Source organism: Schistocerca cancellata, chromosome 3 (assembly GCF_023864275.1).
Source record: "Schistocerca cancellata isolate TAMUIC-IGC-003103 chromosome 3, iqSchCanc2.1, whole genome shotgun sequence".
Classification (NCBI taxonomy): domain Eukaryota; kingdom Metazoa; phylum Arthropoda; class Insecta; order Orthoptera; family Acrididae; genus Schistocerca; species Schistocerca cancellata.
In genome coordinates this window covers 753,794,642-753,866,730 of record NC_064628.1, presented here as the reverse complement: position 1 = coordinate 753,866,730, position 72,089 = coordinate 753,794,642, and positions in this window count along the sequence as shown.

Here is a 72,089-nt window from a genome sequence, read left to right as displayed (position 1 = left end):
CGGTTTTCCAATCTCCTGTTTAAGAAATGCCGAACATCATGATGGAAGTACGGTGGAGCACCATCCTGTTGAAAGATGAAGTCGGCGCTGTCGGTCTCCAGTTGTGGCATGAGCAAATTTTCCAGCATGTCTAGATACACGTGTCCTGTAACGTTTTTTTCGCAGAAGAAAAAGGGGCCGTAAACTTTAAACCGTGAGATTGCACAAAACACGTTAACTTTTGGTGAATTGCGACTTTGCTGCACGAATGCGTGAGGATTCGCACATTGTGTCTGTTCACTTCACCATTAAAAAAAAAATTTTGCTTCATCACTGAAAACAAGTTTCGCACTGAACGCATCCTCGTCCATGAGCTGTTGCAACCGCGCCGAAAATTCAAAGCGTTTGACTTTGTCATCGGGTGTCAGGGCTTGTAGCAATTGTAAACGGTAAGGCTTCTGCTTTAGCCTTTTCCGTAAGATTTTCCAAACCGTCGGCTGTGGTACGTTTGGCTCCCTGCTTGCTTTATTCGTCGACTTCCGCGGGCTACGCGTGAAACTTGCCCGCACGCGTTCAACCGTTTCTTCGCTCACTGCAGGCCGACCCGTTGATTTCCCCTTACAGAGGCATCCAGAAGCTTTAAACTGCGCATACCATCGCCGAATGGAGTTAGCAGTTTGTGGTTCTTTGTTGAACTTCGTCCTGAAGTGTAGTTGCACTGTTATGACTGACTGATGTGAGTGCATTTCAAGCACGACATACGCTTTCTCGTCTCCTGTCGCCATTTTGCCTCACTGCGCTCTCGAGCGCTCTGGCGGCAGAAACCTGAAGTGCGGCTTCAGCCGAACAAAACTTTATGAGTTTTTCTACGTATCTGTAGTGTGTCGTGACCATATGTCAATGAATGGAGCTACAGTGAATTTATGAAATCGCTTCAATCATTTGTAATAGCCCTGTAGGTGTCACCTGGCAGAGTCGTGTCTAGACGTATCAGGCGTCCCGTATCACTCCAACTGCACACGCCCCACACCGTTACAGAGCCTCCACCAGTTTGAACAGTCCCCTGCTGACATTCAGGTTCCATGGATTCATGAGGTTGTCTCCATAACCGTACACATCCCTCCGCTCAATATAATTTGAAACGAGACTGGTCTTATCAGGTAACATGTTTCCAGTCATCAACGGTCCAAAGTCGGTGTTCACGGGCCCAGGCGAGGGGTAAAACTTTGTGTCGTGCAGCCATCAAGGGTACACGAGTGGACCTTCGGCTCCGAAAGCCCATACCGATGATGTTTCGTTGAATGCTTCTAACGCTGACGCTTGTTGATGGCCAAGCACTGAAAACTGCAGCAGTTAGCAAAAGGGTTGCACTTGTGTCACGTTGAACGATCCTCTCCAGTCGTCGTTGGACCCATACTTGCAGGATCTTTTTCCGGCCGCAACGATGTCAGAGATTTGATGTTTTACGAGATTCTTGATGTTCACGCTACACTCGTGAAATGGTAGTACGGGAAAATCCCCACACTATCGCTGCTTTGGAGATGCTGTGTTCCATCGCCCGTGCGCCGACTATAACACCACGTTCAAACTCACTTATATCTTGATAAGCTGCCACTGTAGCAGCAGCAACCAAAATAACAACTGCGCCAGACACTTGTTGTCTTATAGAGGCGTTGTCGACAGCAGCGCAGTTTCCTGCCTGTTTGCATATCTCTGTATTTGATTACGCATGCCTGTCAGTTTCTTCGGCGCTTCAGTGTAGAAATCAGCGTTTTACACTACAGGCCATTAAAACTGCTACACCAAGAAGAAATGCAGATGACAAACGGGTATTCATTGAACAAATATATTATACTAGAACTGACATCTGATTACATTTTCACGCAATTTGGCTGCTTAGAAAAAAATGGTTCAAATGGCTCTGAGCACTATGCGACTTAACTTCTAAGGTCATCAGTCGCCTAGAACTTAGAACTAATTAAACCTAACTAACCTAAGGACATCACACACATCCATGCCCGAGGCAGGATTCGAACCTGCTACCGTAGCGGTCGCTCAGCTCCAGACTCTAGCGCCTAGAAACGCACGGCCACTCCGGCCGGCTGGGTGCTTAGATCCTGAGAAATCAGTACCCAGAACAACCACCTCTGGCCGTAATAACAGCCTCGATACGCTTGGCCATTGAGTCAAACAGAGCTTGGATGGAGTCTACAGGTACAGCTGCCCATGCAGCTTCAACACTATACCACAGTTCATCAAGCGTAGTGACTGGCATATTGTGACGAGCCAGTTGCTCGGCCACCATTGACCAGACGTTTTCGTGAGAGATCGGGAGAATGTGCTGGCCAGGGCAGCAGTCGAACATTTACTGTATCCAGAAAGGTCCGTACAAGACCTGCAACATGCGGTCGTGCATTATCCTGCTGAAATGTAGGGATCGAATGAGGGGTAGAGCCACGGGTGATAGCACATCTGAAATGTAACGTCCACTGTTCAAAGTGCCGTCAATGCGATCAACAGGAGACCGAGACGTGTAACCAATGGCACCCCATACCATCACGCCGGGTGATACGCCAGTATGGCGATGACGAATACAAGCTTTAATTGTGTGTTCACCGCGATGTCGCCAAACAGGGATGCGACCATCACGATGCTGTAAACAGAACCTGGATTCGTCCGAAAAAATGACGTTTTTCCATTCATGCACACAGGTTCGCCGTTGAGTACACCATCGCAGGCGCTCCTCTCTGTGATACATCGTCATGGGTAACCGTAGCCGTGGTCTCCGAGCTGATAGTCCATGATGCTGCAAACGTCGTCGAACTGTTCGTGCAGATGTTTGCTGTCTTGCAAACGTCACTATCTGTTGACTCAGCGATCGAGACGTGGCTGCACGATCCGTTACAGCCATGGGGATAAGATGCCTGTTATCTCGCCTGCTAGTGATACGAGGCCGTTGGGATCCAGCACGGCATTCCGTATTACCCTCCTGAACCCACCGATTCCATATTCTGCTAACAGTCATTGGATCTCGACCAACGCTAGCAGCAATGTTGCGGTACGATAAACCGCAATCGCGATAGACTACAATCCGACCTTTATCAAAGTCGGAAACGTGATGGTACGCATTTCTCCTCCTTACACGAGGCATCACAACAACGTTTCACCAGGCAACGCCGGTCAACCGCTGTTTGTGTATGAGAAATCGGTTGGAAAATTTCCTCGTGTCAGCACGTTGTAGGTGTCGCCACCGGCGCCAACCTTGTGTGAATGCTCTGAAAAGCTAATAATTTGCATATCACAGCATCTTCTTGCTATAGGTTAAATTTCACGTCCGTAGCACGTCATCTTCGTGGTGTAGCAATTTTAATGGCCAGCAGTGTAAATTCGACAGGTTGTTGACATATTGGGCAGTTTCGGTGAGCTCTTTAGGTGACAATCATCATGTGTTTACGGGGAACGAGGGTTTATTGCCTCTCCGAACTACTGTGTTTCAGCTTGTCACTTGTATGTAAAGCTGCGTATGCTAAGCGAGTCAGCACTGCTGTTGAAGTGAGTGGAGTGGAGACGACTGAGCGTGACTGGCAGGTAGTGGTCTGGCGACAGCGCACGTGTGGCGGTGGTGGTGGGTGCAGCGGCCGGCCGGTGCGCTGGGCGGCGTTTGCTCTGCTGCGAGTCACGAGGCCCCGCGGCGACACACGCCCGCCGATAAAGCACCGCCGTAATGGCCGGGAAGCAGCCCCACAACCTGCAGAAGCGGGCCTCCTCCTACAGCCTGCTCCACAGCGCAGAGCACGCTGCGGCAGCCGTCCGTGCACTCCACACCGTGTAAACAGCAACACGAGCCGAGCCACCTAGCTGCGAAGTGTTTACCCTACAACAAAAAAGTGGTTCAAATGGCTCTGAGCACTATGCGACTTAACTTCTGAGGTCATCAGCCGCCTAGAACTTAGAACTAATTAAACCTAACTAACCTAAGGACATCACAGACATCCATGCCCGAGGCAGGATTCGAGCCTGCGACCGTAACGGTCGCTCGGTTCCAGACTGCAGCGCCTGGGACCGCACGGCCACTCTGGCCGGCGGGAAAGTGTTTATCCTACAACAGTTTTGGTTAGTAGAGGTTAAAAATACTGCTGATGGTACACCACGTCCAATACTCATTCATCGCGGCACTCACGGTCACAACACAAATTTGTCACACCTGATGATGGTATGTCAGAGGTCGAAACAGCTCGTCGTTTAAGCATTGAAAAATAAAATGAACCTTACAGCTGAAGCGGTATCTTCAACCTCTACTACAATCATGAGTTGCGGATGTTCCTTCAGCGGAATTGTTTGTGTTTTTGGTTAGGTTTCATCATGTCTGTTATTAGTATTCAATCAAGCAAAAAGTTTATTACTAAAATGTAGACTTTCACGGCCGGAAATGTCATGTCCATTATAATTATCCGGGCTGTTATGCCGCGGTCGGTTGATGAATTTTGTGTCAATTCCCAACGTTATGTCCCCGTCTGCGGAGGACATCTTCAATGGGGTCTGTAATTCGATGGAAGGTCCAACACACCCACTGGCTCGCTACTGCCTTGGACCCTCCATCGAGCTACAGACCCCCTTGAAAATGTCCTCCGCAGACGGGGACGAAACGTTGGGAATTGACACAGGATTCATCAACCGACCACGGCATAACAGCCCGGATAATTATAATCGACAATAAGTTTATTGTTGTGAAATTTTTACGGAAGAATTTGGAGAGCGAGCACTCGTCTCAAATATTTTAAAACCGACAGACGTTGATGATACTTTTGTAGTTTGGCCTCACGGATTAGACAGTCTCTGATTGCATCAGGAAGCAAAAAGACCAATCCATTACACTGGCTACCAACACTCTATGAGACTGGTCCATCACATGGAAGGCGAAACATCGAAAAATACTGCCGAGCCGGCCGGAGTGGCCGAGTGGTTCTAGGTGCTACAGTTTGGAACCGCGCGACCGCTACGGTCGCAGGTTCGAATCCTGCCTTGGGAATGGATGTGTGTGATGTCCTTTGATTACATGGTTCAAATGGCTCTGAGCAATGGGACTTAACATCAGAGGTCATCAGTACCCTATAACTTAGAACTACTTAAACCTAACTAACCTGAGGACATCACACACATCCATGCCCGAGGCAGGATTCGAACCTGCGACCATAGCAGTCGCGCGGTTCCGGACTGAAGCACCTAGAACCGATCGGCCACCGCGGCTGCCCTTAGGTTAGTTAGGTTTAAGTAGTTTTAAGTTCTATGGGACTGATGACCTCAGAAATTAAGTCCCATAGTACTCAGAGCCATTAGAAACATTTGAAAATACTGCCGACATAAGTTGCTAATTCATTTTGACGTTCTGAATTTAAGGACTGTTCATCCAAGAATAACATCAAGATATTCTCCAGTAGCATCTAGAGCGGAGTGAGATTACGCACTATAAGACACTCGACATACATTCAAAAATACGGTATTTGAAATCTCCGTCCCACCGCCAAGATTTAAGTTTTCCGTAACTTTGTCCGCAGCTCGTGGTCGTGCGGTAGCGTTCCCGCTTCCCACGCCCGGGTTCCCTTGTTCGATTCCCGGCGGGTCAGGGATTTTCTCTGTCTCGTGATGACTGGGTGTTGTGTGATGTCCTTAGGTTAGTTAGGTTTAAGTAGTTCTAAGTTCTATGGGACTAATGACCATAGATGTTAAGTCCCATAGTGCTCAGAGCCATTTGAACCATTTTTCCGTAACTTCACTTGGTCGCTTATTGGTGGCTGTCGGTGTGGTTCCTTGGAGGAGGATACAGCCATTTTCCTTCCTTGCCCTTTCCTAATTCCAAATTTTACTCCGTCTCTAATGACCTAGTCGTCGATAAGACGGTAACTCCCGAGCTTCCTTCAATGAAATATTTCCAAGATTTATGGAGTCGGCAAGCACCTTCAGACTGGAAAGCAAATAGAATGAAGAGTGAGCCACCAAAGTACCACTGCTGAGAAAACAGGGCGGTAATGGTTTTACCTTCCCCATTCACTAATGAGTGAATCTAGCGAGGTTATCATGGATTCCGTATGTGAATTACTCTGTGAGAAATTGAGTATCAAAGAACGGTCAAAATTGGCGACCGGATGCTTTTATAGACCGCCTAGGTCACGATCTTCAGACAGAGCTTGCAGAATATCATTAGCAATTTTCCTGATCATGCCGTTGTAGTGGGGGTGACTTCAACTTGCCAGGTATAGATTGGGAGTGTTATGCCATCAAAACTGGTGACAGAGAAAAGGAATCGCGTGGCACTGTTCTGGATGTCTTGTCCGAAAATTACCTTGAGCAGATAGAGAACCAACAAGTGAGGGTAACGTCTTAGACCTCCTGGCAACAAACAGACCTGAACTTATCGAATCAGTTAATCAGTTAACATAGAGGACGGTATCAGTGATCATAAGACTGTGATAGCATCTATCTTACATGGAATGTTAAGAAAGGTAGGAAGATATATTTGCTCAGCAAGGGTGACAGGATACAAATTTCAGAATATCTCAGCAGTCAGCATCAAATATTCGGTGATGTGGACGAAGATGTTGAGAACAAATGGAAAAAATTGGAAGGTATCGTTAAGGGATGGGAAGGATCCACCATGGTTTAATAGCAGTGTTGGAAAAGCGCTACGTAAACAAAGAGCATTTCATCTCAGATTCAAGAGAAGTAAAAACCTAGCTGACAAACAAAACCTGAACGAAGCGAAAATGAGAGTGAGGAGAGCAATGAGAGAAGCGTTGAGTGATCTCGAAAGCAAGACGTTGTTAATCGACCTAGAGATTTTGGTCGTATGTAAAATCAGTAAGTGGGTCAAAATCATCTATTCATTCGCTCAGCGACCGCACCGGCACCGAAACGGGAGATAACAGAGAGAAGGCCGAAATACTGAATTCGGTATTCCGAAGTTGTTTCACCGCGGAAGACCGTAACACTGTCCCTCTTTCAATTGTCATGCGAACGTCGAAATGGCAGATATTGAGATAACCTATCGCGGAACTGAAAAGCAGCTACAGTCGCTTAGTAGTGGAAAGGCTTCAGGACCAGATGTGATACAAGATTCTATAAAGATTATGCGAAAGAACGTGCTCATCTGCTGGTAGTAGTTTATCGTAGATCGCTTGACCAACGAACGGTACCTAACGCATAGAAAAAAGCGCAGATCATTCCCGTTTTTCAGAAAGGCCGTAAGATAGATCGACACAATTATAGACCTATATCGTTGAAGTCAATCTGTTGCAGAATTATGGAACATGTTTTATGCTAACGAATTGTGACGTTCTTGGAAAATGAATAGCTCTTCTATAAAAACCAACATATATTCCACAAACAGAGATCCTGCGAAACTCAGCTCGCTCTGTTCTTCCATGAGATCCACAGCGCAGTGGACAAAGGCGCTCAGGCCGATGCCGTGTTCCTTGATTTCAGTCCCGCCTGGCATTGGCATTTAATGAAAAAAATACTAGCTTACGGACTATCGGAGCAGACCTGCGATTGGATTCAAGACTTTCTTGCAGATAGAACTCAACACGTCGCTCTCAACGGAACTAAATCGACAGATGTAAAGGTAATGTCCGGAGTACCACAGGGATGTGTGATAGGACCGTTGCTGTTCACAATATGTATAAATGATCTATTACAAAGCGTCGGATGATCTTTAAGGCTATTCGCAGATGATGCAGTTGTTTATACCGAAGTAGCAACGCCAGAAGAATTTGCAGAACGACATGCAGAGAATTGATGAATGGTGCTAACTCTTGCAATTGACCCTGGACGTAAATAAATGTAACACATAGCGAATACTTATGAAAAGAAATCTACTACCGTACAGCTACACTATTGATCACAAACAGTGAGACAGCGTTTGCCGTAAAATATATAGGCGTAACTATCCATAGTGATCTTCAGTAGAATGACCAAATAAATCAGATAGTGGGAAAAGCAGACACAAGACTCAGATTCATCGGAAGAATCTTAAGGAAATGTATCTCATCCACGAAAAAAGCGGCTTATAAGGCGTTTTTTGGCCCTATTCTTGAGTATTGTTCATCTATCTGGGATTCCTGTCAGGTAGGACTCTAAGAGGAGAGAGAGAAGATCCAACGAAGAGCGGCGCGTTTCGTCACGGGATCGTTTATCTGGCGAGAGAGCGTTACAGAAATGCTAAACAAACTCCACTGGCAGACGTTACAAGACAGACGTCTTGCATCACGGAGAGATTTACTATTGAAATTTCGAGACAGCATTTTTCAGGAGGAGTTGGACAACATTACTTCCTCCCACATACATCTCGCTTATTGACCACGAGGAGAAAATTCGAGAAATTAGAGCCACTACAGAGGCTTACCGACAGTCATTCTTCCCACCCACTATTCGCGAGCGGAAAAGGGTTGGGGGGGGATCAGATAGTGGTACCGAAAGTACCCTCCGCCACACACCATTAGGTGACTTGCGAAGTATGGTGTAGATGTAGACTAAATTTAGTAACTAGAAACTACTTATGTTATGCTGCGTCACTAGTAAAATGGTTTAACTAGTAATAAGCTGCTTGTGAATCGGAAATTGAAGATAAGCATATCGCCTCTGAGTATGTTAAAAAAAAAAAAAAAAAAAAAAAAAAAGAGAGAGATAGAGAGAGAGAGAGAGAGAGAGAGAGAGAGAGAAAGAGAGAGAGTGGTGGTGGTGGGGGGGGGGGGTGGTTGTACTAGGGGCAGAGGAAGATTTTCACTTCACACTTGATGTTCATTCTCTCAGCAACCTGAACAACAAGCTGTAATGGAGACTCACTGCTGGTTATTAATTGTGGTTTTAATTTTGTTGAACATTGATTTGATGACTTTGAATATGCCTTGCGGGCCGTACGATAAAATACTAAAAATCAGTTATCACTGTCTCTTTAGGCATTCTTTTAAAGAAAAATATTTCTCAGTGATTTTAAGAACAGGGCGATGAGAGAAGATTCATTCCCATTTCACATCACTGTATTTAGAATGAAACTGCAAACTTGGGGTAAATTTTAACTTCCACAAACATTTTATTTTCAAGAGAATGTTCCTATTTTACAGGGGAATATCTTTTATACAGATGTACAAATTTAGGGTAAGCTTTATAACTAAATTTAGAATCACAGTTTTCATTTGCTTTTCACAAATGTTCTTTGTGCCCAACACCAGAGGCAGGACAAACACCCAGACGATGGTCAAACTCGTCCCATACTTTTGCAGGCATGTCTGGAAATACTGAATTTAGTGCTGTTGCTATGCGACGGTGCAGCTCACCCACAGTTGTCGGAAGGGGAGGCACATAGACGAAGTCGCTCACAAACACGCCCCTTGTAAGTCAATGGTGCAATGCGAACTCCGGACGCTCCTTACAACCAGTTCACCGTTGAGGCAGGTCACTGAAATGCTCCTACATGCAGGTGTAATTAATTGCATCTACTGGTACTAGAAAGCTAAACGTCTTTTATTACTGTGTTACCACAATATCGACTCGACAGACATTGGGCAGCTACGAATGAGCGAGTGAGCGAGCTAGCTGCGTCATGGAGGCATCTACCGGCAACCACATAAACCGACAGCTTACGAACTGGCGCCAAGGTAAACGTTTAGTTTCCATGAGTAATTTAAAATCCATCCTTAGGTTCAATTTTCATTCCTGTAGAATATATGGTCCTGCGAAATTGCATGAATCTTTCTGAAAGACACTACACCTACTCATTGGTTTAAATAATATTATCTACGTATCGTGTTGCATCTATTGATTTTGTTTTGTAAGTTGTTATTGTCGTAACAACACAATTTTCTCCTATGTTCACTCATGTCGGTAAACCAATTTATTATTCTCAAGAGTCTGTGTTTGTGTTTTCACCCAGGAAAGTAACCCATTGTATATTATCTAGATTTGTGTGTGTTTATTTAGTTCATGTATTGTTTAATTGCGGACACGTTTTTGGGTAGGCATTGCCGTGAACGTTACTGATATCGAATCACACAACAAGTTTACTGTTGCCAGTCACTGTTTATTTATTTCCACAACGTGTTTCGAACGTTTAAACCCCCATCGTTTGATGGATGTACGGTATGTGGCTTAACATGGCATGTGTGCGCTAATGTGTGTAACCCGTGGCACTGTCTAATAGAAAAAAGAAAATACTGTTTCAATACATGAATCGTAGTTCTGACTGAAACGATGGACGGGCAAGTGAATAACATAAAATACCTCCATTTGTCACAGATTCTTTTCACTGGCGTGATTCGTCACATACACTAGCACACTTCGTAAATACCAAGTCTCAAAGCATTGTGAAGGTCTTTGGTGTAAATACCTCCTGCCAATTTTGAAGAAGTAAATATTTAGGGCACCTGGTAACCAGAGTGACATGTGAGAAACATCAAGTGTAATAATTATCTTATCAACAGTGAAAAAATTTATAAATAAACAATAATTTACTTATTATTAATATGTTCCATTAAAACACATTTATTTTAATTTCACGTTTATATTTTCTTTCCTCTTTTCGGTCAAATCTTTGAACTATGTACTGAAGGTGTATTTTGTTTCTCTATACCAGACAGTGCCACAGGTTACTCCAAAGTCGTAATACAACACATAGATGCAATACTACCCAACACATATCCACCTGATGATGGAAGTTTAAACTTGCTAAACGCATTGTGGAAATAAATAAGCAATGTCTGGTAACAGTAAACTCTTTGTTTATTCGATATTGCGTAGAGTTATGCGTACCTGCAGTACAGTCATTATACAATTCGGTCTATATAGAACATAATCGATATATTATACTAAAATATCCAGATCGTCTTAAACCTTCTTTTTTACTAGTACTGGAACCATAAGTTTGGCACCGATGGAATGATCTTTACGTAATATTCTATTCTTTTTCAAGGACTGCTACTACGAATTTCAACATTCAGTTTGTAAGAACATTTTCTCCATCAAGGGTTTTACCAGGACAGTGAAGGGTGTACACCAGTAACTACACATTGACTGTGGAAGAATTATTCTCCGAAACGTCCTTTTTCGTAATGCCAGTCAGCAAGTTACGTAGGAGACTTTTTGTAGAGTCTGGAAGATATTATAAGCCGAAGATTCATATCATATTTGAATAACTGACTATGTAAGACGTGTTTTCATGAAATAATAGCTTCGAACTACGAGTTCTAGTCCTATCGCGGTAGTTTTAATTTTCCAGGAAATCTTCTTCCTGAAATGATACGTTTCATTATGTTCTATATTATTGACTAAGCAGACAGCATTTATTTGCAATTTGCAGAAAGTTGTAAGTGCTTAGTATGTTATTTATAATACTTTGTTCTCTATACGCCAAACGTACCGCTTCAAGGATTTTTTGTGGACGGTTCCCACACAATGTTTTTCTCTGTCTAGCCTCTAGCATGTGGTTACCTCGGATTATGTCATATACGTCATCTACTCTCCTAGCACTCAGTCTTGAAATTTTGGTGATCATGAATTTAAACGTCGTATCTTGAGACTTTCTTTCTTCTTGTTCTATTGTTTATCTGGCTGATGCACCTATTTTTCCAATTTCAGCCTTTCATCTTAGAAAAATTATCGTGGACCTTAAGATTTTTTTAATTTCTTTTGAGCGTACTTAATTTTCTTTGCGAAAAAAATTCGAAACGGGAAAATAATACTGAAGTTGGATCTCTAAACTTACAGTGAGGAGAAGAAATGAAGATAGTACTGTATGAAGCAGAACGGGGAATTACAGAACATTCCTTCTGAAAAAAGAAACGGGAGCTAGCCACTGTTACTTGGTCTTTTATTAAAATAACAACAGTTTTCGATTCTGAAACGAGAGGCACATATCGAAACGTCTGAACGCATGCACTTTACGTCTTTTGCATAGAACTGACGATGAGATGTCATCTAAAAAATATAAAACAAACGCTTGTAAAAAACCAACCTATCGGTTTTAAATCAGTGACGAAATTGTTTAATAAACAGAGTAATTTGCAATGTTTGCCTGCAGTTTTTACTTTCAGTAAGAGTTCACCTAAACTGTTACATAGCTACGGTTTTAAATATTTATTTTCGGAAAATTAGCGCAAAATGCAATGCGAATAAATCTGAAATTCAGGTAAAATTTGGCGGTGTCTGCTGATGAAAATGGATCGGATAAAGTCACATATAACTGGAATCACTGAAGTGGAATGGAAACAGCAAAACGTTTTTGTGTTCGGGCAATCTGAAAATCGGCACTTGGTACTAGAAGGGGTGATGATGTTTGGTTTGTGGGGCGCTCAACTGCGTGGTTATCAGCGCCCGTACAATTTCCCAACCTTTGCTCAGTCCAATTTCGCCACTTTCCTGGATGATGATGAAATGATGAGGACAACACAAACACCCAGTCATCTCGAGGCGGGTGAAAATCCCTGACCCCGCCGGGAATCGAACCCGGGACCCCGTGCTCGGGAAGCGAGAACGCTACCGCGAGACCACGAGCGGCGGACCAGGTACTAGAAGGGACAATTTATGAGCAGAACGTTATTTTTCCTTACTTTCCCCCCACAATCACATTGGAAGTTAATTATTACGGTGAACTAAGAAGTTGCTGTCTCCTGCTGCTTGTGCGTGTGAGTGTGAGTGGTTGAATCAGCCGCCAACTGTACCAGCGCGGACCGGCCACGCCTGCAGGATGCGTGCACACATCTACATCTACATCTACATCTACATCTGTACTCTGCAAACCGCCGTGCCGTGCATGGCAAAGGGTACGTTCCATTGTATCGGTTATTAGGGTTTCTTCCTGATCCATTCACGTATGAGGCGCGAGAAGAATGACTGAATGTGCCTACAGCAATTATTCTGATCTTATCTTTACGTTACCTGTGTGAGCGATACATAGGGGGTTTTAGGACATTCCTAGAGTAATCATTTAAAGCCGGTTCTTGAAATTTTGTCAATAAACTTTCTCTGTTAGTTTATGCCTATCTTCAATAGTCTTCCAGTTCAGTTCCTTCAGTATCTCTGTGACATTCTGCTACGGATTAAACAAACCTGTGACCAGTCGTCCCTCCCTTCTCTGTATACATTGAATATCCACTGCCCACACGCTTCAGCAGTATTCTAGATCTGGTTGCACGAGTAATTTGCAAGCAACCTCCTTTGTAGCCTGATTGCACTTACCCAATATTCTAACAGTAAACCGAAGTCTACCACCTGCTCCACCCACGACTGAACCTATGTGATTATTCTATTTCCCATCCCTACAAAGGGTTACACAAGGTATCTTTACGAGTTGGCTGATTCTAACAGTGACTCATTGATATTATAGTCATAGGATACTACGTTTTTTTGATTTGTGAAATGCAAAATTTTAAATTTCTGTATCTGTAAAGCAAGTTGCCAATCTTATCAAGGTCTGACTGTATATTTATGCAGCTTCTTTCAGACAGTAATTTACTATAGATAACTGCATCATCTACAAAATGCCTGATTTTACTATTAAAATTGTTTGCAAGGTCATTAACATACAACATGAACGGAAGGGTCCCAACACACTTCCCTGGAGCACAGCCGAAGATACTTCCTCATCTGACGATGACTTTCCATCCAAGATGACATGTAGCGTCCTCCCTACCAAAACGTCCTCAAACCAGTCACAAATATCAATTGATACCCGATGTGATCGTACTTTTAACAATAAGCGTAGGTACGGTACTGACTCTAATGCTTTTCGGAAATCAAGGAATACAGCATCTACCTGACTGCCTTGATTCAAAGTTTTCGAAATGCCATGTGACAAAAGTGCGACTTATGTTTCACGTGATCGATGTTTTCGAAATGCATACTGGCTAGCATTAGGGGGTCTTTCTGTTCAAGAGACCTCATTATGTACAATGCCTCGGTCTCCAATGCACCGTCTACCGCCGTCTCGCTTCTATCACTCGCGGAACAGCGCTGACTTATTCCGTGTTCTTCTAGTTTGTGCCACTCACCTCACTTCTGTATGGTTCTTTTGCCCTTTTTCGTGTGGAGTCACGAAAGGCTTATTCCTCTTGTAGTGCATAGGTATATATATATACAGACAGGTGTGTGTTACTTGGATCGGTTTCTTGTGTTACTGGGTTACTGGAAAAGTGGCAACTGCTCTTTTCAGAAATGAAACGAATTATAAATCTGGCAGTGTACTTATTGTAGTCACAGTGCAGTCGCATTAGAGACGAAACGTACATTAAAACTGCACATATGACATCCGCAAGTGCGATAGTTGCGCGAGGGCGAAAAAATAAACCGGTGGGGGTGGGGAGAAGAAGAAGTGTGATATCAACATCTTTGGGGGATCTGGGAGGGGAGACGTAATGGAATGAGCCGGGTTTCGCATCACTAACGTTTAATTTCTTTCCTTCGCTGTTTCGATCGGTTACGTAGTTCTACCTATGTTTACAAGTGTAGCCGAACCCCGTCAGAAAAAAATTAAATACTTTAGATCCTAAAAAAATAAATAAAAAAAGTTTCACATCTTGTCTGACTGTATTACAGCATGGGCGCACGTAGATAGTGATTTTTGAAGTCTTCAGTCCGAAGACGGCTAGTGTATCATGTCAAGCCTTTTCATCTATGCATAACTACTGCAACCCACATCCAAGCTAATTTCTGTATTCATCCCTCTGTTTGCCCCCATAGTGTTTACCACAACGTTACTACTTGACATTACCAAATGACGATTCCTTCAACCTAAGAATGTCACTTATCAACCGGTCTGTTCTTTTAATGATGTTGTGCCACAAATTTCTTTTTTTTCCCAGTTAGATCTATAGCTAATCCTCAGTGGCTGTTCGACCTATCAATCCCATCTTCATCATTCTTCCGTAGCGCAGAATTTCAAAAGCTTCTATTCTCTTCATTTCTGAACTGCTTATCGGCTACTTCCGAACAAACCTACAAACGAGAAAAAAAAACTCTTGGAAAAGACTTCCTAACATTTAAATTTGTATGAGATGTTAACAAATCCCTGTTTTTCATTAACGCTTTTGTTGCTGTTACCAGTCTGTATTTTATGTCCTCTCTACTTCGGCGCGAACTGCGCGACCGCTATGGTCGCAGTTTGGAATCCTGCCTCTGGCATGGATGTGTGTGATGTCCTTTGGTTAGTTAGGTTTAAGTAGTTCTAAGTTCTAGGGGACTGATGACCTCAGATGTTAAGTCCCATAGTGCTCAGAGCCAGTTTTTCTTTTTGCTTCCCAAATACCAAAACTCACTTACTGCTTTTAGTATCTCGTTTTCTAATCTAATTCCCCAGCACCGCCTGATTTAGTCGACCACCTTCCTTGTTTTACTTTTGCCGATGTACATCTTACGTCATCTTCTCAAGACACAATCCATTCAGGACAACAGCTCGTGCGAAACCTCAGAGTTTTTATTTCTTCTCCCCTTATCTTAATTCCTTTTCCAAAACTCTCCTCGGTTTTCTTCAAAGCTTGCTCAATGTACAGATTAAATAACATACGGGATACGCTACTGCCTTGTCTCTTCTCCTTCTCGACTACCGCTTTCTTTTCACGGTCGTCGACTGTTATAACATAACTGCAATCTGTGTTTTATCCCTATCATCTTCAGAATTTCGAAGAGCGTATTCTAGTCAACACTGTCAAAGGCCTTCCCTAAATCCACAAATGCTGTAGCTAAAGGCTTTCTTTTGTTCAACGTCTTATCTAAGAACTTCGTATGTCAGTATTCCATCTCGAGTTTCTACATTTCTCCGGAACTCAGAATGGTCTTCAGCCATGACACTTCTACCTGTGTTTCCATTCTTCGTAGGCTGCAAGGGGTAGCCGTGCTGTCTATGGGCGCCTTGTCACGGTCCGTGCGGCTACCCCCCGTCGGAGGTTCGAGTCCTCCCTCGGACATGGTTGTGTGTGTTATCCTTAGCGTAAGTTAGTTTAAGTTAGATTAAGTAGTGTGTAGGCTTAGGGACCGATGACCTCAGGAGTTACGGTCTCATAATACCTTACCACAAATTTCCAAATTTCCATTCTTCCATAAATAAAATAGTTCAAATGGCTCTGAGCATTATGGGACTTAACTTCTGAGGTCATCAGTCCCCTAGAACTTAGAACTACTTAAACCTAACTAACCTAAGGACATCACACACATCCATGCCCGAGGCAGGATTCGAAACTGCGACCGTAGCGGTCGCGCGGTTCCAGACTGTAGCGCCTAGAACCGCTCGGCCACCTCGACCGGCTTCCGTAAATAATTCGTGGCAAAATATTGCAGTCATGACGTATTAAACCCGTAATACGAACAGTTGACAGCACATGCTTTCTTTAGAATAACGTGCCATTTCTGTAAGAGGATGAATAAAATATTTTTGGTGAGTTATATGACTTAACCGATTTTTTATTCAATTTCTACTAATTCATAATCTATCTTTAATGCGATTTAAAGTTGCCAGCCGTAATAGGACAACTTTTAACGTACCGCGGCTGTTAATAAATGTTAAAGAGCCTTCATATTGGTTTTTCAGTGTGTAATTTAACTTCCCACATGAGCTTTATACATCGGAATTTTTTTTATAGGAACTTCAAATGAGTTCTCGTAGTTACACAATACCTCACAAAACATGTAACACGAACACTTTTAAATGCTGCTTTAGCATAAATTACAGCTATCTGAGCACTTGACATCTCTGTGTTGGAAATGAAATTAACTAATAACAGTAATTTTTGGCACTTAGCTTGATTCTTGATGTCTCATAATGCTTTGCATGTACTTTCTTAACCTCTTTGTCTAAGGGTCCTGATAATTAAAACATCACTTTCCAATGTTTCAATGTACATTTGTTCTCTTTTAGGCATATTTTATAAAGATACACGATAGAATTACGTTTTACATGCAGATGGACTGTCTCTACAGAAACAACTAAGCTACTAATAATCTTGGCATCAGTGCAATGCAAATACGGTAACAACTCCGAGCCAGAACTACAACTGGTATTTTTTACTTTTTACGTGTATTTGCAGGTTATGGTCAGGTACTAGAAACTACGAGAGCGAAAATTTCTAGCATTAAAATAATTTTTCCAATCCAAAGTGAACTTGAACAAATGTAAACAAAATAAGGGAATACATTTCCGTTGCCACAAAATGGTAGCATTTATTCTTCTGTTTAAATTCTGATTTAGAATGGAAAATTCTGGGAAACAGAACCAATGTTTCTTTGTTGACAAAGCGATTCTTGGAAATTTCTCTTCAAAGAAAAGTGTTCATCAAAAACTTAATTTGTTCAGAAGATATGTGATTAAGTGTAGAACAATAAATTTCAGTTTAGAATCTGTTACTCGTAAATAAAGCCTCCACAGTTTTGGAGACTTATAGGGTGACAATTATCGATCTATATCAAATAAAATAGTCATAACTTCTGAAAGGTTTGCATTAGGACGTTCAAACAGGACAGTTGACAGTGGGACATGATAGGAATTGGTGGTATGTGGTTTGGTCTAGCCACGAAGCCAGCTTTCATTTAGACGGATTCGTCAATAAGCAAAATTGGCGCATTTTGGGGACTGAGAATCCGTATTTCGCTATCGAGAAGTCTCTTCACCCTCAACAGGTGATTGTATGGTGTGCAATAGCCAATAAACGAATATTTGGTGCGATATTCGTTGATAGCAAGATGAGTACCGAACGGTACGTGAAAGTTTTGGAAGATTATGTCATCCCCATTATTCAAAGTGACCCTGTTTGGGTAAGATGTTGTTCATGGAAGACGGAGCGAGACCTCATCGAAGCAGGGGAGTGTTTATGTTCTGGAGAAGCACTTTGGGGACCGCGTTCTGGCTCTGGGAGTACCCAGAGGCCACTGGCATGGGCCTCGATTGGCCGCCATATTCTCCGGATCTGAACTCATGCGACTCCTTTTTGTGTGTCTGTATTAAACACAAGGTGTACAGCAATAAACCGAAAAACGTTACTGCGTTGAAAAAAGCCATTCATGAGGTCATCGACAGCATCGATGACCCGACACTTCAGCGGTGCTTGCAGAATTTCGATATTCGTCTGCGCCACATCATCGCCAGTGATGGCAGCATATCGAACATATCACAACGTAAATCTGAATATATGTAGTGACGTTAACATGTTGAATAAAGTGTGTGCACGCCGTAGTTTATAAATAATTTACGTTTCTTTCATACAGTTCAATAATTGTCACCTTGTACATATACCTCAGCAGTATTAATTGCATCAATATGCCGTACTTGTACCTTTTTTAGTTTCAGAATGAAAGAATAATACTAACGAGACGAGTAACTTGTTGTAAGGAAACTTAATAATTTTTTCTTATTGATAGGTATATAGATAATCATTCGATCTCATACCGAAGATAAATATGAAAAGTATTTAACACTGACGGACAAAAGAAGATTTACGCTCTTCGTTTATTAGTTTTAGTAATAGTTATCTTAGTTGTTCTCATGTCCTGGTGATAAAACGTGCTGTGAAGTTACTAGTGAAATTGTGCTAAATAATGAAAGCCACTTCCGAAACAGAATGACTTCCTGTCTTACGATATCACTGATTCCAGCTCCTGTAACTCTGGAAGTTTATTATTATTTTAATTTTGCATAGAGGCGACGATCTTCACGACGGCGCTGCTCAACAACAGAAGTGACTGTGTTCATCTCTTTCCCTTCGTGGCCACCAATGTCAGTTTCAATATTTAGGTCATCATCCTTCTTTTCATTTAATTACGAAGTCCGACTGTTTTCTTTCTTAGATGAATAAATGCATTTTAGCCACAATTAATTTTACCCAGGCCACGGGCAAAGATAGTACTTACTAGGGAAACTCCCCATCGCAACCCCCTCAGATTTAGTTATAAGTTGGCACAGTGGATAGGCCTTGAAAAACTTAACACAGATCAATCGATAAAACAGGAAGAAGTTGTATGGAACTATGAAAAAAATAAGCAAAATATACAAACTGAGTAGTCCATGACAAGATAGGCAACATCAAGGATAGTGTGAGCTCAGGAGCGCTGTGGTCCCGTGGTTAGCGTGAGCAGTTGCGAAACGAAAGGTCCATGGTTCAAGTCTTCCCTCAAATGAAAAGTTTTAATTTTTTATTTTCAGACAATTATGATCTGTCCGTCCGTCCGTCCGATGCGATCACTTTTGTGGGAGTGATCAACACATCGACAAGAAACCCTAAATCGGGCAAGGTAGAAGAATCTTTTTACCCATTTGCCAAGTGTACAAGTTAGGTGGGTCGACAACATATTCCTGTCATGTGACGCACATGCCGTCACCAGTGTCGTATAGAATATATCAGACGTGTTTACCTGTGGAGGAATCGGTTGACCTATGACCTTGCGATCAAATGTTTTCGGTTCCCATTGGAGAGGCACGTCCTTTCGTCTACTAATCGCACGGTTTTGCGGTGCGGTCGCAAAACACAGACACTAAACTTATTACAGTGAACAGAGACATCAATGAAAGAACGGACAGATCATAACTTTGCGAAAATAAAGAAAGTAAAATTTTCACTCGAGGGAAGACTTGAACCAAGGACCCGTCGTTCCGCAGCTGTTCACGCTAAATGCGGGACCACGGCTTTCATGATCTAGCACTGTCCTTGTATTGCTTATGTTGCACATGGACTACCCAGTTTGTATATTTTGCTTTCTTTTCATAGCTCCACACAACTTCTTCCGGTTTTCTCGATTGATCTGTGTTCAGTTTTTCAAGGCCTATCCACTGTGCCAACTTATAACTAAATTTGAGCGGGGTGCGATGGGGATGTTCCCTTGTTAGAACGTACGTGCCTCTATCCCGATTCTACATTCGTATACAACTGAGTGTGTACCGACGTAACTATACATATGACCCATTTCCCTTATAGTATTAATTCCTATTCTGAACAACTCACTCGTGCGACCTTGTTTTGTGTAGTCAGTCGGGTGTATTCCTTAGTACCATTACTTTTAATATTCAGTGGCTTAGTTTGCACAATTGACCTTTGCCTGTGTCGCAACGGCGATTCGCGCGACATATTTACTGCGCGACAATCATACTAACTCTCATTTCGAAATTACGACACGAGCTGACCAAGTTTCTAACAATCTAAACAGGGCGGTTACATTGTGGAAAACACATCCATATACACTAGTGGCCATTAAAATTACTACATCAAGAAGAAATGCAGATGATAAACGGGTATTCATTGGACAAATATATTATACTACAACTGACATGTGATTATATTTTCACGCAATTTGGGTGCATAGATCCTGAGAAATCAGTACCCAGAACAACCACCTCTGGCCGTAATAACGGTCTTGATACTCCTGGGCATTGAGTCAAGCAGAGCTTGGATAGCGTGTACAGGTACAGCTGCCCATGCAGCTTCAACACGATACCACAGTTCATCAAGAGTAGTGACTGGCGTATTGTGCTCGGCCACCATTGACCAGATGTTTTCAATTGGTGAGAGATCTGGAGAATGTGCTGGCCAGGGTAGCAGTTGACTATTTTCTGTATCCAGAAAGGCCCGTACAGGACCTGCAACATGCGGTCGTGCATTATCCTGCTGAAATGTAGAGTTTCGCAGGGATCGAATAAGGGTAGAGCCACGGTTCGTAACACATCTGAATTGTAACGTCCACTGTTCGAAGTGCCGTCAATGCGAACAAAAGGTGACCGAGACGTGTAACCAATGGCGCCTCATGCCATAACGCCGGGTGCTACGCCAGTATGGCGATGACGAATACACGCTTCCAAACTGCGTTCACCGCGATGTCGCCAAACACGGATGCGACCATCATGATGCTGTAAACAGAACCTGGATTCATCCGAAAAAATGACGTTTTGCTATCCATGCACCCAGGTTCGTCGTTGAGTACACCATCGCAGGCGCTCCTGTCTGTGATGCAGCGTCAAGGGTAACCGCAGCCATAGTCTCTGTGCTGATAGTCCATGCTGCTGCAAACGTCGTCGAACTGTTCGTACAGATGGTTGTTGTCTTGCAAACGTCCCCATCTGTTGACTCAGGGATCGAGACGCGGCTGCACGATCCGTAACAGCCATGGGGATAAGATGCCTGCCATCTCGACTGCTAGTGATACGAGGCCGTTGGGATCCAGCACGGCGTTCCGTATTACCCTCCTGAACCCACCGATTCCATATTCTGCTAACAGTCATTGGATTTCGACCAACGCTAGCAGCAATGTCGCGATACGATAAACCGGAATCGCGATAGGCTAGAATCCGACCTTTATGAAAGTCGGAAACGTGATGGTACGCATTTCTCCTCCTTACACGAGGCATCACAACAACGTTTGACCAGGCAACAGTCGTCAACTGCTGTTTGTGTATGAGAAGTTGGTTGGAAACTTTCCTCATGTGAGCACGGTGTAGGTGTCGCCACCGGCGCCAATCTTGTGTGAATGCTGTGAAATTTGCATATCACAGCATCTTCTTCCTGTCGGTTAAATTTCGCGTCTGTAGCACGTCATCTTCGTGGTGTAGCAATTTTAATGGTCAGTAGTGTGAAACACTATTATTAAATGCTACCTATTTCAACTGTAGTAAGTACCCTATGTAGCCTAGTGTGTCGCAAACTACTGATCCAAAACTGATCCAAAAATGAATTAGTATCTCTTATTGAAGGAAATAGTGCGCATATAGTATTAGGAACGGAAAGTTGGTTAAAACCGGAAGTGAACAGTAACGAAATCCTAGACACAGAATGGAATATATACCGCAAGGATAGGATAAACGCCAATGGTGGAGGAGTATTTATAGCAGTAAAGAATTCAATAATATCCAGTGAAGTTATTAGCGAATGCGAATGTGAAATAATCTGGGTTAAGCTAAGTATCAAAGGTGGGTCAGATATGATAGTCGGATGCTTCTATAGACCACCTGCATCAGCAACCGTAGTAGTTGAGCGCCTCAGAGAGAACCTGCAGAACGTCGTGAAGAAGTTTCGTGATCATACTATTGTAATAGGGGGAGACTTCAATCTACCAGGTATAGAATGGGATAGTCACACAATCAGAACTGGAGCCAGGGACAGAGACTCTTGTGACATTATCCTGACTGCCTTGTCCGAGAATTACTTCGAGCAGATAGTTAGAGAACCAACTCGTGAAGCTAACGTTTTAGACCTCATAGCAACAAATAGACCGGAACTTTTCGACTCCGTGAATGTAGAAGAGGGTATCAGTGATCATAAGTCAGTGGTTGCATCAATGACTACAAGTGTAATAAGAAATGCCAAGAAAGGAAGGAAAATATATTTGCTTAACAAGAGTGATAGGGCACAAATCGCAGAATATCTGAGTGACCACCATCAAACGTTCATTTCTGAGGAAGAGGATGTGGAACAAAAATGGAAAAAATTCAAAAACATCGTCCAGTACGCCTTAGATAAGTTCGTACCGACTAAGGTCCAAAGCGAGGGGAAAGATCCACCGTGGTATAACAATCATGTACGAAAGGTACTATGGAAACAAAGAAAGCTTCATCATAGGTTTAAGAGTAGTCGAATCATAGCTGATAAGGAAAAGCTGAACGAAGCGAAAAAGAGCGTAAAGAGAGCAATGAGAGAAGCATTCAACGAATTCGAACATAAAACATTGGCAAACAATCTAAACAAGAACCCTAAAAAGTTTTGGTCATATGTAAAATCGGTAAGCGGATCTAAATCCCCTATTCAGTCACTCGTTGACCACGATGGCACCGAAACAGAGGACGATCGAAGAAAGGCAGAAATACTGAATTCAGTGTTCCGAAACTGTTTCACTGCGGAAAATCGTAACACGGTCCCTGACTTCAGCCGTCGCACGGACGCCAAAATGGAAAATATTGAAATAAACGATATCGGAATTGAAAAACAACTGCTATCACTTAGTAGCGGAAAAGCATCCGGACCAGACGAGATACCCTTAAGATTCTACAGTGATTATGCTAAAGAACTTGCCCCCTTTCTATCAGCAATTTATCGTAGATCGCTGGAAGAACGTAAAGTACCTAGCGACTGGAAGAAAGCGCAGGTCGTTCCCATTTTCAAGAAGGGTCATAAATCAGATGCGAATAATTATAGGCCTATTTCGCTTACGTCAATCTGTTGTAGAATAATGGAACATGTTTTGTGTTCTCGTATTATGACGTTCTTAGATAATACAAATCTCCTTCATCATAACCAACATGGATTCCGCAAACAGAGATCATGTGAAACTCAGCTCGCCCTATTTGCCCAAGAAATTCACAGTGCCGTAGACACTGGCGAGCAGATTGATGCCGTATTCCTGGACTTCAGGAAGGCATTTGATACGGTTCCGCACTTACGTTTAGTGAAAAAAATACGAGCTTACGGAATATCGGACCAGGTTTGTGATTGGATTCAGGATTTCCTAGAAGAAAGAACACAACATGTCATTCTTAACGGTTCGAAATCTGCAGATGTAGAGGTAATTTCGGGAGTACCGCAAGGAAGCGTGATAGGACCTTTATTGTTTACAATATACATAAATGACTTAGTTGACAACATCGGTAGCTCCGTGAGGCTATTTGCAGATGACACGGTTGTCTACAAGAAAGTAGCAACATCAGAAGACTCGTACGTACTCCAGGAAGACCTGCAGAGGATTAATGCATGGTGCGACAGCTGGCAGCTTTCCCTAAACGTAGATAAATGTAATATAATGCGCATACATAGGGGCAGAAATCCATTCCAGTACGATTATGCCATAGGTGGTAAATCATTGGAAGCGGTAACGACCGTAAAATACTTAGGAGTTACTATCCGGAGCGATCTGAAGTGGAATGATCACATAAAACAAATAGTGGGAAAAGCAGGCGCCAGGTTGAGATTCATAGGAAGAATTCTAAGAAAATGTGACTCATTGACGAAAGAAGTAGCTTACAAAACGCTTGTTCGTCCGATTCTTGAGTATTGCTCATCAGTATGGGACCCTTACCAGGTTGGATTAATAGAAGAGATAGACATGATCCAGCGAAAAGCAGCGCGATTCGTCATGGGGACATTTAGTCAGCGCGAGAGCGTTACGGAGATGCTGAACAAGCTCCAGTGGCGGACACTTCAAGAAAGGCGTTACGCAATACGGAGAGGTTTATTATCGAAATTACGAGAGAGCACATTCCGGGAAGAGATGGGCAACATATTACTACCGCCCACATATATCTCGCGTAATGATCACAACGAAAAGATCCGAGAAATTAGAGCAAATACGGAGACTTACAAGCAGTCGTTCTTCCCACGCACAATTCGTGAATGGAACAGGGAAGGGGGGATCAGATAGTGGTACAATAAGTACCCTCCGCCACACACCGTAAGGTGGCTCGCGGAGTATAGATGTAGATGTAGATGTATGAAATGGTACAATAAGAGCTCGTTATCGCTAGCTTCATAAGCAAAATTTAGCATATCTGCTGATGCCTTGTACGGCGGACAGGGATGCAGAAGAGACACGCGAGGATGGACCTCTACTCTGCACCAGAGGAACGCTACTTTGTGTGCAGCCAATTCGGCTATTGCGTCAGAGGCGTCGGCACACGGAGCCGTCCGCCCCGGGTCGGCGGTCCCTGGCGCGGGCCGCCGGCAGAGGTGGTAGCTGCGCGCGGCGTGTGGGAGGCAAATTGCGAGGCAGGCTGTGCGCCGGGGATTTATAATGGTAGCTGATTGGCGGAGCGCGGCCGCCCCGTGATGTACACGTCTGTCCGTCTGTCTGTCTTCACGACTGTGTGATTTTGATCGAGGAAACCTGGCTCCGGGGGATCATATCTGACTGGAGAGAGCGGGCGCCGTTTATTTCCCCCCCAGCGCGGGTCCGCCAGCGGGGGCATAATGATACTCGGAGAATTTTATAATTACACTAAATTGGCTCGCAGCCGCTTCTTTTATGTGGCTGCGCGCGCAGCCGATAGAGTCCGCCCGCGTTCTTAAGTAATCTATTTGCCTATGGGCGATTAATAATAAATAGTAATAAAGGAACGGCGTCCATACGAAACGAGACGTAATAAATAAAAACGCGAGAGTGGGGGAGGCGACGATACTCGCCGCTGGAGCGGAGGGAAAGAAATGCGTCCGGGAAGGTGGCGGGAGGAGCAGGGGGAGGAAAAACGGTGGAGGCGCACGCTAATTGCCCGATCGAATTTGTTACGTGTCATACCGGAGCTGTTATTATCGGGACGTGGCTCGCGGAGCGCGGATCGAGCCTGTAATTTGGGGCGAGGGCGCGCAATTAGAGCGGGCCTTAGGCCCGCGAGGCGCCGCCGCCCGCCCGGCCGACACTCTCTGCAGACGAGACGGGACGAGAGGCGCACAGCCAGCAGGTGTCTGCCCGTCTGCTCCACAGGCTGCCGGGCCCTTGCCCATCTCCGTCGTGCCTCTCACTGGCGCCGTATTTACTCTCGCAATGTCTTATCCAGTTACTGACATCGCGTCCTTGTATCCATGCGAAAAATAGCGAGGTGAGTCCAACAACTAATGCAACACGTTAAAAGCGGTGGCTCGTTTCTTTTTTTTTATTATTCCTTGCAGTAGGGGCTGTGATTTTTTGATATTTTTTTCTCTAAACCAGCAAGGCAAAACAGAGGGCACAACTTCCACCACATCAAGTGGATTTAGTGCTCAGGTACTCACACTGAGCCGCGAACACTTACCAGTGAAACGTCCCCTTAGATAAATTATACATGACTGTGCTTAAACTGACACACAATATTTTTTTAGCGCAACGCAATCTGACTTTCAGTAATCCCTACAAGAGAATGGCCCTGACTAAATTAACCTATACGTTTCACAAATCACTTACCTCACAAAAATCTTCGTTACTCGAACTACTGCAATACAGCGAGTGCCACTACTGCCAGCTAAATAAAAGATTCAAACTACGGAAGGCACTAACTACTGATAGGCATAGGCAGCAAATGAAAGATTTTAATAGAGAACAAACAGTGTATTTACCTTAATAGTCGTAATATATATAGCAGTTCATGCCATCCAGTCTTACAAATTTCAAAACTCCGCCATTTCTCTCCCCACATCCACCACTGTTGGCGGCTCACCTCCAACTGTGCAACGCTAAGCGCTGTTCACATCCAGCTGCCCAACACTACAATAGCGAACAACAATGCAAACCAGCCACAGACTGCACACAGCACAGCCAGTGATTATCATACAGAGCGCTACGAGGCGTTACCAATAAAAAAAAACTAAACAGCCTACTTACATAGCCCCCAGGCTCCCCACAAAAAATTTTACAAGTTGTTTTGGGCAGTGGCAAATACAGATTTGAAAAAAATTTTCATAATTACAATAACAAAGAAATCAAATGCACACACTTATTGATACAATGTTGGTCAAAAGCTTAAATATTCTCACAGTCCATGAAGACAGTCCTGATCATTCATCACAGTAAAATTGCAATGTTTTTCTCAGAGTCTGAGCAGCAAAAGAAAATGCACACGGAAGTAGTGCATTTCCATGCAGTCTTGAAGAAGTAGTGTTGTCCTTCCAACGGAAAGACATGGAGACAGGGAATGGGCTACAACAGAGCAAACCCACAGCAGAGTCATTCGAAGTTTTGAAGAATATTGGTAGGTAGGTCATCACAGAGTAGACCCACTGTAGTCCTGGTAGAGATTACGGTATTGGCGGGCCACCAGAGGTGCAGACCCACTGTAGTCCTGGTAGAGATTGTGGTATTGGTGGGCCACCAGAGGTGCAGACCCACTGCAGTCCTTGTAGCAATAATGGTACTGGTGAGTCAGCAAAGGTGTAGACCCACTGTAGTCCTTGTGGAAATAATGGTATTGGTGGGCCATCAAAGATGCAGACCCACTGTAGTCCTTGTAAAGATTGCCAGCAGCCATCTGTTGTGACTGCGCAGGTGCACAATCACCATTGAAGAGTCTTGCGGATAATATAGCAAGTCCATAACCACCAGTTGTGCACTCACAAAGTTTTTGGAATTGTCCTTAGAACCAGCAATGCTGTTATCCAGTCCCTTGCTGAATTATTAACACACGTGCAAACACTAACAGTCCCTACTTTTCACATATTGTCCGTATACTATGACCAACAGAAACGTGTGCAGTGAAATGGAACTTACAAGTTAATAATATGATGATATGGTGTCAATTGCCATTTTATAACATAAGAATACAATTACAAAGGTACAAAACACATAATTAAAGAACATAACAATACAGATAAACATTTGTAGTACAGGCTTTACAAAAGAATCGAAATAACATATACATCAGTGTTACAGGAATTACGACATGAGTACATACATAAAAGATCAGAGTAACTTTCGAAACATCAACTTCACACATGAGCATTAAAACAGAACAGCATAAATAATGTCTAAACACCTTTACAAAGAAAATAACATATTATCAGAAAAATTCTACAACATAACTCTTATTAGATAAACACATTAAGACAGGAAAAACACAAATTCACTTACCTCACAAAAATCTTCGTTACTCGAACTACTGCAATACAGCGAGCGCCACTACTGCCAGCTAAATAAAAGATTCAAACTACGGAAGGCACTAACTACTGATAGGCATAGTTAGCAAATGAAAGATTTTAATAGAGAACAGACAATATATTTACCTTAATAGTCATAATATATATAGCAGTTCATGCCATAACATTTCAAAACTCCGCCATTTCTCTCCCCACACCCACCACTGCTGGCGGCTCACCTCCAACTGCGCAACGCTACGCGCTGTTCACATCCAGCTGCCCAGCACTACAATAGCGAACAACAATGCAAGCCAGCCAGACTGCACACAGCACAGCCAGTGATTTTTATACAGAGCGCTACGAGGCCTTACCAATAAAAAAAACCTAAACAACCTACTTACATAGCCTACTTACACCAGTTTATCAATGGAGAATAGTTGAACATGATTACTACTGTTATCGGTGCCGAGCGTGCAATGGTCGTGCCAGGCGCGCGATATTGAATCTTTATACTATCGTTAGTGGCGCGAGACCTGCACGACCTTATAGCAACCGTTATAGTTGCGCATTATTCTGTTACACTAGGGGTGTGTTCACGTAAGGAAAGAGAGAGAATGTAAGATTTACGAACTCATTTATTAAACAGCTGAGAATCGAACAATAATACAACCAAATGGGGGTGGGGGGAAGAACGATTCGAGTTCAGCAGCCTGCCCTAACGTACGTTCATAACACGCCACGATAGCAGGAGGAAAGGAATTTTAGTAACGATCGCCGTATTATCAAACAGAATCCCATTTAGTAAAGGAAGGGGTTGCAGGCGTGCAACGGCCACCACCATGAAACAGCCAAAGACCTAGAAAGATGCTACTGTGCGCTCGGTAGCCTCCCGTACTAAAGCAATAAAACCCGCAAGACACGAAACTATTCACAATTACCTCTGGGCCACAGGGTGCGATCTACAGTGCACGTCGGCGCTCAAGCTTACCGAACTTCATCTCCTGGAAGCGGCACCTCCGGTCTCCGGCACGGTCACACTAGAACTGACTACTGCCCCTTTGTCCACTATCCATCCGCGAAGGGCGGTTGGCGCCCGCCCGCGAAAAACGGGTGGGCACCTGAACTGGCCAATCATAGGGCCGGAATTTCACAGGGAGGCGACCTCGCGACGTTAAAATTGAGAAGAAATATCAGTAACAAGGTTGGTAAGGCAACTTGGGGAACTGAGAACAGGAGAAACTTTGGCCACTACTGAACTTTCAAACGCCACCACGTGCTACCCTGGCGATCAGAAAAAGGATGGGAAACGGGGAGCCATCATGGCTGTTAGGACGACTGCTGCCCTCGCCCATAAAATTCCTGGCGCCAAGCTCCTCTCACAGATCAGTGAGACAAGCTGTAAAAATCGTCAAACAAATCAGGCAACCCATAGAAATTATTAATATTACCTGAATTATTATTTTATTTACCAGATTAGAAATATGAAATGCGAGCAGTGAATCGTGAATGAAGTGCACGTCTTTCAACGTATTTTTCCTTCTCCAAAGAAGTCGAAGTAAATATTCAGATTTCGAAGCAAGAACAGCTGCCAATACGAGTAACGTAGAACTATGTGATCAAAAGTATCCGGACACCCCCAAAAACATGCGTTTTTCATATTAGGTGCACTGTGCTGCCACCTACTGCCAGGTATTACATATCAGCATCCTCAGTAGTCATTAGACATCGTGAGAGAGCAGAATGAGGCGCTCCGCGGAACTCACTGACTTCGAATGTGGACAGGTGGCTGGGTGTCACTTATGTCATACGTCTGTACACGAGATTTCCACACTCCTACACATCCTTAGATCCACTGTGTCCGATCTGGCAGTGAAGTGGAAACGTGAAGGTACATGTACAGCACAAAAGCGTACAGGCCGACCTCGTCTGTTGACTGAAAAAGACCGCCGACAGTTGAAGAGGATTGTAGTGTGTAAGAGGCAGACGTCTATCCAGACAATCACACAGGAATTCCAGACTGCATCAGGATCCACTGCAAGTACCATAACAGTTAGTCGGGAGTTGAGAAAACTTGGATTTCATGGTCGAGCGGATGCTCATAAGCCACACATCATGCCAGTAAATGCCAAAAGACACCTAGCTTGGCGTAAGGAGCGTAAACATCGGACGACTGAACAGTGGAAAAAAAGTTGTGTGGAGTGACGAATAACGGTACACAATGTGGTGATCCGATGGCAGGGTGTGAGTATGGCGAATGCCCGGTGACGGTCATCTGCCAGCGTGTGTAGTGCCAACATTAAAATTCGGAGGCGGTGGTGTTATGGTGTGGTCGTGTTTCTCATGGAGGGGGCTTGCACCTCTTGTTTTGCGTGGCACTATCACAGCACAGGCCTACATTGATGTTTTAAGCATCTTATTGATTCCCACTGTTGAAGAGAAATTCAGGGATGGCGATTGCTTCTTTCAACGCGATCGAGCACCTGTTCATAATGCCTGTGGCGGAGTGATTACATGACAATAACATCCCTGTAGCGGACTGGCCTGAACCCTATAGAACACCTTTGGGATGTTTTGGAACGCCTACTTCGTTCCAGGCCTCACCGACCGACATCGATACCTCTCCTCCGTGAAGAATGGGCTGTCATTCGCCAAGAAACCTTCCAGCACCTGATTGAACGTATGCCTGCGAGAGTGGAAGCTGTCATCAAGTCTAAGGCCGGGCCAACACCATATTGAGTTCCAGCATTACCGATGGAGGGCACCACGAACTTGTAAGTCATTTTCAGCCAGGTGTCCGGATACTTTTGATCACATAGTGTAGATGTCCTCGAAGTAGTGAAGCAACTAAAATCACTTAATAAAACCAAGTCTTCTGGTCCAGACTGTACACCAATTAGGTTCCTTTCAGTGTATGCTGATGCAATAGCTCCATACTTAACAATCATATATAACCGTTCGCTCGACGAAAGATCCATACCCTAAGACTGGGAAGTTGCACAGGTCACACCAATATTCAAGAAAGGTAGTAGAAGCAATCCACTAAATTACAGGCCCGTATCATTAACGTCGATACACAGCAGAATTTTGGAACATATATTGTGTTCGAACATTATGAATTACCTCGAAGGAAACGGTCTGTTGGAACACACTCAACACGGATTTAGAAAACATCGTTCTTGTGAAAAACAAGAAACATTGAGTGCTACTGAAAAGGGATCTCAAATTGATTCCGTATTTCTTGTTTTTCGGAAGGCTTTTGACATTGCACCACACAAGCGGCTTCTAGTGAAACTCCTTCGTGCTTATGGAATAACGTCTCAGGTATGAGACTGGATTCGTGATTTCCTGTCAGAGACGTCACAATTCGTACTAAAAGACGGAAAGTCATAGAGTAAGACAGAAATGATTTCTGGCATTCCGGTTGATAGTGTAATAGGCCCTTTGCTGTTCCTTATACACTCCTGGAAATTGAAATAAGAACACCGTGAATTCATTGTCCCAGGAAGGGGAAACTTTATTGACACATTCCTGGGGTCAGATACATCACATGATCACACTGACAGAACCACAGGCACATAGACACAGGCAACAGAGCATGCACAATGTCGGCACTAGTACAGTGTATATCCACCTTTCGCAGCAATGCAGGCTGCTATTCTCCCATGGAGACGATCGTAGAGATGCTGAATGTAGTCCTGTGGAACGGCTTGCCATGCCATTTCCACCTGGCGCCTCAGTTGGACCAGCGTTCGTGCTGGACGTGCAGACCGCGTGAGACGACGCTTCATCCAGTCCCAAACATGCTCAATGGGGGACAAATCCGGAGATCTTGCTGGCCAGGGTAGTTGACTTACACCTTCTAGAGCACGTTGGGTGGCACGGGATACATGTGGACGTGCATTGTCCTGTTGGAACAGCACGTTCCCTTGCCGGTCTAGGAATGGTAGAACGATGGGTTCGATGACGGTTTGGATGTACCGTGCACTATTCAGTGTCCCCTCGACGATCACCAGTGGTGTACGGCCAGTGTAGGAGATCGCTCCCCACACCATGATGCCGGGTGTTGGCCCTGTGTGCCTCGGTCGTATGCAGTCCTGATTGTGGCGCTCACCTGCACGGCGCCAAACACGCATACGACCATCATTGGCACCAAGGCAGAAGCGACTCTCATCGCTGAAGACGACACGTCTCCATTCGTCCCTCCATTCACGCCTGTCGCGACACCACTGGAGGCGGGCTGCACGATGTTGGGGCGTGAGCGGAAGACGGCCTAACGGTGTGCGGGACCGTAGCCCAGCTTCATGGAGACGGTTGCGAATGGTCCTCGCCGATACCCCAGGAGCAACAGTGTCCCTAATTTGCTGGGAAGTGGCGGTGCGGTCCCCTACGGCACTGCGTAGGATCCTACGGTCTTGGCGTGCATCCGTGCGTCGCTGCGGTCCGGTCCCAGGTCGACGGGCACGTGCACCTTCCGCCGACCACTGGCGACAACATCGATGTACTGTGGAGACCTCACGCCCCACGTGTTGAGCAATTCGGCGGTACGTCCACCCGGCCTCCCGCATGCCCACTATACGCCCTCGCTCAATGTCCGACAACTGCACATACGGTTCACGTCCACGCTGTCGCGGCATGCTACCAGTGTTAAAGACTGCGATGGAGCTCCGTATGCCACGGAAAACTGGCTGACACTGACGGCGCCGGTGCACAAATGCTGCGCAGCTAGCGCCATTCGACGGCCAACACCGCGGTTGCTGGTGTGTCCGCTGTGCCGTGCGTGTGCTCATTGCTTGTACAGCCCTCTCGCAGTGTCCGGAGCAAGTATGGTGGGTCTGACGCACCGGTGTCAATGTGTTCTTTTTTCCATTTCCAGGAGTGTATATACAAACGATTTGGGAGACCATCTCAGCAGCCGTGTTAGGTTGTTTGCTGATGACTCTGTCGTTTATCGACTAGTAAAGTCATCAAAAGATCGAAACAAATTGAAAAACGATTTAGAAAAGATATCTGTGTGGTACGAAAATGGGTAACTGAGTCTGAATAACGAAAAGTGTGAAGTCATCCAAACTAGTGCCGGAAGGAATGCGTTAAAATTCGGTTACACGATAAATCAGTCAAATCTAAAGGCCGTAAATTCAACTAAATACCTAGGAATTACAATTACGAACGACGTAAATTGGGAGGAACACATAGAAAATGTTGTGGGGAAGGCTAACCAAAGACTGCCTTTTATTGGCAGGATACTTAGAAAATGTAAAAGATCTATTAAGGAGACTGCCTACACTATTCTTGTCCGTGCTCTTTTACAATACTGCTGCGCGTTTTGGGATCCTTACCAAATAGGATAGATGGAGTACATCGAGAAATTTCAAAGAAGGGCTGCACGTTCTCTATAATCAAGAAACAGGGGAGAGTGTGTCACTGAAATTATACGTGATTTGGTCTGGACATCATTAAAACAAGGTCATTTTTCGTTGCGGAGGAATCTTCTCACAGAATTACAATCGCCAAATTTCTCTTCCGAATGCGAAAATATTTTGTTGACGCCGACTTACATAGGGAGAAACGATCCCCAGATAAAATAAGGGAAATCAGAGCTCGTACGGAAAGATATAGATGTTTGTTCTTTCCGCACTCTATACGAGACTGGCCAGGCACTTAAATGTGATGTGCAGGACCTCGCCGCCTAGCCTCACGGTGCAACGATCGACTCTGAAGTGTACTGAACTCAACAATGTTCAAGACACCATACACCCAGTGCTCAGGGACGAAGACCAATGGACTATGCTAAACACACTCACTGACGAAGTATCCGACACGACCTATAGAGTTTATGTCCGAGCCAGAGAACTAGCCTACATAAAAAGGAAGGAAGAAAGCCTCAGGGTGGAAAACTTCACTGATTCCGACACGGAATCAAGTGGTGAACCTGATTCCGACATGTAAATGAAATTGAATAAATACCTCAAAATAAACAACTCAACAGACTAAAACAAGCATTAATCTCAAGAATTCTGTATTCATGTAGAAAAAGAACATACTGACAACATATTGTGAAGACAATTATTACAGGATAGGGTTTAGTTAAAGGTTTCGGAAATTACTGAAACCAATCGCCGTTTTTTCTTCAATTTTTATTTATTCATGAGCGGTTTCGAATAGCCTGGCGATACATCATCAGACGGTATGATTTAGTTTGGAGTATTGTGGGGGTCGTGCATTGGTTTTACTCTTGTGGCACGATTCCCCCCCCCCCCCCCCCTAATACTCCAAACTAAATCGTACCGTCTAATGATGAATCGCCAGGCGATTCGAAACCGGTCATGAATAAATAAAAATTGAAGAAAAAACTGCGATTGGTTGCAGTACTTCCTGAAATCTTTAACAAGACAGTCGCAGTCTTCCAGATCCGGAATAGATAAAAATTTAAGGGCTTAGTTACTAGGAAATCTAGAGCAGATGTTAGATGTAGATGAAGAGCTGTGAGTGGCGGTCGGTGACTTGACGAAGAATTCCAACATACCGTCATAAGCACTTGATGAAGGGACATTCTTCCACTACAATCTTTCTTATCTTCTGTTTTTATTCTTCCTAAAAGTATGGTTATGATTTATATTTAGATTTGTTGACTTCATAAATGTTTATTATCTTTCATTTATCGATCTTACATGCAAAAAGCCCATTTATTTTAGAAACATTTTTCCGAATTTATAAAAGGTCTTGAAGTTATAATATGTCAAAACCTCTTCTCCGTCTTGATGAATTCTTGTCTTGTATTCATAAATCATTAGTTTTAAGATTTTTGTATCTAATTACTTTTAGGCCAATAAGTATTTAAAGCTGCAATATTATTAACAATAATAAATAATAAATAAGTTTCACATTCTGTACATGTATATTTCGTATTGTGAAAGTACGAACTGTCTTCGTCACGCAGTGGCAGGTCGTTTATAAGTGACAGAAAATATATGTTCAAAAAATGTGCAAATGTGTGTGAAATCTTATGGGACTCAACTGGTAAGGTCATCAGTCCCTAAGCTTATACACTACTTAACCTAAATTATCCTAAGGACAAACACACACACCCATGCCCGAGCGAGGACTCGGACCTCCACCGGGACCAGCCGCGCAGTCCATGACTGAAGCGTCCCAGGCCGCTCGGCTAACTCCGCGCGGTGCAGAAAATATATAGATAAAATAAATAAAAATAATAAATGTCCTCAGAAATAGAAGAAACGGCTTCAAAGTGTTCGTTGCTCCTTCTCCATAACAACACAAGACCTTACAGAAGTCTGCGCACCTGTGAAGAGCTCACAAAACCTCATTGGACTGTTCTTTCCCATCCACTCTACAACTCAGATATCGCACCTTCTGACTTCCATCTGTTTTGCCTATGGAAAGGTACAATCCGCGGGAAGAAGTACGTGGATGATAGGGAGGTTACTTATGTGGCAAGACGTTGGTTCCGACATCGACCAGTAGAGTGGTAACAAGCAGGCATCCAGACCCTGCCAGTAAGGTGGTCTAAACGCACGGCTTTCCGGAGTTGGAAGGAGCGCCTGGTCCCCGGCACGAATTCGCCCGGCGGACTTGGCTCGAGGTCCGGTGAGCCGGCCAGTTCGTGGATGGTTTTTAGTCGGTTTTCCATCTGCCTCGGCGAATGCGGGCTGGTTCCCCTTATTCCGCCTCAGCTACATTATGTCGGCGGTTGCTGCGCAAACAAGTTCTCCACGTACGCATACACCACCATTACTCTACCACGCAAACATAGGGGTTACACTCGTCTGGTGTGAGACGTTTCCTGGAGGGTCCACGGGTTCGGTGTGGGGCGGCGGAGGGGTGAAGTGGACTGCGGTAATCGTCGTGGGGTTGTGGACCACTGCGGCTGCGGCGGGGACGGAGCTCTCCATCGTTTCAACATACAATACAATACAATACAACACAAGGTGGTCTAAAGGCGTCGTATTTAACGGAGATTATGTTGAAAACTAGGTTGGTTGGTTTAGGGCAGGGGAACAAACAACGAGATCATCGGTCCCAAGAAAAACAGGATTTTGTAGCCAAAAGAGTAGTGAATAATATGGCGTAGTGGAATGGCTAGAGGACAAATGTAAGGGTGTAGAGGCTTATCTCACTAGGGGTAAGGTAGATACTGCCTACAGGAAAACTAAAGAGACCTTTGGAGAAAAGAGAACCACTTGTATGAATATCAACAGCTCAGATGAAAACCCAGTTCTAAGCAAAGAAGGGAAAGCAGAAAGGTGGAAGGAGTATGTAGAGGGACTATACAAGGGCGATGTACTTGAGGGCAATGTTATAGAAAGGGAAAAGAATGTAGATGAAGGTGAAATGGGAGATACGATACTGCGTGAAGAGTTTGACAGAGCACTGAAAGACCTGCGTCGAAACAAGGCCCCAGGAGTAGACAACATCTCATTAGAACGGCCTTGGGAAAGCCAGCTCTGATAAAGCTCTACCATCTGGTGAGCAAAATGTATGAGACAGGCGAAATACCCTCAGACTTCAAGAAGAATATAATAATTCCAATCCCAAAGAAAGCAGGCGTTGACAGATGGGAAAATTACCAAACTATCAGTTTAATAAGTCACGGCTGCAAAATACTAACGCGAGTTCTTTACAGAAGAATGGAAAAACTGGTAGAAGCCGACCTCGGGGAAGATCAGTTTGGATTCCGTAGAAATATGGGAACACGTGAGGCAATACTGACCCTACGACTTATCTTAGAAACTAGACTAAGGAAAGGCAAACCTACGTTTCTAGCATTTGTAGACTTGGAGAAAGCTTTTGCCAGTGTTGACTAGAATACTCTCTTTCAAATTCTGAATGTGGCAGGGGTAAAATACAGGGAGCGAAAGGCTATTTACAATTTGTACAGAAACCAGATGGCAGTTATAAGAGTCGAGGGGTATGAAAGGGAAGAGTGGTTGGGAAGGAAGTGACACAGGGTTGTAGCCTCTCCCCGATGTTATTCAATCTGTATATTGAGCAAGTAGTAAAGGAAACAAAAGAAAAATCGGAGTGGGTATTAAAATCCATGCAGAAGAAATAAAAACTTTAAGGTTCGCCGATGACATTGTAATTCTGTCAGAGACAGCGAAGGACTTGGAAGAGCAGTTGAACGGAATGGACAGTGTCTTGAAGGGAGGATATAAGATGAACATCGACAAAAGCAAAACGAGGATAATGGAATGTAGTCAAATTAAATCGGGTGATACTGAGGGAATTAGATTAGGAAATGAGACACTTAAAGTAGAAAAGGAGTTTTGTTACTTGCGGAGCAAAATAACTGATGATGGTCGAAGTAGAGAGGATATAAAATGTGGACTGGCAATGTCAAGGAAAGTGTTTCTGAAGAAGAGAAATTTGTTAACAGTGAGTATAGATTTAAGTGTCAGGAAGTTGTTTCTGAAAGTATTTGTATGGAGTGTAGCCATGTATGGAAGTGAAACATGGCCCATAAATAGTTTGGACAAGAAGAGAATAGAAGCTTTCGAAATGTGGTACTACAGAGGAATGCTGAAGATTAGATGGGTAGATCACACAACTAATGAGGAGGTATTGAATAGGATTGGGGGGAAGAGAAGTTTGTGGTACAACTTGACTAGAAGAAGGGATCGGTTGGTAGGACATGTTCTGAGGGATCAAGGGATCACCGCCCGCATCTCGTGGTCGTGCGGTAGCGTTCTCGCTTCCCACGCCCAGGTTCCCGGGTTCGATTCCCGGCGGGGTCAGGGATTTTCTCTGCCTCGTGATGGCTGGGTGTTGTGTGCTGTCCTTAGGTTAGTTAGGTTTAAGTAGTTCTAAGTTCTAGGGGACTTATGACCACAGCAGTTGAGTCCCATAGTGCTCAGAGCCATTTGAACCATTTTTGAACCAAGGGATCACCAATTTAGTATTGGAGGGCAGCGTGGAGGAGAAAAACCTCAGAGGGAGACCAAGAGATGAATACACTAAGCAGATTCAGAAGGATGTAGGCTGCAGTACATACTGGGAGATGAAGAAGCTTGCACAGGATAGAGTAGCATGGAGAGCTGCATCAAACAAGTCTCAGGACTGAAGACCACAACAACAACAACAATTGGAATATTGAATAAAACCAGCCTGCTTTCAGAAATAAAAAGTGTTGCATTTATTATTGAAAGCCCTTCGTATCTGGGTTGTCCTGTCTTAGATGTCTAGCCGTGTAAGCGGAGCAATGCTACCACCACGCGTGAGTATGTTCTGCGCCGAAGCGCAGCTCCAGCGACACGCGCTCTTACGCAGACAGCCCGTAATTGCGGCAGCCTCCTCGTGACGGGCCCCTCGTCTTCTTCGAACTGGTACCGGGCAGAGAGCGCGCCCGTGTGTTGATATACGGCGCGCGGCGCGCGACATATCTCTCCAGCGACGGCTAACACAAAGCCGACGTGCTGCGCGTTACAGAAAATTTTTCTCCCGTCCATAGAGAGCGGCGCGGCATAGGCGTCACCGTATTAACGCCAGCGCCGTGTGTTATGGCGGTGTGAGGCCCATAATTATGACTTATGCTCGCAGCATTGTGGCTGCTCCCACGCGGCCCGCGAAGAGGCGTGGTCCAGACGCAGCTAGCACTGGAGCGGTCGCCACAAATCAATATTAATGGAGTCGCGGCGGGACATCGGTGTTCTCATTTAACACGCGCGACACGATATTAATGCGGCCGCGCTCGCTGGACTTGCTCGTCCGGCTCCATCACCAGCGGTCAACCGGCGGAGGCAGGGCTCGCCCACTCGCCGCTTCCGGCACGTTCTCGCCGCAGCCGACCAGCACTCGCGAGTCTGTGACACCTCTCCAAAGCACAGGTCGCCGAACCGCTGAGACACAACTCGTCTCCGTCCTGAGGCAGTTGGTTCGCACACCGGTGATGCTCTCAAATTTATCGCCAGGTACCTCCAGACAATGTTGGCCAGGTGTCGGGAGCAGTTCTGTAGCTTCACTTCGTACTTAATTGGCGACCCATCCCAGGTCTGCACAGGCAGCAGGAAGTACCTACACAAGACAACTTGTCTGGATTAGCAGTAATAAATTATATACCGGATGATCAAAAAGTCAGTATAAATTTGAAACCTGAATAAATCACAGAATAATGTAGGTGTTGTTGTTGTTGTTGTGGTCTTCAGTCCTGAGACTGGTTTGATGCCGCTCTCCATGCTACTCTATACTGTGCAAGAATCTTCATCTCCCAGTACTTACTGCAACCTACGTCCTTCTGAATCTGCTTAGTGTATTCATCTCTTGTTCTCCCTCTATGATTTTTACCTTCCACACTGCTCTCCAATGCAAAATTTGCGATTCCTTGATGCCTCAGAACATATCCTACCAACCGGTCAAGTTGTGCCACAAACTCCTCTTCTCTCCAATTCTATTCAATACCTTCTCATTAGTTATGTGATCTATCCGTCTAATCTTCAGCATTCTTCTGTAGCACCACATTTCGAAAGCTTCTATTCTCTTCTTGTCCAAACTATTTATCGTCCATGTTTCACTTCCATACATGGCTACACTCCATACAAATAGTTTCACAAACGACTTCCTGACACTTATATCTATACTCGATGTTAACAAATTTCTCTTCTTCAGAAACGCTTTTCTTGCCATTGCCAGTCTACATTTTATATCCTCTCTACTTCGACCATCATCAGTGATTTTGCTCCCCAAATAGCAAAACTCCTTTTCTACTTTAAGTGTCTCATTTCCTAATCTAATTCCCTCAGCATCACCCGACTTGATTCGACTACATTCCATTATCCTCGTTTTGCTTTTGTTGATGTTGATCTTGTGGTGTCAAAGCCAGATACCACACTTGCTAGGTGGTAGCCTTTAAATCGGCCGCGGTCCGTTAGTATACGTCGGACCCGCGTGTCGCCACTATCAGTGATTGCAGACCGAGCGCCGCCGAGAGACTTCCTAGCACTCGCCCCAGTTGTACAGCCGACTTTGCTAGCGATGGTTCGCTGACAAATAACACTCTCATTTGCCGAGACGATAGTTAGCACAGCCTTCAGCTACGTCATTTGCTACGACCTAGCAAGGCGCCATTACCAGTTACTATTGATGCTGTAAAACATGTACCGTCAAGAGCGATGTTCACCATTTATGGATTAAAGTTAAGTATTCCACAGCTACGTCCTTTTTTTGCTAGTCTCATTTCCTTGACCTGTTCCAGATCTCACGCCACACTGCGTGAGCTAAAACGCGTGCCTTTCGCCTTCCTTTCATAGTGGGTTGGCTCTCTTGCCAATCCACAACACATCTTATATCCTCCTTTCTAGACACTGTCCATTCCGTTCAACTGCTCTTCCAGGTCCTTTGCTGTCTCTGACAAATTACAATGTCATCGGCGAACCTCTAAGTTTTTATTTCGTCTCCATGGATTTTAATACCTACTCCGAATTTTTCTTTTGTTTTCTTTACTGCTTGTTCAATATACAGATTGAATAACATCGGGGATAGGCTATAAACCTGTCTCACCTCCTTCTCCTCCACTGCTTCCCTTTCATGTCCCTCGACTCTTATAACTGCTATCTGGTTTCTGTACAAATTGTAAATAGCCTTTCGCTCCCTGTATTTTACCCCTGCCACCTTCAGAATTTGAAAGAGAGTATTCCAGTCAACATTTTCAATAGCTTTCTCTAAGTCTACAAATGCTAGAAACGTAGGTTTTCCTTTCCTTAATCTTTCTTCTAAGGTAAGTCGTAAGGTCAGTATTGCCTCACGTGTTCCAATATTTCTACGGAATCCAAACTGATCTTCCCCAAGGTTGGCTTCTACTAGTTTTTCCATTCGTCTGTAAAGAATTCGCGATAGTATTTTGCAGCTGTGGCTTATTAAACTGATTGTTCGGTATTTTTCACATCTGTCAACACCTGCTTTCATAGGGATTGGAATTATTATGTAGATAGAGAGGTACAAATTGACACACATGCTTGGAATGACATGGGGTTTTATTAGAACCAAAAAAATACAAAAGTTCAAAAAACGTCCGACAGATGGCGCTTCATCGGATCAGAATAGTAATAATTAGCATAACAAAGTAAGACAAAGCAAAGATGATGTTCTTTACAGGAAATGCTCAATATGTCCACCATCATTCCTCAACAATAGCTGTTGTCGAGGAATAATGTTGTGAACAGCACTGTAAAGCATGTCCGGAGTTATGGTGAGGCATTGGCGTCGGATGTTTTCTTTCAGCATCCCTAGAGATGTCGGTCGACCACGATAAACTCGCGACTTCAGGTAACCCCGAAGCCGATAATCGTAGGGACTGAGGTCTGGGGACCTGGGAGGTCAAGCATGGCGAAAGTGGCGGCTGAGCACACGATCACCAAACGACGCGTGCAAGCGATCTTTCATGCGTCTAGCAATACTTTGTTTTTTTTCGGTTCTAATAAAACCCCATGTCATTCCACGCATGTGTGTTAATTTTTACCTCTCTATCTACATTATTCCGTGGTTTATTAAGTTTTCAAATGTATACTGACTTTTTGATCACCCGGTACATATAACTTTCTCGTGAATCAGTCTATACAGGATGTTTCCGTAAGAGTGTGCAAAAATTTTGAAGGACATAGAGAATGCTCCACTGAACAGTTTGAGTTTGGGAGCCTGGAGTGGAAGAATCCAGCTTAAGGAGATAATAGGAATAAAATAACATTACTATGTACTTTTTATTTATATTAGTTAGTTACAGTTAACCGAAAATACCAACACTGACACAATGAACATACTATTTGTACTGTATCTTACAAAATGTGCTGAAACTGACGGCCGTCAACCTCAATGCAATCATGACAGCGGCGTACGAGATTCTGACGCACCCTGACAAATATACCTGGTGTGTTTCGAATCACATCACAAACAGCTACAGATCTGGCAAGCAATTCCATCTTCGTATCCGCTGGGGTTTCATACACAAGGGACTTTAGCTATTCCCATAGGACATAATAAAGGGGATTCAGTCAGGTGAGCTCGCAGGCCATGGACTGTGACCTCCTCTTCCAATCTAGCGATCAGAAAATACAACATTGAGATGGTTGCGGACATCCACACTGAAGCGAGGCGGTGCACCGCCCTGTATCCACATCCTCTCACGAACAGACAAGGATATCCAGAATGAGATTTTCACTCTGCAGCGGAGTGTGCGCTGATATGAAACTCCCTGGCATATTAAAACTGTGTGCCAGACCGAGACTCGAACTCGAGACCTCTGCCTTTCACGGGCAAGTGCTCTACCAACTGAGCTACCGAAGCACGACTCATGCCCCATCCTCACAGCTTTACTTCTAGCAGTATCTCGTCTCCTACCTTCCAAACTTAACAGAAGCTCTCCTGCGAGCCATGCAGTACTAGCACTCCTGAAAGAAAGGAGAGCTTCTGTAAAGTTTGAAAGGTAGGAGACAAGATACTGGCAGAAGTAAATCTGTGAGTACGGGGCGTGAGTCGTCCTTTGATAGCTTGCCCGTGAAAGGCAAAGGTCCCGAGTTCGAATCTCGGTCCGGCACACAGTTTTAATCTGCCAAGAAGTTTCAGAGAAGGATATGTTAACCAAAAATTCAGGTACAACTCTTTGCACGAAACTCAAGTAGGGTGGCCATTCAGAGAGCCAGGTAGAACATATGGCTCAATGAGAGTGCTCTCCTTGTTTCCTTGCAGGAAATAAAGAACGTACATGCGAATAAACAGCACAGTACTTGTAAACCTGTACGCATGTTAGTTGTACATAAGCTTCAAAACAGTAATGCTAGACAAAGCGGGAGACAAGTTTACTTTCGTATCTCCTTAAGCTGACTTCTCTTACCCCAGGTTCCCTACTTCAATTTGTTCAGTGGAGCATCCCTTGTGTTCTGTTAAATGTTTGCACGCTCTAACGGAAATATCCTGCATATTAATGAAAACCATACCAAAAATTCTTACGGTAGTGCTTAATATTAAACTTGAAATGCAGACAGAAAATCACTGCGAGGAAATTTAATTCTTCATAGATCAGCCAATTTACACGAAATACACTGATCTGGGGGGAAAAAAGGGAACACGTTGAAAGGGGGTGTGATGGGAGGGAACAAGGTGAAATTTCTCAGGCAGAGAGAGTAATTGATGTTATTTCATTGATTACAAAACCGAGTCAAATTTAAAAACGGCTTGGTCGTGTAAGCCCGCTATGTGTATGATATTGTACTCCCTCTGGATCGGATGCATGCACTGGTTCTGCTGGGAAGGGTGTCGTGATGTGTCCTCTCCAGAGGCAAGTTGGGCCGCAGCTGCAGTAAATGGTTCTTGATACACTGGATACTCGCATTGGGACTGAATTCAGGTCCGAGCTGGTCCCACCCATGTTCTGTCGGGACAGATATGGGCATTTTTCTGGTCGCAGGAGTACTTCAACATCATTCAACATAGACATACGTTGTATGAATACGTGGTGACTGCTCTTTCATGTCCAAAAGAACAGAGTCCAGCATTCACGTAACTGATTCACCTCGATAGGCAAGGAACCCACCACCTTCACTGCGGATGCACAATTTCGTTCGACCTCCTGCGGGAAACTCAAAATAGCAAGCTTGGAGCACCTGGACGGGGACCATGGGTAGGTAGCGCTAGGTGAGAAGGTGGGACGGCTAGGAGATTGAAACATGTAAAATAAGTATTTGTTTCCACACAGCCAACCCATCAAGGACTTTATAACAGAAATTTAAAAAAATCAGTACTGTCACATGGCTCCACTCCGCATGACACAGTTTGGAAATGGTTCGCAGAATTTCGGTAAACACTTTGTCCAGGTGGTGCAGTGGTTAACATAACTGCCTAGTAACCAGAAGATCCCGGATTCGAATACCGGTCTGACACACACTGTCACTCGTCGTCGCTGATGCCGCATAAAGTCCCAATGCACCAGTAGTTCCCTGCCTTTCCTTTCCTTTCTCCCCCTCCACCTTCAAGTTATATGATAGAGAAACGTCCCATTTGTGGACGAGCGTTGTCCTGTTGAAAATGGCACCACGATACTATAGGTTGACAGATAACGTATGAGCTCGCAGAATGTCCATACCGTACCGTTGTGCCGTTAGAATTACCTCAGTCTCTAACAGACGTGACCTGAAGTCACACCCGTCGGTACCCCACACTATGACGCAAGCAGTAACATCGCCGTGCCTCTTGTAAACATTGGAACAATGACCCTCTCTTCAGGTCCCCGCCGTACACGCTAGCGATGGTCATCTGAGGTAGTGCAGAACTGTGAGTAATTGCAGAAGAGAAAGCGACGCGCCGGCCGCTGTGGCCGAGCGGTTCTAGGCGCTTCAGTCTGGAAACGCGCGATCGCTACGGTCGCAGGTTCAAATCTTGCCTCAGGCATGGATGTGTGCGATGTCCTTAGGTTAGTTAGGTTTAAGTAGTTCTAAGTTCTAGGGGACTGATGACATCAGATGTTAAGTCCCATGGTGCTCAGAGTCATTTGAACCATTTTTGAAAGCGACGCCATTCATCTGTAGTCCATACTTCCATGTCGCAGCACCACTCCAAATGCAGTCTTTTGTGTTGTGGTGTTCACAGCAGTCTACGCATGCGATGGTAATTCCGTAGTAAGGCTTCTGCTACTTCCTTACCAAGGGTGTGGGATAAGAGAGAATGTTGCAGGGAGTCCATTACATGTCCTCGGATTGGAGTCGCATAAGCAAATGGGTTACGATGCGCACTGTGCTCGAACGGTGAGCCTTCCTTGTAGTGGGCACACGGGGTAGACCGGAATCTTGACGGCGATTATGCCTATCTTACCTTTCCAAGCAGTCCGAAATCGGCTCAGTGTCATATCTGAATGTCTCACAAGTCTGCAAATTGCTTGATTCGACTATCTGGGCAAATGGAGACCTACAATGAAGATCTTCTGTCAGGTGCTACATAATGCGCAGCATCTCCGTGTCCTCCACAGTGATCACTCAATGTCTGCTGTTGGCAAGCGGGGTGCACTCAGCCCTTGTGAGGCAAACTGAGGAGCCACTTGATTGAGAAGTAGCGGCTCCGGTCTCGGAAACTGACATACTTCCGGGAGATCGGTGTGCTGAAGAGATGCCCCTCCATATCCGCATCCAGTGATGATGCCTATGAGCTGAGGATGACACGGAGGCCAGTCAGTGCCCTTGGGCATTCATGGCCTGTTCAGGGTGGTGATTAGTTTAGTTACAAACAAAACTAATAGATTCTAGTGTCAAAGAAAACTGCATTTGTAATCATTTACATACTCTTTTACTTCCGACCATATCCCATGGATGCTTCACATTCTTTGTCAGGCAGAGTATTTAGCAGTTACATACTCAAACCTTGATGGTGAATCGGTCTAATCTACAAGTGAGAACCGTGTCAATATCAGTACAGATTAGTCTTCTCATATAGGCAGAAAAGCGTGGCAGGAGACTTTAATTTATAACATGTAGTGTTGAAGCAAGGCTACTTTTTAAACTGAGCAATGTTTCGACTTATTTTATGGCATCTCTCGTAACGACCAATTCTGTACAGTTAGCGTGTACGTTCCGACAACAGTGTTCACTTCCTCGGTTGTGGTCGGTAACACACACCGGTATGTTGTTGCTCGTATCGGAGTAATACCGTTGGAATGTCCATGCTGGAAGAAATTTTCGCTGGCAGCTTTTGGAAGCAAGGGGAACACAGCTGTTGCCGTGCAGTTCCTTAAGCACCAAACTGCGTGTTTATGTTCTGGATTAATTTCCAAGCCTTTGTATTCTGCCGCACGGAATGCGGGCATGTGACACTGTTGATTTCTTATTTCTGTTGTAAAGTTCTTGATACGCTGGCTGTGGGAAAATAGATAATTATTTTACAGATTTCAATCTCAGATGTAGCACTTCCAATTTTTAGAGGACGTCAGAACTCCATATTGTTATTCACGAAGTTCTGATTCACTCTCTACGATACTGATATTAGAAATTACATGTAAAAGCGAGGAAAATGTGGCAGAAATTGGGCAGCAATGGTACAAAACCAGTCCTCGTAGTTTCTCTGATTCATTATAACATCGAATTCGTTGACACAGCTGTCGACCGTCCGAACGCTCATATTCGTCGTTTCAGTTATGGCTCAACAATTTCTTTGACAATAGTTTCTTCTGCTGTGGTTGTCCAATGTTTCCATTTGCTCCTACGTTTGATTATATTTTCCTTGAATTGAAATCTTTTTCCTTATTTTCCGATTTTTATTTGTCTTGCTGTAAGGGAAACAAAAGCTCCGTCACTATGTTGAGAAATTCTGTTCGTAAGGTTTCTGTCATACAAATCATCTTTTATTTGAGAAACATTGAAATTCCACTCTAAACTCCCTAGCAAGTGCTGCTCAGATAACCACTTGCTCTCGCCAAAGTACAGGGTGATCAAAAATTAAGTATCAATTTGAAAACTGAATAAATAACGGAATAATGTAGATAGAGAGGTACAAATTAACACACATGCTTGGAATGACATGGGGTTTTATTAGAACCCCCCCCCCCCAAAAAAAAATAAATAATTCAAAAAAATGTCCGAGAGATGGCGCTTCATCTGATCAGAATAGCCGGCCGAAGTGGCCGTGCGGTTAAAGGCGCTGCAGCCTGGAACCGCAAGACCGCTACGGTCGCAGTTTCGAATCCTGCCTCGGGCATGGATGTGTGTGATGTCCTTAGGTTAGTTAGGTTTAACTAGTTCTAAGTTCTAGGGGACTAATGACCTCAGCAGTTGAGTCCCATAGTGCTCAAGAGCCATTTGATCAGAATAGCAATAATTAGCACAACAACGTAAGACAAAGCAAAGATGATGTTTTTTACAGGAAATGCTCAATATGTCCACCATCATTCCTCAACAATAGCTGTAGTCGAGGAATAATGTTGTGAACAGCACTGCAAAGCATTTCCGGAGTTATGGTGAGGCATTGGAGTCGGATGTTGTCTTTCAGCATCCCTAGAGATGTCGGTCGATCACGATACACTTGCGACTTCAGGTAACCCCAAAGCCAATAATCGCACGGACTGAGGTCTGGGGACCTGGGAGGCCAAGCAAGGTGAAAGTGGCGGCTGAGCACGCGATCATCACCAAACGACGCGAGCAAGAAATCTTTCATGCGCCTAGCAATATGGGGTGGAGTGCCATCCTGCATAAACATCGTACGTTCCAGAAAGTGTTTATCAGCCAGGCTGGGGATGATGCGTTTCTGTAACATATCGGCGTACCTCTCACCCGTCACGTAGCAGTTTTGGTCTCCAGCGCCATCTGTCGGACATTTCGTGAACATTGTTTTTTTTTTTTTTGTTCTAATAAAACCCCATGTCATTCCAAGCATGTGTCAATTTTTACCTCTCTATCTATATTATTCCGTGGTTTATTAAGTTTTCAAATTTATACTGACTTTTTGATCACCTGGCATATTAAAAGCGTTTAGTCTCGAGTCATTAGTCGTATTTTCGCTATTATTAATCACAGGTTAACAAAAATTTAAAAAATACTGGATGGATGATAACTAGGTATGTTTATCTCCATTATCCAACAACCAGACAAAGACTATTTCTGATAGAATCTTTGAATGTGTTAATCTTAAAACATGGTTATGGGAATGCAAGGACATCTGCCAGTGTATTTGGTACCAATGTGACGAGAGAATTTTTGATGGGCCAGTGAAGGCTATGTAACCAGTGCTTTAACAAGCTACTTGCCATTGTCTAGTATAGCATAGAAGGGCAAGTGAACAAAGTGCCAATATGGCGACTTGATGCGCATTTACGGCCTGGTGCCTTTCGGTCGAGTCTCCCGGTGGAGATTTACTAGCAGGGAAGAAAGCAACTCCGCCGTTTCTCTTGCAGGACACCCCTGGGAAGCACGAGAAAAATCGGTTTCCTGGAATATTGCCGTTAATTTATTCTTAGTGTTGTGTGGTCCTGTTGGAAAGTTAAACACTGCTTGAACCAGCTTGCTAAACAAACCGCTGAAAAATCTTCGATGAAATATGAAATTTGTTTCCTATATTCAAAAAATCAAGAATTGAATATCAGCTTATAGAAATTACAAAACCACTAGCTCCGCAATACCGTATGACATAATGGAAAGTGTTGCGTTGGCAGAAGAGCCAACACCGTGTCACTAGAGGAGGCTGAAATGCACGCGTTTTAGCTCACACAGGCTGGCTTGAGGAGGGAAGGACTATACTGACGTGAGGTCTGGAACATGACAAGGAATTAGAATTCAGAAAGCGGACGTAATTAGTTTGATACTTAACTTTAATCCGCCCGCCGTGGGGAAGACCCCATGTTGACGTATGCGACGAGGTGGGGAGCCTAACAACAGGCGAGGCTGTGCCACCCGCACCCTGCCATTCGCGGGGAGCTAGGGAACGCCTGAAAACCTACTCCAGGGTGCACGCCAAAATGCGGTGTATGCGCCCTAGACAGACAGGAGGGGCCGAAGGATCGACCTCCATCGGGCAGGGGCACCCGACGGGCGAAGACGACATATGGTCCGGAGCGGGCAAGAGTTCCATGTCGGAGGACAACTGGTCACGGGAAGCGATCGGCGGCGCGTGACCCAGGGAGGCGCCCGACGGCTGCAGCGACGCGCCCACTGCAGGCGTCGCCGGCGGGAGAACAGGCAGCGGCGGCGGCGGCGGCGCGTCGCCATGGGGGAAAATGGAAGGCAGCGTTGGTAACACCTGGGGCTGAGGCGAGCCAGTAGATGGGACCCCGGGGCGCTGACCGGACGGCACCGTCGCTGAAAGCATACGGGGAGCGGCAGATCCCGTGCGACGACAGAGGCGCAGCTGATTGAGATGTCAGCACACCTCACCAGAGGCCCCCAAAACCAGATACATAGCGCGTCCAAGACGGCGAAGAATGCGCCCTTCGAGTCAACGCCATGAACCTCGATAGTGGCGGTAGTATACAACGTCGCCTGGGGCAAAAGCAGGTGTCGGCCGCTGCACAGCAACCTGATGCGGCGGATGTAGCAAAGACATCAAGGTTCGATGCTGGCGACCGTGGAGCAACTCAGCCGGCGAGCGACCATCTTGGGGCTGAGAGAGATGCGAGGACAAAAAGAACAATAACGCGTCCTCCCGAGAATGCGACTCTTTCAACTTCAACATCTGTGACATGAAAGTCCTGACCAATCGTTCAGCGGCACCGTTTGATTGTGGCGAAAACGGCACGGACGTCAGATGTTGAATACCATTGGCCTTGCAGAATGACTGAAGTGCTGCGGACATGAATTGTGGGCCATTGTCTGAAACAATTGTCTGTGGAAGACATTCAATGCAGATAACGCTTGGATGGTGGCAGGTGATGTCGTGGAAGACATCCGGACAACAAAAGAAAAATTACTGTATGAATTTATCAAAACCAACCATCGAGCATTCCAGAATGGACCAGCAAAATCGATGTGTAAGCGTTGCCAAGGGAAAGTGGCTTTCGGCCATTCAAAAAATTTCCGCGGTGGTGCTGATTGTTGTTCGGCACACACCATGCAAGAAGAGCACATATTCGTAATCGAGGCATAAATCCCGAACCAAGTACAGTGCTGACGAGGAAGTTGTTTCGTTCTCACTATATCCCATCCTCGTTGCCAATGTTGTGTTGGCAGAAGAGCCAACACCGTGTTACTAGATGAGGCCGAAATGCACTCGTTTTAGCTCACACAGGCTGGCGTGAGGAGGGAAGGACTATACTGACGTGAGGTCTGGAACATGACAGGGAATTAGAATTCAGAAAGCGGACGTAATTAGTTTGATATTTAACTTTAATCCATTAATGATGAACGTCGCTCTTGACAGCACATGATTCACAATATTATCTGTTCAGATTATAGTAAATGAATATGGCGCCTTGCTAGGTCGTAGCAAATGACGTAGCTGAAAGTTATGCTAAGCTGTCGTCTCTGCAAATGAGAGCGTTTGTAATCAGTGAACCATCGCTAGCAAAGTCGGCTGTACAACTGGGGCGAGTGCTAGGGAGTCTCTCCAAACTAGACCTGCCGTGTGAAGCGCTCGGTCTGCAATCACTGATAGTGGCGACACGCGGGTCCGACGTATACTAACGGACCGCGGCCGATTTAAAGGCTACCACCTAGCAAGTGTGGTGTCTGGCGGTAACACCACAGAAAGGATAAATCACCACAAAGAATCGATAATGAGAAAGGAATGGTAGAAACAGGAACAGAAACTAAGTAAACTTATGATGAAAAACACCTCTGAAACTAAGACACACATACACAACATACCTTCCATGAACGCTTGATTAATTTTACCACTCACAAAACAAGAAGAGCAGTTACTTGAGAAAGACTTCAGACAGCTTGAACGTCCGCACAACCCATAATGCCATAGAAAATCTTATTACTGAGACTGTGTACATCATACTGGAACATAAAAAGAACCAAAACATTGGATTTCAACACAGGTGTAACAGGAGAACTATTGACAGCGGAAATGAAACAACCAATCAAACCAACCGTAAATATAAATATAAAAACAACTAACGAGAAAACGATAAACAGTGCACACAAAAAACTATTATAAAAGTATTAACGGAATACAGTGTTTGGAACCAAGCAGTAAACATGTAAGGATGTTTTGTAATGTTTATAACGATGGTAATTTTGCATGTGTGAAAAAAAAATTAAACACTCATGATGGCCTTATTGTCACTGAAACTAGTTTGGGAAAGAAAAGAAATAAAACAATAGTGTTTTGCATCACGGCTTGCCACAGTATCATTTTGTTTTAAATAACCTTCTCCATTAAAACTACGGTTTGAAGAAATTGTTAGGTGTATTAAGTTACAGTTCCTTTTGTGACAGTAAAATTCAGTTGCTTTTAGTACGTACCTATTCGATTTCTAAATCGTACCTTCTACATTTAGGGTGTTGATGCAGCCAGGTGGGGATGGGGTGTGGGAGGTGTGGATTGGGTTCAGAGCCATTGTGGATTGTAGTTGAATCACATCTTTGGCAGTATCCTTTCTCCTGTTACCTATATTGCATCGTTAGACCGTGCCCTATGATATTGTAATCATACTGTAATATGCCAATGCCTAAAGTACTGTTTCTTGCAAACGATTTACTATTTTGAGACCAGCAAGTCTTATAAACTCGCTTCGGCAGCCTGCATTCCTAAGGAGTTTATCCAAATGAGTTCTTCTGTTATTTAGAGTTATTTCATTTCTTGGCGGTAGGATGACATGAGCTGAGGATATCAACACTACTTATCTGCAGTACACTCCTCCTACAATCGACATGGCTCTGACAAGCAGGTGTTGGAGATGTACTAACACAGACAGAGGGAATCACGCGTTATTCCACATCGAAATAAGGCAGCAGTTCAGGCTGTCAAGGTGAAAAGTAGCGCGCACTGTCTCACCTGCCGTGGGCCGTAATTACTCACACTGTAATCACCTGAAGTATTGTATTGTGGATCGCTGTGTACAAATAAACCAGGAACTGATAGAGCATGTTTTGAAAGATATTCTGTCCCAGAGACAACCTGTTATTTCTGTTGTCATATTCCTTCTCTCTTTTTAATATTAAAATTGAGATTACTGGAACACATCCATCATGGCATAAGTTCGATGCGTATTGTTAACCTTAAGTTTATTACCCCGGTTTCCGTTTAACAATGTATACGATGAACTTTCAGGAACGGTGGAAAAGTACAAAATTAACAATATGTTTGGTGATATCCTATCTCTGATCCGAAGAAACGTTTTGTCGTAAATTATAGGAGAAAATGGTTGTCGATGCCAAGCAAGGGGACTAAGAAGGCAGAATCTTTTTTTAGCCCGACTTAGCACTGTGATTAGCGACGTACAGAAACTAAAGACATCCAAATATTTTTTTGTTTGAGTTAATAGGCTATAACTTTTTTCCAATCGCCCAATCTGTGGTTAGACTGCGTCAACCTTATATAGTAAATGATACCGTAACATCCTTCACTGGTAACTGGCAAAGGTCTACACCGAAAATCGTAACCTTGCCGAGAAGCAGGATGAATTCTGGAACCTAGCGTATCGTCGTGCGTCACGTGATCAATGTCAGAACCCCGTCCATGATCGGCAAATTAACAGAGTACGAGATTAAAAGCGCCTCTTCTTGCTGTCAGTATAACATTCTTCTGCGCACGTTGTGTGTCGGAGAGGTGCCTTTTTGAGGAAGAGCTCAGATACCCAAGTTTTTCCAGCTCAGAGTCCACTTGTGCTTACCGTTTTACCTTGCCTAATGAGCCCTTTCCAGCAAGTATGGCTGATGAGCCTCTATGTAGATGTGAAAGAGTTTACCATGTTGGCATTAATTTCTCTCATCATTCCTGAGAGTAGTTTTAAGGGGGAACGTATGACAAAATTCAAGGATACGTGTAAGGTAATGCAACTTCTACTGTTTGAGAGATAATGGAATCAAATTTTGTACATGTTATATTTATGTTACTGGCTATAATATGGATTTTTTTCAATTTTTTGCCAAAATAATTCGATTAGGGCGTTGCTGAATACTTTTAGGACACATATTTTCACATCAGAAACATTTTCTCAAATGATGCATAGCAAGTTTTATTTCACAAAAAAATTCAAATAAAATTGGTAGTACTCTACTTTGAAATATTTTGATCAACGGGAAGCTGTGTTTTAATATTTACAAATTTTGTACCAAATTTCGCCTTTGTATCTGCAGTAGTTCAGCATAAAATGTTCCTTATACAATGCATCTCTTTTTTTATAGTCTGATCCTTTTGGCGTGCACTTTTGGCAATATTCTTCAATGACACTTCAGAGCTAGTAAGACCAATAAATCACTTTTCTTCCAAAGGTTTCCGGTGAAGCAACATGCATCGTACCCTACCAGTATTACTATCATTGATCACCAGACAAGTCTCATATGAGGAAATTTTAACAGAAGTAGGAGATTAAAATATGCTTGCGGGTCTCTTACAAACGAGATTATTAAAGCTTTCGTTTTGGTTTTGTGTTTCACGATATATGCATTTCATTAATAAATCATAATTAATCGCATCGTAAGTGGGCTCACAGCCTCATATACTCTACAGATGTCTTTTCTGATGGCAGAAAACAGTAAAATATCGCAAGGATAGAGTCATATAGAAAAAGGGGAGTGACACTGCAAGTCGTTTGAAACAAGATGGCTTTTACATCATTTATGGCAAGAGTTCAGTTCTCGCAGTTAGAGAGAGTATTACCATCATGCTCTGGTGGCAAAAAATTTCTATTTTTGACCAATTTTACATACATCCCCCATCAACCGTGTCAAGTATACAGTTTTTACCCTGAGTTGAAGACAGATACGTGTACTCTTTTCATGTCACTGGAAGCAGAGAGGTCTGAGGTCTGGTTTCTGAACTGAACCGTTTTTTATATTTTTTGTTTATTAGTCTTACGACTGATATGATGTTATCCACTATGACTTCCTGTCCTGTGACAAACTTTCATCTCCGAGTAGCTTTTACACTCGATGTCCTCTATTATTTGTTGAATACATTCATTCCGTTCAGGTCTGCCCCTGCATTTTTTTTGCCTCTTTGGCTCCCTCCAGTGCCATGGAGAGTTTCTCGCACTCCATGATTCTCTTTGCTCCACATGTACATTCTCAGAAATTTCTTCATCAGATTAAGGTCTAAGTTTTTACAGGTAGGCTTCTTTAGCGAGGAAAGCTTTCTTTGCCTGTATACTGTGCTTCAAATATGCCTCTTACTTCGTCTGTCATGCTTTATTTTGCTTTCAAACTAGCAGAATTTCTTCACTTCTGCTACTAGAGAGAATGTGTGTGTCGTAAGTATGAAAGGATTAGTAAAACTGTGCTTATTACCGTTCTTTCATTTCTGGAACTGTGCTGTAGGACAGACTTGGTAACAAATGTATGTACACAAAGGGACAGTGTAGTGCAGGTGTTTTAATGCTAGACCTTTTCTTCAGTCAGTAATTACAGTCACACCTAATAACAGTTACGCACTTCAACAGTATAAATACATACGTGCATCCACTTTACTTGTGCAGTGCCGTTAATTTTTTACAGCTGAGGAGCATTATACGCTACTTCTCGGCGGCCCATGTATTTGAAGAATTTATTAGGCTGAGTAGTTTCTACGTTTGTAGTAGGGATGAGAAAACCACCGCAAGTTCGTCTACAGTGGTCCCCCAATTTTAATGTTACGTGTGTCGATAATTTCATTTCTGCTTCCCCACGTTGCTGTCGTTTTTCTTTGTTTTAGTCTTAGTCAATATCCATTCATTCCATTCATATGGTCGTTAATGCTTCCTCGCTTTCGGTTAGGGTTGCTATGTCATCAGCGAATCTTCTCATTGATATCCTTTCATCATGAATTTAGTCCCACTCCAGGACCTTTCTTTTATTCCCAATTGCACATCGGCTTTATTTTCATTACACCTGTCCGAGATGACTTTCTATTATTCGCGTGTTCCTGTCTCTCTCGCTAACGTGTCATTCGTAAGCGAAGATCTTACTTATCTCCTTTCACTTTTCATGTGAAAATATTTCAAGTTTCTCGGAGATCGAGTATAATGATGAGAAGTCCAGGTGTCATGCGTAACATAAAATATTTGTTGTTGAAAATCCCAAGTGTCTAAACAGTAGCATGCAGGAAGAAATGGGCCTATCAAAAGCACTGAAAATCGGTGATTTTTCGCCTTCCTTGAAGTAGTCTCAGCAACGGCTTGCTGTCACCATAACATTCTCAGTTACTAAGGGTAGTCGTAGTTTTAGTCAAAATGTTGCAAAATAAAGTTATTTAAATAATTGTTTGATTTTTTGTAGTGTTCTTTGGTATCCAGCCGAGTGCAGTCATTTACAAAGCACGATATTTGGACAGCGTGCCTTTCCCTCAACTCAGCTGATAGCTGTGGAATGAGTGTAGGCAAGGGGAGAGGGTGGAGGTGGAGAGGGGTCGACGCGATCGCCAAAAGCTGGGTGCGGAATCCAGCACCGCAGTGTTTCCGTCACCGCCATCAGGAGTGGAATTCACTCTCAGCCGACGTGACTTCCCTTGGTTGAGTGCTGGATCTAACGGTTTATCGAGAGTGTAGCTACTGTCGCTGTTGCTCAGGCAGTCGACCACTCGTATTTCAACAGCCTCCTTTAGGGTACATTCACAAAACGACGAGCTCTGTCTGAGCACTTCCATTAGTTAATATTTCGTTGTGTCTTTTGTAGCAACACGAAGTTTCACAACCGCTGATTTTGTCAATTGTTTGATTTAGAGTTCTCTTCTGCGATCCTGGGGCCTTTCTTCGACTTTCCACAAACTGTGTCGGATGTATGCCTCACCGCATTCGCTTAGATTACGGTAAACACCCGGTTCACGGAGCCCTAAGTCATCTTTCCACTGTGTCCAGTACTGCACGCTTTTTTGGAAATGGACGGGAAACGCAGTTTCCGTCGACCCAAGATTCTGCCTATTTTGCTCGATAACTTGACGGCGTACAGCGTATACCGCATTTTCTTACAAGGTGTACAACTTAGCTTCCGTCGTTTTTTCCCCAACATTTGAGACTTTGATGAAACAAATTGCTTATACGTGTATCATTCGAAGTATTTTCCATCGTTGGCCACTACTTTCTCCCACCTTCCGGGCAGTGTATGAATCCAGCGTCGAAAAAACTGTTCATCTTTTGAAGCGATTCACGAATCGATCCAATTTGTGACTTCTTCATGAGATCGGAAGTGTTGGTCAGCCAGGCCATGCGCCATTGATCTAAACAGAGGGATCAATGTCTGGAGAATACGGTGGGTGGAGTAGGACTTCTCATTTTAATGTTTCCAAGTACTTTTTTACCTCTTTTGAGACGTGGGTTCGAGCGTTGTCGTGCTGCAAAATCACTATCATGCCTCTCGCTGTATTGTGGCCGTTTGTCTTTTAATGCTCTGCTCAAACGCATTAATTGCGTTCGATAACGAGCACCTGTGATTGTTTCACTTGGTTTTAACACCTCATATTACACGAGCCCGAGCTGGTCCCACCAAATGCAGAGCATGATCTCGGAGCCGTGAATATTCGGTTTGCCCGTCGACGTGGAAGCATGGCCGGTACATCCCCATGATTTTATGCGTTTAGGGTTATCGTGATGAACCCATTTTTCGTCCCCGGTCACAAAGCGATGCAGAAATCCCTTCCGTTTTTGCCTCCGAAGCAACTGTTCACAAACACACAAACGCCGTTCAACGTCTCTTGGTTTCAGCTCACACGGGACCCAAGTTCCTTCTTTATGAATGATGCCCATAGCCTTGAGACGTTTTGAAATGGCTTGCTGTGTCACTCCCACTAATCATGCCAATTATTCTTGAGTTTGACGCGAGTCTTCACTCAGCAATGTATCCAATTCTGCATCTTCGAAAATATTCTCTCTTCCGTCAATACGCCGCTCTACGACGTTAAAATCACCGTTCTTGAAGCGTTGAAACCACTCACGACACGTTCTTTGACTGATTACTTCCTTACCATACGTACTTGAGAGCCTTCTATGAGACTCAGTCACTGTTTTCTTCATATTGAAACAAAACAGTAACACCTCCGGCAATTGACGAGAGTTAGGCTCGTAAACTGACATTTTCGATCAAGAACAACTTTATGATGCAGACACAAATCGACTAATGTTTGAATGAGGTTATGTTGACCGAAGTCCAAGCTAACTGCCTGACGTCTGCAATCTGTTTCTTTCGACCGCTACTTGCCGTTGTCGTCACCTATCGGCAAACGGCGGAAGCCTGTTTTAATTGCTTTTGCCACCCTGGAGCAAAGAGCAGTGTCTGCTTTTCCGGGCATCTCCAAAAGAACAGACATTAATTTTCATCCAGCTGCCGTTATGAATTAAGAAACAAAGGAATAATAGACAATTACTGCAAGATGGTATTGATTGAAATCATTTGGAAATCAGTAAATTTGTGCCGGACTGGGATTCGAAACTGCATTTCGTGCATACTAGGCAGATGTACTGACCACTAAGCCATCCGGACACAATGATCAGCCCAACTGCACGGACTATTCTAGCACGCCTCCCGTCAGGCCAAAATTCTCAACTTAGCCACATACTACTAATGTAGTGCCCCTCGCCCATTATCCTCATTATTCGATGCATTTCGCCGTATCCCGCAAGAGTTCGAGCCACAAGTGCCTTTGCACTGAAGAGATCGTTGGCCGTCTCGCCTCAATTATATGTACATGCGGTGTCTGTTCTTTGATACATGTCCGAAAGAACGTACACCATTATTTTATCCAGCAGCTATTGTGATTTAAGACACAAAGGATTTACAGACCTTCTCTACAAGTGTGTATTTCTTTCACGAGGTGGAAATAGGACGCTGTAAAGAGTCAGAATGTGGTGTGGGTGTAGGAAAAGGGACGGATCGATCAAACACATGATAACAGTGGTTCTGGCTCGCATTTTAGGATACAGTCGTAACTTACAACATGTGTTCAATGTGGTCTCACAATTCAGCAGCATGCTGCAGCCGTAACACGGCGTGGTCGACTATTGTTCACAGCACAACCGGTGTAATCAGAGCGGTATGCCGTTGTACGCTATCCTTCAGATCAGGATAAGTCTGTTTACGTGCCTGATAGACACGAACTTTCGGGTATCCCCACAGCCAAAAGTTACATAGATTTAGGTCGGCGGATCTGGAAGGTGACAGACATGGAAATTGCCTAGAGGTGATGAGGTAACTAGTGAAGATTGAAGCAAATCTTTAATGAGGCAAGCGACATGTAGTGTCGCCCCATCTTGCATGAAAATAACGGTGCGGGCACAGCTGCGTTCTTACAAAGCTGGAGTCAGGTGCTGCACAAGGACGTCCTTATAACATACAGATGTCTTTGTACACCTAACAGGCTTGCGAGGTATCACCTCCTCCAAGAAAAGCGAACCGAGAGTGAAGGAGCTTGTGAAACCACACAACAGTCACACAACAAGCTGAGTGCAGTGGATGTTCCTGCACAACTTGTGACAGAGTAGAACGCCGTATGCGAGAGTTTCGTGCATTCACGACACCATGCAGAGTACAAAGAGCCTCACCTGCCCAAAGACTATTCCCAGGCAACGTGCCATCCATTCCCGTGCGTGCCAAAATACGAAGGGTGTAGTCAATGCGTTGTACTCTATCTTGGGACTCGATTTGGTGCGTACTCTCAATCTTTTAAGGATAAGCCGGCCGCGGTGGTCTAGCGGTTCTAGGCGCTCAGTCCGGAACCGCGCGACTGCTACGGTCGCAGGTTCGAATCCTGCCTCGGGCATGGATGTGTGTGATGTCCTTAGGTTAGTTAGGTTTAAGTAGTTCTAAGTTCTAGGGGACTGATGACCGCAGATGTTAAGTCCCATAGAGCTCAGAGCCATTTGAACCATTTTAAGGATACAAGAGCAGAAATTCTCCGCAAGACTTTTTGAACCAGGGGAGACACAATCTCCGTGACAGTTCAAGCACCGGTGGCAGAGTTCGAGGCATGTGCTGCACTGTCGGCTATAGCTACGGCAACTTCATCAACAACCGCCATGGGAATGGGTTGCCTTCCTGTCCTTGCCGCACCACCTAATTTACCTGTATCTTCAAACTTCTTGATCATCTTCTTTGGCCTTTGGCTCATTAATTGTCCGCCTATATAGAGGAGTGGTCAGCACGGCAGAATGCCATTTGGGCGGCTCGGATTCGTTTCCTGGCTGGATCGGTGATTTTCTTCATTTTTCGACTGAGTGTTGTGTTATCTTCATCACTTCACCCTCGACGACGTGCGAGTTGTCGAAATGGCGTCAATAAAAAGACTTGCACCAGGCGACTGGTGTACTCGACGGAAGGTCCTAGCCATACGTACATCACGTTTCACCCCATTTATTCACACAGGGCCTCTTCGCAGTTGTTTCTGTTGGAGATATTCCCGCAATGCAGCGCTGTTATTGCTGGCTTTCTGATAAAACAACTTCACCAGCAGTGCACAGTCTTCCCTCTCAACAGCCATTGTGTTTCGCACAGAGATCTTCACCCTACTTAACCTTTTACACCAACAGTCACTTCACAAAAGAAGTCAACACGCATCGCCAAGCGAAAAACAGCACACTGACGTCGAAACAGGAAAGATTTCACATTCTGACTGCTTACAGCGCCATATTTTCACCTGGGAGCAGAAAGTGGAATTATTATGTATTTCAGAATATTCCGCGAGTGCATAGAATAATCAACATACCTACGACGCTTCAACGTCCTGCGATGTATACAGCCCAGACTACAGCACTCGGAACACCGCCAGTTTAATTACAACCACCCGGTACTACCTCGCACAGTCTGTATACAGGGTGAGTCACCTAACGTTACCGCTGGATATATTTCGTAAACCACATCAAATACTGACGAACCGATTCCACAGACCGAACGTGAGGAGAGGGGCTAGTGTAATTGTTTAATACAAACCATACAAAAATGAACGGAAGTATGTTTTTTAAAACAAACCTACGTTTTTTTAAATGGAACCACGTTAGTTTTGTTAGCACATCTGAACTTATAAACAAATACGTAATCAGTGCCGTTTGTTGCATTGTAAAATGTTAATTACATCCGGAGATATTGTAAATTAAAGTTGACGCTTGAAACCTCCGATGTTCAGTTGCGTGTTGTAACAAACACGGGCCACGGTAGGAGAGCAGCATCTGCAGGGACATGTTTACGATGACGACCATGTTTACGAGTGTGGCTGTAGTGTACTGTTGTGGTTTGGTCTAGCTGTCGCAGTGTCCGCATGTAGCGCTTGCTGCTATTGTTATTCTGCATTCGTCTCCGCACGCAGACCAACTGTAGTACACCGTGTTACCAGACGTCTGTGATAGTGTAGTGCTGTAGGAACTGTGACCATGGTGTATTCGAACTCTGAAAAGGCGGAGATGATACTCATCTATGGCGAGTGTCGACGAAATGCAGCTGAAGCCTGCAGGGTGTATGCAGAACAGTACCCGGACAGAGAGCATCCAACGTGCCGCACATTGCAAAACATCTACCGCCAACTGTATGCAACAGGTATGGTCGTAGCACGCAAACGGGTCCGTAACAGGCCCGTCGCAGGAGAAGCGGGTGCAGTTGGTGTGTTAGCTGCTGTTGCCATGAACCCACACATGAGTACACGGGACATTGCGAGAGCCGGTGGACTGAGTCAAAGTAGTGTCATGCGCATACTGCATCGTCACCGCTTTCACCCGTTTCATGTGTCGCTACATCAGCAATTACATGGTGATGACTTTAATCATCGAGTGCAATTCTGTCAATGGTCATTAACAGAGAATGCGTTGCTGTTCTACATGTTTACCGATGAAGCGGGTTTCACAAACCACGGGGCAGTGAATCTACGGAACATGCATTACTGGTCCGTGGACAATCCTCGCTGGCTCAGACAGGTAGAGCGACGGCGACCGTGGACTGTAAATGTATGGTGCGGAATCATTGGCGACCACCTCATTGGTCCTCACTTCATTGCAGGAGCCCAAACAGCTGCAACATACATCGCGTTTCTACAGAATGATCTGCCAACGTTGCTCGAAAATGTCCCACTGGAAACGCGTCGACGTATGTGGTATCAGTATGATGGTGCACCTGCACATTCCGCAATTAACACTAGGCTGACCCTTGACAGGATATTCGACGGGCGTTTCATAGGACGTGGAGGACGCATAAATTGGCCAGCCTGTTCTCCTGATCTTACACTTCTGGACTTCTTTCTGTGGGGTATGTTAAAGGACAATGTGTACCGTGATGTGCCTACAACCCCAGAGGATATGAAATAACGTATTGTGGCAGCCTGCGGCGACATTACACCAGATGTACTGCGGCGTGTACAACATTCATTATTCCAGAGATTGCAGTTGTGTGCAGCAAATGATGGCCACCACATTGAACATCTATTGGCCTGACATGTCGGGACATACTCTATTCCACTTCGTAATTGAAAACGGAAACCACGTGTGTACGTGTACCTCACCCCTCATGGTAATGTACATGTGCGTCAGTGAAAAAGACCAATAAAAAGGTGTTAGCATGTGGACGTAATGTGCTGTTCCAGTCTCTTCTGTACCTAAGGTCCATCACCGTTCCCTTTGGAATCCCTACGTAATTCGGTGCTCTGCGATACACACGATCGAGCAGCGGAGGAGTGGTACTCAAGTGTGAACTTTAGGTTACAATATCTCCGGATGTAATTAACATTTTACAATGCAACAAACGGTATTGATTACGTATTTGTTTATATGTTCAGATGTGCTAACAAAACTAACGTGGTTCCGTTTAAAAAACGTAGGTTTGTGTTAAAAAACATACTTCCGTGCATTTTTATATGGTTTGTATTAAACAATTACACTAGCCCCTCTCCTCACGTTCGCTCTGTGGAATCGGCTTGTCAGTATTTGATGTGGTTTACGAAATACATCCAGCGGTAGCGTTAGGTGACTCTCCCTGTATTGCTGAAGACCATTTCGCAAGAAGAAGTTTTTAAACTATTCTCCCGTTTGAAAAGCGATTCGTTTTATTTTTGTAATGCTCACTCACCACAGAGCAGTGCTAAAGAAGCCTGTGAGCGACCGAGGAAATACGAATGTGTGTGTTTGTTGGACTACTAATTTTTTCCCTTCGAGAATCGTAAACAGAGAGTATTTGTTTCGGAGTTGCTGGCACACGTTAGGAGGAACGCGCCGCCTTCTTCCCCTGGCCCAGCGCCAGCGCCGTGCCCTGGCGGTGTGGCGTCGTCTGCAGGCACTGTGTTTATTCGCCGGTAACAATCCGGCTCGCCAATTACCGAGGCGTGCAGCGCGAGATGTTTGCAGACGCGCTGAATGCGCCCGCCCTCGCCGCCCATTTCTTGCGGTCCCATTCACTGCGCAGAGGCGAGCATCCTCTTACTGGCCGTCTCTCGTAGGAACCTCCTAATATTCGTCTTCTCGCGCCGGTGCTCTCAAAAATGATACAATCAGCGTAAGTGGTGTTACGCCATTATGCGTCTTTAATGATGCGCGCGCGATCCACAGAAAAAAAGGGGGGAAATGGCCTTCCCTTTTACGTGAAGAAATCGCGAGCAATTAAGTGCTCTGCGGGAAGCGAGCTCGCGAGATGAATGGAGAGCGAAAGAAGTGCGGATCCTTTCAAGGAGGCAACGACGCTCGCTACCGCTGGAGCTGATGTCTGCGCCGGAGCACCTCACAGTTAGGGCCCGACGCAACTCGCAACTCGCGAGCGCGTTCTCAACCACACCAGCAGATGGCGCCTATTGAGTGCTGCTGAGAGCTGGCGCTGCGTTTCAGATCTCTTATTGACGCACGGAATATTAAGGACGCGCTCGTCAACGGAGACGTCTACCGAGCTTGTAGCCTTTCCCATCTTCTGCTACTAACATGGCTCTACATGGTTTCTGAAAACATTACGCTCCAAATTACGCAGGGTGTTAGTTATACAGGGTGTTACAAAAAGGTACTGCCAAACTTTCAGGAAACATTCCTCACACACAAAGAAAGAAAATATGTTATGTGGACATGTGTCCTAAAACGCTTACTTTCAATGTTAGAGCTCATTTTATTACTTTTCTTCAAATCACATTAATCATGGAATGGAAACACACAGCAACAGAACGTACCAGCGTGACTTCAAACACTTTGTTACAGGAAATGTTCAAAATGTCCTCCGTTAGCGAGGATACATGAATCCATCCTCCGTCACATGGAATCCCTGATGCGCTGATGCAGCCTTGGAGAATGGCGTATTGTATCACAGCCGTCCACAATACGAGCACGAAGAGTCTCTACATTTGGTACCGGGGTTGCGTAGACAAGAGCTTTCAAATGCCCCCATAAAAGAAAGTCAAGAGGGTTGAGGTCAGGAGAGCGTGGAGGCCATGGAATTACTCCGCCTCTACCAATCCATCGGTCACCGAATCTGTTGTTGAGAAGCGTACGACCACTTCGACTGAAATGTGCAGGAGCTCCATCGTGCATGAACCACATGTTGTGTCGTACTTGTAAAGGCACATGTTCTAGCAGCACAGGTAGAGTATCCCGTATGAAATCATGATAACGTGCTCCATTGAGCGTAGGTGGACGAAACTAAAATGAGCTCTAACATGGAAATTAAGCGTTTGCGGACACATGTCCACATAACATCTTTTCTTTATTTGTGTGTGAGGAATGTTTCCTCAAAGTCTGGCCGTACCTTTTTGTAACACCCTGTATAAGATCAGCTGTATTTGATGGCGACTGAGGACTGTGAACAGAACAACATTACGTTCATATTTACTTCATTTTCAGACTAATAATTATAGATATTACGAGTTGGGCCGTGGTAAATTTGCTGTTTTGAAGAGCGCGCCGCAGCGCGTAGTGTGAAGTACTCGCCCTCCGTTTCTGGCGGTGGCGCTGCTGTGGCAATCACAGCTTTGGTGTCTCCCTCTGGTGGGAAAGGGGAAAGGTAGCCTGTTCACGTGCATTTAAGGGGCACTATGACCTCGCTAGGCGGCGACTGGCCGATCAGTCTGCTCCCGTCCCTCTCAAAAGTGTTTGAGAGGTTGTACGCGGAGCGGCTGCTGCGCCACGTGACGGAACAGCGACTCATTCCCGAGGAGCAGTTTGGTTTCCGGTGCGGCCACTCTACCACACAGCAGCTGTTGCGCCTCGTGGAGCAGGCGATGCGAGCGCTGGAGACGCGGGAGTACCTAGGGGCGGTGCTTCTCGACGTCTCCAAGGCCTTCGACTGCGTGTGGCACGACGGCCTCGTGTACAACCTTTTTGCGCACGGGGTACCGACGTCGCACGTGGTCCTGCTGCGTTCGTATCTCTCGGGACGCACTTTCCACGTCCGAGCAGATGGAGGCACTTCCACCGACCGGCAGATTCGAGCGGGAGTGCCGCAGGGGTCGGTCCTCGGCCCCCTGCTGTACTCCCTGTACACCGCCGACGCCCCGCGGGTGGCACGCGTGGAGTTGGCACTTTATGCCGACGACACGGCGTTGTTCACCCGCAGCATGAACGCGGCCGAGATGCGCCGTCGCCTCCAGCTCGGATGTGACGTCCTGGGCGCCTGGTCCACGAAATGGCGCTTAAAGTTCAACGCTGCGAAGAGTCAGGCTGTCATCTTCAGCAGGAAGAGGCTGCCACCGGACCTACCGCCGGTCACGATCATGGGGGGCCCATCCCATGGTTGCGGACCGGCAAATACCTCGGGGTGACGTTGGACAGGCACCTGACGTGGCTGCCACACGCCCGAGACGTCAGAGGGCGGGCAGTGGGGCGCTTGCTTGCGCTTTACCAACTGCTCAACCCTTCATCGCCACTTCCTCCACGCCACGGCCTCACCATGTATCTGTCCCTTGTCCGGCCGGTACTGGAATACGCGGCCGTGGTGTGCGGTAACGCGGCAGCGACGCACATTGCGACGCTCCAACGCGTGCAAAATAGGGTGCTGCGACTTGCGCTCCACAAGCGGCCTCGCTACCCGACGAGGCTGCTCCGTGAGGAAGCTGGCATCCCTTTCCTGCGGGATCGCTTCCGGCAAATCGCCAGAGCGTTCTACAGCAATGCAGAACAGTCCGGCAGCCGCCTGATTCGTGGTCTGGGCCGCCAGGTCCACCACAGGCCAACGACTCGTTGGCCAGACCTACTGCGAGAGTAATCATCTCTTGCAGCCCGATGTCGAAACAAAGGGCGTCACAATGAACGACGCCCAGTGAGGACAGCTCAACCCCTTAGGTCCCACTGCACCCCAAAGAGGTCACCGCAGGAACAGCAGCTCCGCTGCTTAAACTGCCCCCACACCTGGTACATGTCGCCAGAGTTTTCGAGCGAGCGAGCGAGCGCTAGGCGGCGAGTCTGGTCAGTTGGTCAGCCGGATCAGTGTGGGGCAGTCAGTGTCTGTCTGTCGTCCGTAATGCTAGTATGTGTTTGGCCGCCAGTCTGCTCGAGTTTGTTCAGGCAATGGTCATTGGCGGTTGGATCGATCGGTTGGTCGGTCGCGCAGTGGGACACAAGATGACTTGTCCGTCTTGGGCGTCGGCGCATGTGAGGTCACCACGTCAGTCCAGTGGCGGCGCCGTATAGCGAGGCGTAGTGGCTTCGCGGCCGACACGACAGCAACAGGAGCCAACGCACGACATCGGTTTGGCCGGTGCGAGCTGCGACGCGTTAGACGGGAGATCGGCGCGTCTTCCTGCGTCCGTTGAAGCGGCTGGCAGCGGACGGTTCGGGAGAGCGTTTTGGGGGTGCTGCGCCAGGTCTTCGCCAGACATCGCAGTTTATTAGAAGTTAAGTGATTTGTCATATGTTGTTTCATTTACTTGTTAAATTCTGCTTGTTTTCTTGGTCAGTCTCTCGTCTCCAGCTTGCTCGTCTGTCTCCCGTCCGCATTTGTTAGGCAGTTACTGTCTGTCTGTCTGTCGGTCTGCCGTACGTTAATAGCTGCCTCTGTCATGTTTGCCGGAATCGGTGTTAACAAATTTATTCCTTGAAGTGTAACGGCCGAATTCCTGAAATATGTCTTTATCTTGCCTATCATCTTGAGAGGCGGTATACGTGTAATGTAGAGCATGTTTGTATATTTTATGTAAGACTGCATTTCATGGGTTTTTATTTAAGTGGTCATTTTAGTATATAAAGTTGCCACCCTTCCACCGTAAGAGTTTTTCTTTCTTTTTTTAAAAAAAAAATCAAGTTGCACCTCGGTGCAAGTTAATGTTTTTTTTTTTTAATCTTAGTGTTTTGCACCATTTCCATCCCTCCTAGGGGGTGCATAGTTTATGTGCTTGTGTGAGTTGTTAAAATTTTTAGTTTAAAGTAATCTGGTGTGTTGCAGATTTTCACCAGTGTAGTCTTTCAGAGGTTGTTGTGAGCGGTCGTGACTATGGGCGTATCAAAAGGGAGCAGCAAGGTTCTCAGCCCGAAAAGCTCATACTGTCAAATTTAGTTCCTCCTGCCTCTGAATAAATTGTAACTTGATATTTAGAGGGTGTTTTCTGATTATAATTTTTAATCTGTTTAAAAAAAGGGCTTTTAGGAATAAAATTTCCATTGGTTGAAAGAAATTTAATTTGTTTTCATCAGTTACCCACTGGCAACTACTTCCACGCTCACATAGTGTAATTAAATGTGTTAATGTTCTTGATGTATCGTTAGTAAAAATGTAAGTAGGCTGTTTAGGTTTTTATGTTGGTAACGCCACGTAGCGCTCTATATGAAAATCACTGACTGTGCTGTGTGAAGCGTGTGGCTGGTTGGCATTGTTGGAATAGTCGCTATTGTAGTGTTGGTCAGTTGGACGTGAACAGCGCGTAGCGTTGCGCAGTTGGAGGTGAGCCGCCAGCAGTGGTGGATGTGGGGAGAGAGATGGCAGAATTTTAAGAGCGGACGATCTGGACGTGTGTTCGCCAGAAAGAGTAAATTTTTAACACTGGATACCATGAACTGATATATATATATATATATTATGACTTTTGAACACTATTAAGGTAAATACATTGTTTGGAGGAGGAGGAGGAGGAAATTAGTGTTTAACGTCCCGTCGACAACGAGGTCATTGGAGACGGAGCACAAGCTCGGATTAGGGAAGGATGGGGGAGGAAATCGGCCGTGACCTTTCAAAGGAACCATCCCGGCATTTGCCTGAAGTGATGTAGGGAAATCACGGAAAACCTAAATCAGGATGGCCGGACGTGGGATTGAAACGTCGTCCTCCCGAATTACATTGTTTGTTCTCTATCAAAATCTTTCATTTGCTTAGTATGCCTATCAGTAGTTAGTGCCTTCAGTAGTTAGAATCTCTTATTTATCTGGCAGTATTGGCGCTCGCTGTTTTGCAGTAGTTCGAGTAACGAAGATTTTTGTAAGTGATCCGTAAAAGGTATAGGTTATTGTTAGTCAGGGCCATTCTTTTCTAGGTATTATTGAAAGCCAGATTGCGTTGCGCTAAAAAATTGTGTGTCAGTTTAGTGATGATCAGAATAAGTAAAGAGAGAAATGTGTGAGTACGTTCAGTTTTGCTCAGCTGTTTGAAAAGCAAATAATGTAAGAGGTTTATCAGCACAGTAATTCATTAATTTTTCTTAGGGGACGTTTCAAATAAACTAAATTCTTAAGAAAAGGTTTTGAAGGTAAATGCACGGTTCACCAGTACTATGTTTCTGCACTGAAGCGCCTAAGAAACTGGTGCAGTCATGCGTATTCAAATGCAGACATATTAAACAGGCAGAACACAGTGCTGCGGTCGGCCACGTCCTTATAAGCCAACAAGTGCCTGCGCAGTTGTTAGATAGTTTTCTGCTGATACCGTGGCGCGTTATTAAGATGTAACGTGGTATTACAGTCGGCGTACGAGGGATGGGACACAGCATCTCCGAGGTAGCGATGAAGTGGGGATTTTCCCGTACGATCATTTCACGAATGTATCGTGAATATCAGGGATCCGCTGAAACATCAAATCTCCGATATCGCTGCGGCCCGAAAAAAGAGCCTGCAGGAACGGAAACAAGGACGATTGAGGAGAATCGTTCAAAGTGACGGAAGGGCAACCCATGCGAAAATTGCTGCAGATTTCAGAGCTGGGCCATCAACAAGTGTCAGCGTGCTAACCATTCAACGAAACATCATCGATATGGGCTTTCGGAGCCGAAGGTCCACTCGTGTACCCTTGATGACTGCACGACAAAAAGCTTTACGCTTCGCCTGAGCCCGACAACACCGACATTGGACTGTTGATGACTGGAAACATGTTGCCTGGTCGGACGAGTGTTGTTTCAAATTGTATCGAGCAGATGGACGTATACGGGTATGGAAACAACCTCAAATCCATGAACCCTGCATGTAAGCAGGGGTCTGTTGAAGCTGGTGCAGGCTCTGTAACGGCGTGCGGCGCGTGCAGTTGGAGTGATATGGGACCCCTGATACGTTCAAATGGTTCAGCTGGTTCTAAGCACTAAGGGACTTAACATCTGAGGTAATCAGTCCCCTAGACTTAGAACTACTTAAACCTAACCTAACCTAAGGACATCACACACATCCATGCCCGAGGCAGGTTTCGAACCTCCGACCGTAGCAGCAGCGAGGTTCCGGACTGAAGCGCCTAGAACCGCTCGGCCACAACGGCCAGCCCCCTGATACGTCTGGATACACTTCTGACAGGTGACACGTACGTAAGCATCCTGTCCGATCATCATCATTCATTCATGTCCATTGTGCATTCCGACGGACTTGGACAATTCCAGCAGGACAATTCGACATCCCACACGTCAAGAATTGCTACAGAGTGGCTCCGGAATAACTCTTCTGAGTTTAAACACTTCCTTCGGCAACCAAACTCCCCAGACATGAACATTATTGAGCATATCTGGGATGCCTTGCAACATGCTGTTCAGAAGACATCGCCATCCCCTTGTACTCTTACGGATTTATGGACAGCCCTGCAGGATTCATGGTGTCAGTTCCCTCCAGCACTACTTCAGGCGTTAGTAGAGTCCGCCACATGGTGTTGCGACACTTCTGCGTGCTCGTTGGGGCCTACACGATATTAGGCAGGTGTGACAGTTTCTTTGGCTCTTCATTGTAGGTTGGTTAGTACCTCCAAGTACATGTTGCAAGCGCAAGCCGTTAATGCTTATTTCCCCATGGCCAACAGGTTACGTGTTGAAGTGTGGATTCATGGACGCAAAACCGTTACACTAACTGACAGGCATGCTCCACTTACAGTTACGCACATCCAGAAAAAAATCAGGTCGTAAATTATGTGGCACATTTAGGGGAAAACTGTTAGACGCAGAGAAAAACAGACTAACACACTGAATTGGTACATATTTAGATACTAATGATAACAATGCCTACACTCCGTAGAGATGGTAAAGTATTTTGGTGTAAGGAATTAATGGCAGAATACAAATATATTGTTGGGAATATTGTAACGAAAGCTACCATTAATTCAGCCTAAACATCCAACGTAGCCGAAACGTGCTATAGTCCACTATTTATGGAGTAACAGGAAAGTAAAGAGTGTCTGCATTTTTACTATCTGTTATAGTGACAATATCGTAGACTGGTAAGAGAAAGCGGAGTTATTACACTTCATTGTATCAGGTATGGGATATCAAGCATCATGCATCAGTCTGTACCAAAGTACTTTAGTGTAAAGTATAGTTAACAGATATTATTAATTGTTCCATATTGTGCTGCTACATTTCTGTTGTGCTTAATAATCACTGCACTTGCATGCAGTGCTTATTAAGCAAATATTAGATTTGATAGATCAACACTACAACAGAAATGTGGCAACACGATATAAAATAGTTATAACATTTATGAAGTATATTTTACACTAAAGTACTTTGGTACAGTTTGATGCATGACACTTGATGTCCTGTACTTAAAGTAATGAGATATGATGACATGCAGGTCTATGATATTGTCACTATAACAGACAGTAATGATGGAGACACCCTTGATTCTTTTGTTACTCCGTAAACAGTGCCTGCTATGTCGGAAGGTAGTCCTGCAGAGCACTGAACTTAACCGGCTGCAGGTACTGAAATGCCCAAGGGCTGGCTTGTAATTGACAGAGCGTCCATGGCGCATCGTGTTTTGTGCCTGACGGCGGAAGAACTTCCATTCCCGTCAGTGCGAGGCGCAAGCAAAGTTGTACACGATTGACAGCGCTCCGTCTGGCGGCTGTCCAAACTACTAGCGGACGAGTAGCACGCGTAGATAGAAGTGGTGCGGAAGCAGAAAATAGTCCACATCTGTGAGTGCAATCTAGAGGCTCTTGCTATGAGATGATAGGGGTGAGTGCTTACGCCTGTGCGGCGACCGCCTCTCGCCATTTTATTTGTGTACCCGTAAGCTCGGCACACACATTACTGGTACGAACTAACACATCGGTCACTAAGACACCGGCAGGTTTCATAGCTCGAACCACATTAAGCTGCCCTAGACTCTATGAAGACGAAGGATATCCATATAGTTGGAGAAGTTAGTAACATTTAGTAGACTTGAAGATGTGTTGCCCTTTCCTTTAATAACATCAATCTTGTGGTAGCAGGTAAGTTTCGCGACTTGCAGTAATCCTGTCAAGTTTCAAAGAGAAGTATGCAGGTTGTCTTTGATTTTGTGTTTTCCCAGCCAAGTCTCTGGCCAGTGAAGGTTGTGAAGTGTAGAAGCCTTTTTCTGCCGAAGCTGGCAGTAAGGATGTAACGGTAAAATAACGCGAATTGGGAACTTCTAGACGGGCGGGTGCGGGATCGGCAGCGGTCAAAGGACACTTTCGTTTTATGGCGACGTTCGGAGGTGGACGTATGTTCACTAGTCTGCCCAGGTGTAATTTACTACCCCATGAGGAGTAGGTACCTCTCCTCGATGTATATTTATGAATCATATAAGACTGCTTATAATATTGCGCAAGTATTTTGCTTATCGACTGCTTGTCGATTCAGATTGAATTAAGTGAATTTACGCCACATCTCCTGTGCATTCAGTCACGTGATTGTGGTTCACTTGGGCCATGGTGGGTTTCGAGAACAGGTTTCGTAACTCTTCAGTGTGCAGAAAATCCTGTTTCTCACGCTTTCCTATTACTGGAAAAAAAAGATAGTCGTTTCTCGAAAATAATCTAATTGATTAAATAGTGCAATTGGCTATCACATATCAGTTTTGCTGTCCACGTCTGAAACGTGTGTTCCGTCATTCTGCATAGTGTGATGTGCTCTCTACCACTCAGTTACTGCTAACAGTATGTAATTTTCGCCTTAATGAATGTCTTGTCAATGAATTTTTGTTTCTGGATGTCTGTAAAATTTGGAAATTTGTGGTAAGTTCGTATGGGGCCAAACTGCTGACATCATCTTTCCGTAGGCTTAGACACTGCTTAATCTAAATCGAGTGAACTTACGCTGAGGACTCGAAACTCCGATGGAAGGAGCCGCGCGAACCGTTGCAAGGCGCCCTAGACCGCACGGCCACTCCGCACGGCTGGATTGCTGTACCACACGTTCAAAGTAAGATCTTAAGTTATTCGAACAATAAATTTCATCAAGTTTCAGTATTCTTTTACTCTCCAACTAGTACCTACGGCACTCTATTGGTAATGATTAATTAAATGAGCTGCTAAGTGGCTCAAATACCATTCTTGTTTCTTAGGATACAAATCTCAAGTTTTTAGGGTGGTATTCTTACACACTGTTTAGCAACAATTCAAAATGACTTTTGCCAGTCCTAATGTATGCATTACATTGGCGAAAAAATATTGCCGCACTGTCTCACCTACTTGTGTTACCTGTTGTACAATGTGACCCTACTAACCAGTACCTTTTCACGTTTTTCTGCCTTCACAAAGGGTACATTTCGTAGGAAAGGTATCGGGTACTTGGTTTACAAGATTTTTTGGTTTCTATCCGAACTGTTATTTCTTTACAAGATACACTCCTGGAAATTGAAATAAGAACACCGTGAATTCATTGTCCCAGGAAGGGGAAACTTTATTGACACATTCCTGGGGTCAGATACATCACATGATCACACTGACAGAACCACAGGCACATAGACACAGGCAACAGAGCATGCATAATGTCGGCACTAGTACAGTGTATATCCACCTTTCGCAGCAATGCAGGCTGCTATTCTCCCATGGAGACCAGCGTTCGTGCTGGACGTGCAGACCGCGTGAGACGACGCTTCATCCAGTCCCAAACATGCTCAATGGGGGACAGATCCGGAGATCTTGCTGGCCAGGGTAGTTGACTTACACCTTCTAGAGCACGTTGGGTGGCACGGGATACATGCGGACGTGCATTGTCCTGTTGGAACAGCAAGTTCCCTTGCCGGTCTAGGAATGGTAGAACGATGGGTTCGATGACGGTTTGGATGTACCGTGCACTATTCAGTGTCCCCTCGACGATCACCAGTGGTGTACGGCCAGTGTAGGAGATCGCTCCCCACACCATGATGCCGGGTGTTGGCCCTGTGTGCCTCGGTCGTATGCAGTCCTGATTGTGGCGCTCACCTGCACGGCGCCAAACACGCATACGACCATCATTGGCACCAAGGCAGAAGCGACTCTCATCGCTGAAGACGACACGTCTCCATTCGTCCCTCCATTCACGCCTGTCGCGACACCACTGGAGGCGGGCTCCACGATGTTGGGGCGTGAGCGGAAGACGGCCTAACGGTGTGCGGGACCGTAGCCCAGCTTCATGGAGACGGTTGCGAATGGTCCTCGCCGATACCCCAGGAGCAACAGTGTCCCTAATTTGCTGGGAAGTGGCGGTGCGGTCCCCTACGGCACTGCGTAGGATCCTACGGTCTTGGCGTGCATCCGTGCGTCGCTGCGGTCCGGTCCCAGGTCGACGGGCACGTGCACCTTCCGCCGACCACTGGCGACAACATCGATGTACTGTGGAGACCTCACGCCCCACGTGTTGAGCAATTCGGCGGTACATCCACCCGGCCTCCCGCATGCCCACTATACGCCCTCGCTCAAAGTCCGTCAACTGCACATACGGTTCACGTCCACGCTGTCGCGG